The sequence below is a fragment of the Prunus dulcis genome, unplaced genomic scaffold (genome assembly GCF_902201215.1).
Source record: "Prunus dulcis unplaced genomic scaffold, ALMONDv2, whole genome shotgun sequence".
Taxonomy (NCBI): Eukaryota; Viridiplantae; Streptophyta; class Magnoliopsida; order Rosales; family Rosaceae; genus Prunus; species Prunus dulcis.
In genome coordinates this window covers 11,397-77,596 of record NW_023010039.1, presented here as the reverse complement: position 1 = coordinate 77,596, position 66,200 = coordinate 11,397, and the positions used below count along the sequence as shown (strand labels likewise).

Genomic DNA, 66,200 nt, shown 5'->3' with positions numbered 1-66,200 from the left:
AAAAAGACTTTGTGTGCATTGGGGCTGAGTTATGAGAAAATGCGCGCATGCCCCAATGATTGCATCTTGTATAGGAAGGAGTATGAGGATTCAACTAATTGTCCTACTTGTGGTATCTCAAGGTGGAAGGAAGGCAAAAATTCAATCTTGAAAGAGGGTGTGCCAGCGAAGGTGGTGTGGTATTTTCCTCCAATTCCAAGGTTTAAAAGGATGTTTCAATCACATGAGACAGCTAAGAGTTTGACTTGGCATGCTGCTAGAAAATCAATTGACGGTCAGATGTCTCATCCGGCGGATTCCCCGTCTTGAAACTTCTTGATGATAAATGGCCTGAGTTTGGTAATGAGCCGAGAAACTTGAGATTGGCTCTTTCATCTGATGGATTCAATCCCCACAGTTCTCTAAGTATCAGATATAGTTGTTGGCCGGTTATCTTAGTTACATATAATCTCCCTCCATGGCTGTGCATGAAACGAAAGTTCATGATGTTAACCTTATTGATTTCCGGTCCTAAACAACCCGGAAATGATATAGACGTCTACTTGGAGCCTTTGATTGATGATTTAAAATCTTTGTGGGTTGGGATTAGAGGAGTGTATGATGCACATAATGGAGAATACTTTACACTCAGAGCTGCATTAATGTGGACAATTAATGATTTCCCGCCTATGGAAACTTATCTGGTTGTGTTGTTAAAGGATATAAAGCTTGTCCAATATGCGGCGATGATACACCTAGTCACAGGTTGAAAAATGGCCACAAAATTTGTTACATTGGGCATAGAAAATGGTTACCAATCAATCATCCATATAGGAGGCAACGTGCAGCTTTTAATGGGAAACCTGAATATGGCATACCTCCCGAGCCATTAACCGGAGAAGAAGTGCTGCATATGGTTGAAAATGGTGACAGAGTTTGTTGGAAGAAGAAATCAATATTCTTTGATCTCGAGTATTGGAAATACCTTCCTGTGAGGCATGCCCTAGATGTTATGCACATTGAGAAGAATGTTTGCGATAGTATCATTGGTACATTGCTGGAGATCCCTGAAAAAAATAAAGATGGGATTGCTGCTCGATTAGATTTATTGAACATGGGGGTCAAAACTGATTTGCAACCCAAGTATGGAGAAAGACGTACTCGTTTGCCTCCTGGGCCTTGGAATTTGTCAAGAGCAGAGAAAAGAGAGGTTTGCAATTCTTTCTATGGTATGAAGGTCCCTGAAGGTTATTCTTCAAATATTAAAAATCTTGTATCTTTACAAGATTCAAGACTTCTTGGCCTTAAATCACATGATTGTCATACCTTAATGCAACAATTGCTCCCTGTGGCAATTCGTTCTGTTTTGGAGAAGCCTGCAAGGTATGCAATAACTCGTTTGTGCTTCTTCTTCAATGCTATATGTGCAAAGACTGTTGATGTTTCCAAGCTAGATAAGTTGGAAGAAGATGTAGTAGTTACTCTGTGTTTGCTTGAGAAGTACTTTCCCCCTTCATTCTTTGATATCATGGTTCATCTAGTAGTACATCTTCTCAGAGAAGTTCGTCTATGTGGGCCAGTATATTTTAGGTGGATGTATCCGTTTGAAAGATATATGAAAGTGCTGAAGGGGTATGTTCAGAATCGTACTCGTCCCGAAGGTTGCATTGCTGAGCGGTATATAGCTGAAGAAGCGGTAGAGTTTTGTACTCAGCATTTATCTGATGTTAGTACAGTTGGAGTGCCTTCAAGCCAAAAGATGGGAGTTTCAAAGCCATTATCAGGGTTGCACAGTGAGCGTAGTTGATCAGGACCTGTTGAATCAAGCACATCTATATGTCTTGGAGAATACGGAGGAAGTCCTACCTTATATCGAGTACGTATGAGTTTTATTCTTTAAGTTTCCATTTTAAATTATTTCTTATGTTTATCTTATATATTTGGGACCGTAATGCTTGAATTTTTCGTGTCATGTAGGCAACATATGATCCACATCAAGGCTGCTTATCCAAAATTTAGAAAGAGAACAAAGTGGCTGCAGGATAAGCACAATAGCACTTTCATTCAATGGCTACGCTTCAAGGTATATGTTGTTGAATAACATATTTCTCTTTTAATTTTCTTCTTATTTCTATGTTAGATTGAATTAAGATTTGATTAATTTGCAGGTTCAAAGTGAACTTGAGGAAGACAATCATGGCGTATCAGAAAATTTAAGGTGGCTAGCAGCTGGTCCAAACATGGCAGTGCCATTATATAGGAACTATCTTATTAAAGGTATTAAATTCAATATCAAGGCACAAGATGATGTGCGGACAACTCAAAATAGTGGAGTTTATTTACTTGCACATACCATGCAAGTTGCTAGTGCCAAGGATAAAAACCCAATTCTCTCAAATATGGGTTTCTATGGTGTCATTCAAGAAATTTGGGACCTTGACTACCAAAAGTTTACAATCCCAGTCTTTAGGTGTGATTGGATAGATAGTTCTGGTCTTGTAGTCGACGAACTTGGATTTACCCTTGTAGATTTGAGTAAAATTGGACATAGGAATGACCAATTTTTTTTGGCTTCTCAAGTCAAACAAATATTTTTTGTTGACGACCCGATGCATCGTGGTTGGTCGGTAGTGTTATCAATGCCTAATAGAGAATATAATGATGTTATTGGTGATGAAGTCTTAGGTGATGTGATAATTGAGTGTGAGCCATTTACTAGAGGGATGCCAAATGTTGACACATTTGATGAACTGGTGGGTGAGTTAGGTGGTCAAAATATTCGAGGTGGGTGTGAAGATATATGGATTGAATGATGCTTATGTAATTGGCAGTGTATGACATTAATTTTGTAATATATTGTAATGTGATTTCTTCACTTTCATTATACAGGTTTTGGCCACAAAACAATCAGTGCAAAAAATACTGGTTCAGATTACATCATTATATTCTGCATAAAAAACGACGTCTGTTCAAATAAAACACGACGTTATGGTGAACGTTATTCAGCATATTTACCGACGTCTTAAAGCAACGTAACAATGAAGAACCACGACGCTATTGTGAAGCAATTATTCAGGATATCACGTCGGGGAAGGATTAAGAACCGCCATGTAATTCTAAATAACACGACTCCAATCCCATAATACCGACGTCTAAAAAACGAGATAAATAATCTGAACGTTAAAAAATACGACGTCATCATACATTTTCCACGTCGCAAGTTCTTTTATAAACGAAGAGGAACGAAATGAATTCCGACGGTAATTCATTATAACCGCCGTCTAATATCAATTAAACGACGTTATTTGTAATACGGCTCTCATCATAATCAACGCCGTCTATATGTTCTGTAATACGGCTCTCATTTATTTGGAACCGACGTTGTTTAGAAGTTCAACGTCGTCTACATTAATAAGTGCGGCGTGAGTAATGAATACATATAAATACAACGTCGACTATATAAATGCCACCGACGTTGTTTCGCATTTCAACGTCAACTATCATACGTCGTAAATAATGACACTGTCAACTATTTCCACGTCATCTCGAAGTGGAAAATTTATTTCACGACGGTTGTTTGTAAATAAGAGACGTAGTAGATTTCAATAGACGTCATATTTTTTCTTGTCGTGAAAATTATATTTAACGGCGTAGTGTTTTAGTTGTCGTCGTTGTATGTCTATCTTGCGGCCTTGTTCTTTTAATATGTGTCATATTTTCCCCTTTTAACGACGGGTATTTGTTTGAGTTGGTCGTCTATTCTCATCCTCGACTATTTTTTAAAATTTTAGCAGACTAAACACGTCTGTTTTTATTTGTTTTCGACGTTGTTTTATTTAACAACGTCTAATATTTATCGTCGTTGTTTGTTTCTGAAAATAGGACGTATAAATTTTGTAATACGACTCTCATATATTTGTAACCGACGTTGTTTCGTTGTTCAACGTCTACTCTATAAATACATACGTCATAAATAATGACACTGACAACTATTTCCACGTCATCTTTTATAGAAAAATCGAAGTGGAAAATTTATTTTACGACGGCTGTTTTTATATAGGCGACGTAGTAGGAATAAATAACGTCGTCTTCTAATGTATTTAAAGACGTCATATTTTTTGTTGTCGTGAAAATGATATTTAACGGCGTCTTATTTTAATTTTCGTCGTTGTATGTCTATCTTGCGGCCTTGTTCTGTTAATATGTGTCATATTTTTCCTTTTTAACGACGGTTTTTTTAGAGAGTTGGTCGTCTATTCTCATCCTCGACTGCTTTTTTAGATCTTTTTGCAGTACAAAGACGTCGTTTTGTATTTGTTGATGACGTTGTATATTTTAACAACGACGGTGATTTAGCGTCGTGGTTTATGAGGGAAAAGATGACGGTGGATTCCACGACCATTGAAAAATCGAATACACGACGGTGATTTACCGTCATCTTTTTGCTTTTTTGTAGTAGTGTTGTGTAATCTCTTCAATGGAATGAACTTGTGCTATGGTTTTCTCTCCATACTCAAATTGGGACTCACTGTTCTGTCTATTTATCAATTTAAGATGTCTTCCTTAAATTGAATGTTTCATATATTTGCAATTGAAATTCATTCTTTTGATAATTGGATTGAGTGGAGTAGTCTCATCTCATTTCCAGACGCTCATCAACTATCACTTCTACGAAATTGGAAAAAGACGACAGTAAAACAATGACCGCAAAACTAAGTATCGTCGTTGTGTTTAGAAAGACGATGTGATATAAAACCGATGTGGATTAGTAATTTAAACACTTTTAAAATCAAGATCCACTAGGGTATTTTTAAAACACAACACCCACAACTTAATAAGCGTCGTCCTATGAAACATGCTAAATAAAAGTTGCCGATTATATAAACACTTGACCCCTAAACAACGACAGTGGGTATAAAGCAACCGACGTAGATACTAAAGACAACATTCCACCTACATCACCGACGTATTAACCACGACGGTAATTGTCCTCTAGACGATGTATGAAGTGCTATTGTACTACGACGATTATTATAAAATTAATGTATTGTCAGGTTATGGCTAACCACGACGCTTATAGCATAGAGAACAACGTCTAAATTTAAACTTACCTACGACGCTCTTTGCCCATTTCTCGTCGTATTAAGTTAATACACCATGACAGTAATCATAAATTAATGGTCGTTGTAAATGGTAGTTTACCATGTCCTCATGTAGAATATAACATCGGAGTTTTTTGTACCTAACCATGGCGGTTTCTTCATAATGAGTGTCATATAATACTATAAGAATCCACGTCGCTTCTTTCGTATTAAGTGTCGTATTAATTTAATATACCACGGCCACAAAATTTTCTATTTTCCCTTCTAACTTGAAAAAATATATCACTCTCCTCTCAGTTTTCCCTCCCAACGCGGTGTTAAATCTCCTCATCTTCCTCTCCTCCTCTCCTCCTCTCCTCCTCGTCTTCATCTCTGAATCTCCCAACGCGAAAAGCAAACTTTCATTGCCTGCCAAAGGTTACCATTTCTCACTTTCTTTTTTCCTTTTTTTTTTTTTGTTTTTTTTTGTTTTTGTTTTTATTTTTTTATTTTTGTTTGTGAAAATCACTTTCTAACTTTGAATAATATACAGACCAAGAATGACAGTGTCTGGAAACATGAAGAATTTGCAAAGGTCAATTTCACTCTAGATGAACTTCCAAAGGTCCATTTCACTCACTCTCTCTGCTTTTATCTAGGTTCTAAGACTATGCATGGTAGTGTTAATTATTTGTTTTCTTTATTTGTATTACGCTTAATAAGATGTTGGTTTTTTCATATTGACGTCATCTGAATTACCTCATACCACAATGACAATTCTTTTCTACCGACGTTAGAAATATAATACTACAATGGTGTTTTCAAAATACCCTCGTCTTTCATTCTTTTGAATAATATCAGTACTCTCTCTCTCTCTCTCTCTCTCTCTCTCTACATTTGCGTTTATCTGTGTAATCTTTGTTGTAGGAAGAATTTTTGTAGTCGTAAGGTTGTGTTATCTTTTTTTGTATTTTACTCTTAATAAGATTATGGTTTCTTCATATCTATGTTGTCTGAATTATCAAACCACGACGGTAGTTAACTACCGACGTGATAAAATTCTTAATATGGTGGTAGTTCTTATCTAGCGGCGTGTGAAATTTAATACTTATCGGTGTTTTCAAATAGTCGTCATTTTGGTTCTTTGAAAATCTAAAATATTTTGACTTGCAAATTTTATTCTTTTAGTTCTTTGTAATCATGGTTTCTAAAGGTCAACATAATGTGGGTAGTGGGAAAAAGGAGGCTAGTTTGAAAAAAAATAAAAGAAAAGAAAAACTCAAAGAAAGGACCTAGAAGTTTCAAAAGCTCAAATTAAGGAAGACAAATTAGTTGCAACCAAGTCCACTAAGAAGATGAGATTTGTTTCATTTGTTGCGAAAGAAACAAATAGCACAATTCCATTTGATGAGGAGGCAAAGTCAAATCGTGGTATAAACACAATGAGACGAGTTGTGAAGAGCAAAATCCAAAAACTAAAACCTGTTGTTGAGTACAATAAAAGAGGGAGACCACATGGTAAGGCAGCTGTTGAGATGCATCGTACATTGGGGTGTTACCACATGGTAAGGCAGCTGTTGAGATGCATCGTACATTAGGGTGTTAGCATGCACAAGAGTCCCTCTTGTCAATTTGAAATGGACCGAATTGCCCAATGATACAAAGGAGCAAATTTGGGAAGCTATTGAGGTATAGAAGCTTTCAATTGTCATTTTCAATTACTTTTTGTCCCATGTTTTTGATTTAATATATTTAGATCACTTTCTCTATATGTAGGTGGCATATTTTGTAAGGCAAGGGGGCAGGAAGATAGTGTTATCATCTATGGAAAATAAATGAAAAAAATTTCAAGTCTACATTAACCAAGCAGTATATTCTTCCATTTATAAGTGATAAGGAGGAGTTAAAAGAACCCCCTAAACTATATCCATTCATAGAGAAACCAGATTAGGTTGCCTTTGTAGCTTCAAGGTTATCTGAAGAATTTGAGGTAGTCTCTTCATTTCTATCTTATTAAAAATTCAAATGATATGCAATCCATCCATTTCACCACGACCCCAATGTAAGAATCGACATCTAAAGCACAAACATGATTGTCATTTAGTTACAAACAATGACGGTATCATACAACTTTTACTACTGTATATTCACAACGGAATTGTTCATAATAGTGACATTTCAATAATGACCTAATGACTTAAGACGTAAACATTTCCAATTATGAGATAGATTAAGATGTGAGCCGAAATTAGGTTAGCAGCATACTAACTTACTAACTATAGTTAGCGCTTGAGGGTTACTATTATATGCGAATCATTATTGTACTTAATTTACTTACTCGATGTGAATTGATTTAGGTGTGGTTAACCTACCTAAAATTAAACATTTAAAATAAAATAAAATAAAATTTTAAAATAAAATAAAAATATTGAACATTTAAAATTTAAACCCTAAAGCCTAAACCTCCCCCATCCTCCTTCCCCACCCCTCCCCTGATCCCCTTCCTTTTCTTCCCCTTCATCTCCCTCACCCTCCACCTCTGATCTCTCTATCCCCACCCTCAGCTATTCTCTCTCTCTCTCTCTCTCTCTCTTCTCCCACAACCCCCATCGACCATAGATCCCCAATTCCTCAACCCAACCCCACATACTTGCCATTATCCAATCCTCCCTTACCTTCCTTGCAAAACATAGTCATTTCCAATGTTCAACTCAAAATCACTTCATACCCACAAAAAATACAACAAATCCAAATGGCTTCTCTTGTTGAAACCACAATTTTGAGCACCTTTCAAAGCTTTAGACCACCAAAACACACTAGAATGGCAACTAGGTCTGTACCAAAATGTACAAACTTGCAGACCTTGATGCCTAAATATTCAAAAATAATTATCTTTATCGAGGATGGAGATAAACCGACAAGGAACAACACTATCCTTAGCTGGAATGGAGTTGTCCTAGTTTTCTTTAAACCCAAAGAGACAACATCAAACACAAAGAAGCTATACAAATTCTTCGAGATGAGCAAACAAAACCGATGTGATTCCCAAAACCAAAATGTTTGAAACAAAACACGAGTTACTGAATTGACTGAGTTAGTGGAATGAGTCTTCTTCTTCCCCAGCTGAGACAAAGCAATCTCTCTACTACGGTTTAAGAACCAAAGGAAAATTCATCATCTCACCGACCTCGATGGTTTCTATATCTAATCTCCGAGACATCTTCTATGGTCTAAGGCTATCTCCAATGGTTGGGGCTTTAAAAGAGGTTGATAGAGCCTCGTTTAGGGCTCTGATGGAATCTTTGAGGCTCTAAAGGAATCACTCTCACAACAGAAAGGCTCTATATCTGGAGCTCTATATTCGATATAATTCTATATACGTGTTATTTTTAAAATAAAAAAATTTATTTGCTTTAATGTTTATTATAGCATGTTAGTTTTTTGTGTGTGAACATTTCAAAAAAAAAAAAAATCAAAAAATCAAAATTTGGACAAGATGTGAAAATCTTTTCTATGAAAAAAACTTGATTGTTGCCTTGAAAAAAAAAAAAACAAAGCTTCATCCGTCAAAAAACACAAAAACAAACCCATCTAGCCCATCCCCTCTCATTGGTCACATTAAATAAAATATAAAACAAAGAGAAGCAATCATTGGTCAAGAAGATAGTATCATGAGCTGCAGTCACAAGGCAAGTCACCAACAACACATATGGGTTGGCAACTTTTTATTTATGTGGGCCCCATTCGGTTTTAGGGGCTTAAACCATGAACATAAATTTGGGTATAGCTCTGGTGGGGCTCAATCATTTAAGGCCCCAAAACTGAACCACTGGGGATGACTTTTTTGCTTCAATTGTTATATATTGCAGCCCAAGGGTGGTGCAGCCCACTTTAGAGCCCCCATTGGGGATGGCCTAATGGGTTGGGAGCAACATGGTTGATGCGTGTGGGGCTAAATTGGCGGTAGGTCCTCAATTGGTGATTTTTAAAAAGTTTGAGTCTTTAATTTACGACTTTTTATCACAAAACGTCCCTGAGGTTAACAAAACTATCAAATTGCATCATTCTTATTTTTTGGTGTCATTCGTGGTCCTCAACGTTAACATGGGTGCTCACAAATAGTCCTTGTAGTTAACTTTCATCCAAAAATGTGTTAAATTGCTGACATGGCATACATGTTGGACTCACATATCCAATGAAATAATGCCACATGGATTATTTTAAAAATATATATTTCAAAAATAATTTTAAATTTATAAACCATAGAAAACTAATAATAAAATAAACCAAAATTATTACAAACCAAAAAAAAAAAAAACCACTAGCTCCATCGCATGCCTCTCTCTCTCTGGCCTAACCCTAACCCCCAGTTTCCCTTCCTCACGATAATAATCAAGGACTATGGTTATGAATTGATGCTGATTTATTGATTCTTGATGATGAAGGAAAATATTATTTTTTTCCTTGAATTTGAATCATCAAATTGTCCAACCATAGTAGGCATAGGCATATTAGCGGTGGTGGTTGGGGTGGGCAGATTAGCTGAGTCGATGAGGTGGGGGAAAATCTATGATATCTGGGTACCGGAAGGGGGGCTGGGGTTAGGTCAGGGAGGGAAGAGAGAGGCTGAGAGAGGGGGCAAAGAGAGACCATATAGAGGAGGAAGAAGGGGGAAGTGGTGTAGCGGTGCTTGGGGTGAGGTGCAATGGAGCTAGTAGTTTTTTATTTTTTGGGGTTTGTAATAATTTTGATTTCTTTTATTATTAGTTTGGGTTTTATGGTTTACAAATTTAAAATTATTTTTGAAATATATATTTCTTGATATAATCCACGTGGCATCATTTCATTGGATATGTGAGTCTTATATATATGCCGCGTCAACAATTTAACAGATTTTGATGGAAGCTAACGGCAAGGACTATTTGTGAGCACCCATGTTAACCTTGAGGACCACAAATGACACAAAAAAACAAGAAGGACGCAATTTGATAGTTTCATTAACCTTAGGGATGTTTTGCCATAAAAAGCCTCAATTTACCCAAAAAATTGTTAAAGGGCTAAATGGACAATATGCAACTCGTGTTGTGATTTAAAGAAGTTCAATGTCAATTTCGACATTTTCGAAAAATTTGGTTTAATTTCCAACCAAAAACGAAAATTTTGGTTTAAACATCACACTCCTAGCGCCCTAACCCCACCTTTCTATCTCCCTCTCTCTGATTCTCTCCCAACGCCACAGTAGCCGTCAATTTCTCACTAGCGTTTCTCCCCCGTCTGGGCACAAATGGCCGCCGTTTTTGTCCCAAAATGTTCCCCTACTTTTCCTCTACCTATTCCATCAAAACTAAGCTTATCCTACTGCAGTGGAATATGGTGGCTCGTTCAAAAGAAATCCCATAAATAGCCCCGATTTCGAGCTATTTTCGGTGGCAGTTGCTGTCGCCACCTATTAGGTTTTTATCCCCGCCCTCGAAGGAAGCTAATCCAACAAAATACATCTTTTCGGCATCTGCAGGGCAATGTGATGCAGGGTGAAGATGAGAAGTTGGAATTTCCGCTGTGTCTTGGTCCAGTTTATGACAATTACAATGATGACAAGAAGGGTGATTACCATAGTGACGATCAGGATAATAGTGATGTAAAAGATGAATTGTATCTCCTTCCATCATAAGCTTTTCTTGGAGCATATATCACTAGAGACTAGATTGTTGTATACACTTTTGAGCTTAGTTATCTTCATTTAACGACTATTTTATATGATACATATGGTTAGTAAGATTAGAAGATTAGAAGATGTTCTTTTAAGTAAGATTAGAAGATGTCGAAAACCACGTGCATAAACGTACCCTTAGTTGTTCTTTTAAGTAGATTAGAAGATTTTGAATACCAAATTCATAAGCATACCCTTAATTAAAGGTCTCAATGCAAATGCATAATCATACCCTTAATTAAAGGTCTCGATGCAATTACGAGTGAATCATTCACTTTTAACTTGCTTATTGTGGTACTTGTAGCTTTTGAGGGCCCTGTGCGAAACTTAAATTGGGGCCTCACATAATATAATACGAAAATACTATAAAAATTTGCCATAACTTAATGTCATAAACAATTTTTTTAAAACTAAAAGTCACCATCAATAAATATGTAATGACAATAAGAAATCAAATTCATAAAAATTTAAATGTTTTCATTTGATAAAGTTAAATGTTTGGTACAAAAATAAACTCCTTGTGCCCTTATAAGAAGCAATTTTTTTTTTCCTAAGCCGTTTTGTAATTATGTAAAGTTTGAATGCAAAAGTACCTGAATTTGAATTGAGATTTGAATCTGACTATTTGATTTTGAGTAGTCTTTATGAATTTAGGAATTAGGGTTTTCTCTTTTGGTGTTAAAATTCCTAAAATTGAAAGAATAACAAAAATTGTCAAAGGATTGAAAAAAGAACCAAAGAGAGATTGATGAATAATGATGATTACTTACCAGAAAATAAGAGTTTAAGAGAAAGAAGGAGCCATGAAGTTTTTTTTGTTTTGTTTTGAATGAAGAAAGTACTTTTCTTGGAGGAGAAAATCTTTTCTATTTTATTTTTAAGAACGATACTTTGGGGGATATATATACTCCTCTGTGGTGTAGTTAAGCTTCGATGTTTCTTGTTTTTAAAAGGTTTTCTGTTTTTTTTTAATTTTATAATTATGTAAAGTTTGAATGCAAAAATAATATAAAAAAGGGCAATAGATCGACCTCATGGAGAATCGAAATCTGGCACTTTAGTTAAATAGATATGCACTCCAACCAACTACCCTAGACACGCTGTTGTACAAATATCCAGACGCTATACTATATATCCAATTCCTATAATATTAATATATATATATATATAATTATATAATATAAAGAAATTTTTTTTTTGGGGCCCTTAAGAATCGGGGGCCTTGTGCGGTGGCTCCACTTGCACCACCCCAGGGCTGCCTTTGCCCATACTTAGATCCATGGTTTGTATACAACCCCGACATGTACCTACTCCACTATACTATACTAATAATTTCTCCCTATAGATTGATTTGGCTCGTGACCCTTGCTTCATATTATAACCAAAGAATTTTATAGCTGCTCTGTCGTACATGAACTTTAATTTGTGCAAAATTCATTGATTCACTCTTTCATCGAGTATAAAATTTTAGAATGAGCCTCATAATTTTAATATAAGCAATATTAAAAAAGGAGGTATCTAAATTAGAAACTCAAATTCGGGGGTAAATACTCTCAAGGGCTTAGTAACATATCCCGTCTCTGTTTGGACCAAAACAAATATTAGTAAAAAAAAAAAAAAAAACTTTGTAATTTTCGAGCAGGAAAAAAAACTAAAAAAAAGTGCCGGGTGTCTGAAGACAACTTTGGGTGTTAATAGAACCCACCCTTCTTGCAACATTAGCCTGGCTTGTATTTTGATAGGTCCAACAAAGTACATGATTGGACATAAATGGGCTTGGGCTCTATCTTCGGCTTTTTAAGCCAGACCAATGTTTGATACTTGACGTGGCAGAAACTCATTGGTTCAGTTTTTGGTACAGCTTTTACTCGGTAATCCTGGCGGTACCTGATAACCACAAATCCAACTTATAATTAGCACACAGCAGCAGCCTCCTCCGCAAGTAAAGTACACCTCAGTTTTCAAATTTTTCTTTTTCCTCACGAAACACATCAATCTCTTCCGATCTTTCTTGTCTCTTCGCAATCTTCAACTATGGTGCTCGAGGTAAAAAAAAATCCAAAACCCTAATTGCACATAAACTTCCTCGCTTTCCTTACTGAAATTCCCCAAATTCTTCGTCCATCTCGCAAATTAGGGTTTTAATTTCCGTTAGCTTTTTTTCGTGCAATGGTTCATTTTTGTTTTTCTCCCCAGGCGACAATGATCTGCATTGATAATTCGCATGTCATATCTGGTTGAGCTTAGCGTAACTTTTGCATTATTTGATCATCCAATATATTTTACTCAATATTTCTTCATTGAAATCATATACTTTTGGAGATTTGATTTTCGTTTTGTGGTTTTGGATAATGTTTTAGATTGTTATTTGATTGTCTTGTGGGCGTGTAGAGGGGAGAAAGCAGTTGTTTGTGGTTGGGTTTCGGTTGTTGCTTCGGATATAAGATCATAATGTTGCTCATGGTTTGTAATTTAAAGTGAATTCATTTTTTTTTTCGGGTATGCAGTGTAATCCAGAGAATACAGTAGGAGTTCTCACCATGGCAGGGAAAGGTGTTCGCGTTTTGGTCACTCCTACTAGTGATCTTGGCAAGATTCTGGCATGCATGCATGGTCAGTTTATGTACTTGCTTTTTATATCCAACAAACAAGCAAATACATAAGTTGCAGTGTTATTGAAGTTTGTTATTTTTCAATTTGATGGAAGTATTCAACTCCTTGTAATGATTTTGTTGTCAATATTGGCACTTTCTCTAATACCAGAACTTTCTGAAGAAAAAAGAGGTTTTTCTGTTATGTGTGAACTAATTTAAGTAAGTTGTGGAACTAGGATTTATTGTTTACAGATGGAAATAGCTTTGGTTTTAGATGCATTGAATAATTCAATAAATTAAGGAAAGTATGGCTGGAAATAATTATATTCTGATATAGCTTGAAGTCTTTGTGGCTGAAGGAGGTCAGTAGAAGCACTGAGTGCAGTGCAGTCATATTTTTCTTATTGCTGCCTTTGTTCCAAGAATTTGGTGTTTCAGTATCTTTCTTGTTTCCAGAGGTTCTGGTACTTGGTATTCAGCTTGCCAATATGCCTAACTGTGATCTCTTCACATGAGCAAGATTTTAGCATGTTTTGAAGCACACAATGTTCAACCCAGTAACCTTCTATTAACAATGAAACACTACTTCTTGAGAATCAACTCGAAGGTTAATGGATTTATTAGTGTCTTTGTCAATTTATGTTTGACAGAACTTTGAAACAATGAAGTAACTAAGAAAATAGCAACTATATGCAAATCTCTTAACAAAAGTGATAAGAATATTGGTCTCAGGAAAGAAGTTGAAGTGTTTTATTGTTTGCACCTCTAGTTTCCAGCATTTCAGTTTTTATAGGAGAAGTGTGTTGAAACTTACAAGATAAAATAAACTAATGATCCTGAAAGTAGGACTAAACTATCTTTGTCTGTGTTCTCATTCCCCTTGTTACTAACTCCTGCTTGTTGTGTATAATAGATTTCATCATTGATATTTCTTCTCCTTTTGGAAATTTAGGTTTAGAAATAGGTGGTGAGATGAACCTGGCAGCTGGCATTCAGGTGGCTCAATTGGCCCTCAAACATCGCCAGAACAAGAAACAGCAACAAAGGATTATTGTGTTTGCTGGAAGGTTCATAATACCTCGTCACACTTGTCTTTTCGTTTTATTATTTGCTAGTTCTTACATGTTAATAACTTTGACTTATGTGTTGTCAGTACTGTCAAACATGACAAAAAGTTTTTGGAGATAATCGGAAGGAGATTAAAGAAGAACAGTGTAGCCCTCGATATCTTCAATTTTGGTGAAGAAGATGGGGAGAAGTCAGAGAGGATAGAAGCCCTGTTTAAGACATTGAACAATAATGACACCAGCCACATTGTTCATGTTCCACCTGGTCCAAGTGCTCTTTCTGATGTACTTATAAGGTCAGTGTTTGGTTTGATTCCTCAATTTAGTATTTGATGTTTTAATTACTAAAAATTGGGATAATACCCCTGAACTTTAACTTGCATTTCAAATTACCGACCTGAACTTTAAATCTTGCACCTTTTTTTATATGGAAAAAAAAAAGCTTTAAATGCGAAACTTAATCCCCTGAGTAAAAAGGTGTCTTTAGTTGGTTCAAATCTTTATTTTTGTGTATCTTTTTTAAACAGAAGTGTTCATGTGAGTGGCACATCACAATTCTTAGTTATAGGCCACATTGGTCAAAAGTTAGGATTCGAACCAACCAAAACACCATTGTCATTTAGGGGTTAAGCGCCAATTTTAAAGTTTAAAGACTAATATAGGATACAGAATACAATTGATGGAGCATTAATGAAATTTACCCATTTTAGATATTTTGTATAACACATATTTTGCCCTTCTCCTATGGCAGTACACCCATCTTTACCGGTGATGGGGAAGGTGGGAGTGGTTTTGCGGCGGCAGCAGCAGCAGCTGCCGCTGGTGGTGTCTCTGGTTTTGATTTTGGTGTAGATCCAAACCTGGATCCTGAGCTTGCCCTTGCTCTTAGAGTTTCAATGGAAGAAGAGAGGGCCAGACAAGAAGCAGCTGCTAAAAAGGCTGCTGAGGATGCTTCCAAACAGGAAAAAGGAGGGGAAGCACAATCCAGCTCACAAGATGCAACTATGCCGGAGCGTGCCAGTGCTGGAACTTCTGAAGCCGATAATAAGAGTAATGATTTCATGGTCAGTGTCGTTTCTTTCGTTCTTGAGTTTCTTTTTCTTCATTATTTTGTAAATAAGGAGTTGCGGGGTGTGTCTAGCACTACAAATAAAATATGTCCTCCGTGCAGTTCACTCTACCCATGAATTCTTGTATGTTTAAAATCCCTTTCATTCTTCCTTGTGCTTTATCTTCGGTTTTGTCCTTAGCTCGAAAGAAAACCAATGTGCGATGTAAACTGACCATATTTTTGACAACAGGATGATGAGAATGCTCTGCTACAACAGGCCCTTGCAATGTCAATGGATGAACCCGCTTCCAGCCATGAGATGTGAGACGCAGATATGTCTGAGGCACTTGGAGAGGATCCAGAGTTGGCTCTAGGTGAGTTCTTCTGGTCATTTGACCATACTCCATTCATCTATGGGTGGGTTGGTTGAATAACAACGTTAGTTGGTGGCAATTTTTCATTGGGAATAGGAAATAAATTTAAGGTGCTATTGCGAAAAATGCAAGCTTTGACCATTGTTAAGCGCGTGGTGCCTCAATTTGAGTCATTTCATTTCAGAAAATGTTATGTGAATTCACCTTGCTTATCATTTGGCTCTGACCATTTAATAATTGCCAGAAAGTCTGAAATTCTAAGCACATTATGGATAGAAGTTTTTTCTTGAATTCAATTTATATAGTACTCCTTGGTTATATATTCTAAAATTTTCCACTGACAATGTGACTGTTCTCTAAGTAGGTATTTGGCTTTAATTCCTAATATTTGGTGCTTGCGGCTCTTCAGTTGTCTGTGCAGGAGAGTGCAAAAGATTCTGGTAGCCAGAAAGACACGAGTAAACTATTAGCTGACCAATCTTTTGTGTCTTCCATCCTCGCCTCGGTATTCCTACAATCTCTCTCCCCCACCGCGGCCGCCCCCCCCCTTCCTCTTTTTTTTGTACCTCCCTTCTAAGCAGAAATGCAGCATAAAAGTATCTCCTTTAGTGAACTAATGACATGATGTTTAAATGCTTCTGCAGCTTCCAGGGGTTGACCCAAATGATCCTTCAGTTAAAGATTTGCTTGCTTCCCTAAACCCTGAAATAAAGCTCAAGATTTACCTTACCCACCTCATGGTTTCTGTTTATTTCTTTATGTTTCTTTTTTCTTGGTTAATGTTATGGACAAGAGTAATTTGTTTGTCATCCTTTGTGTTCCTGACTGCAACTTGTTTTTTATTCATAATGTTTCAGGAACAGAAGATAAGAGGTCTTTGTATGATGGGGCTGGAAGATGGGATATTCCATCTCTCATGGTTTATTGCATATGATTTGCAGGTTGGTTCTTTGTTCTTTTGTATTTTTGTTTACTTTATGAAGTCGTCTCAACAAGAATTCAATCAATTTAACGCCATTTTTTTAAATATTGTTTTCATATTATAAATTTATTATTTAAATAATTATTCCCACCATTGCATGCTCTTGTTTTTGTTGGAGGATTTTTGAAATATACTTCAAACTTTCAGTTTTTTGGCTTTGTAGGCTAGACTATTGTTGCATGGCTCTAGTATTTGCACTGTTGAACAATGATTGAGTCTCAGCATTGATCAACTTGCAAGAAAGGAAGTGTCTCCTCTGATTGATAAAGCAACGTAGTCTTAATGTACCGTAGGTATTGTGGGTTAGGTTAGATCATGAATATAATTAGGTACACTAGACAAGATGAGTGAGATGGTCTATTGATAGGTTATGTTGCGTTGGTGGTAATCTAGATCAAGTTCTATTTGAATAAGAGTAGAAAATATAACGTTGGACATTTCAGTGCTTGTCATCCCTAACAATTTTATGTAGGGGTTTTTTATTTTATGGTAGTTTGATTTCTTCTGCAGTTTGCAATTTCTTTTGCAATTATTACGGTTTGCACTATGGACAGCTGTGTTCATTCACTTCTTCTTTGGACTAAGTGCAATTATGCCGTCAGTTGCTTGTATAAATTAGAAACTGGAATAATGGGTATAGGAGCTGGAAACCTATATAGGCTCAGATCTCTATGGTACCTGTAATCAAATAATGTAAGTTGTACTTTTGTATCACAATATGTCTTTGAGGGAAATTTCCTTGAAATTAATTTCGATTATAATTGGTACTCAAATCTCTTAGTACACGGTTCTCCTTGAAATGAATTTCGATTATAATTGCCTTTAGATATTTTCGTGTACTTGTACTTAGTACACAGTTAGCTGACCGACAACGATTTCCAAAGCCACCTACTCGATTTGACAACACAGGTGTCCTCATTCCGAGTTGCCTTTAAATATTTTCGTTTACTTGTACTTAGAACACAGTTAGTTGTCGACAACTATTTCCAAAGCCACCTACCCGATTTGACAACACAAGTGGTTATCCAGTTTCCCCATTTCGAGTTGCCTTTAAATGTTTTCGTGCACATGTACTTAGTACATAGGTGTCCGACAATAATTTCCCCAGCCACCTGCCCGATTTGACTGCACAGGTGGTTGGCTAAGTTCTCCATTCCTAGTTGCTTTTAGATATTTGCGTGTACCTGTGCATAGAACACAGTTAGTTTGACCGTGATTTCCCCAGCAACCTGCCCGATTTGGCTGCACAGGTGGTTGGGTAGTTTCCCTGTTCCCAGTTGCCATTAGTTATTTGCGTGTACATGTATTTAGTACAAAGGTGTCCGACAATGATTTCCCCAGCCACCTGCCAGATTTGACTGCACAAGAGGTTGGCCAATTTCCCCGTTCCTAATTGCCTTTTGAAATGTGCGTGTACTTGTACTTAGTACACAGGTGTCCGACAAAGATTTTCCCAGCCACCTGCCTGATTTGACTGCACAGGTGGTTGGCCTGTTTCCCCATTCCCAGTTGCCTTCTGATATGTGCATCTATTTGTACTTAGTACAAAGGTGTCTGACAATGATTTCCCCAACCACTTGAACGATTTGGCTGCACAATTTGTTGGCCAGTTTCCTCTTTACCAGTTCCTTTTTGAAATGTGCGTTTTCTTGTACTTAGTACACAGGTGTCCAACAATAATTTCCCCAACCACATGCTCGATTTGGCTGCACAAGAGGTTGGCCAATTTCCCCATTTCTAGTTGCCTTTTGAAATGTGCGTTTTCTTGTACTTAGTACATAAGTGTACGACAATGATTTCCCCAACCACCTGCTTGATTTGGCTGCACAAGAGGTTGGCCAATTTCCTCGTTCCTAGTTGCCTTTAGATATTTGCGTGTACCTATGCTTAATATATAGTCGTCCGACAATGATTTCCTCAGCCACCAGCCCATGGTGATTGCACAGATGGTTTGCCAGTTTCGCCGCTCCTATTTGCCTTCTGAAATGTGCGTGTACTTGTACTTAGTATACAGGTGTTCGACAATGATTTCTCCAACCACCTACCCGATTTGACTGCACATGTAGTTGGCGAGTTTCCCCGCTCCTAGTTGCTTTAGATATTTGCGTGTACTTGTTCTTAGTACACAGGTGTATGACAATGATTTTCCTAGCCACCTACCCGATTTGACTGCATAGTTGGTTGGCCAGTTTCCCCATTCCCAGTTGACTTTTGAAATAAGCGTGTACTTGTACTTAGTGCATAGGTGTCCGACAATGATTTCCCCAGCCATCTGCTCAATTTGACTGTACAGGTGGTTGGCCAATTTCCCGCTTCCCAATTGCCTTTAGATATTTGCGTGTACAGGTGCTTAGTACACAGTTAGTTGTTCCACCGTGATTTCCCCAGTCACCTGTCCGATTTGACTACACAGGTGGTTGGCCAGTTTTCTTGTTTCCAATTGCTTTCTGAAATGTGCGTGTACTTGTACTTAGTACACAGGTGTTCGACAATGATTTCCCTAGCCACTTGCCCGTTTTGACTGCATTGGTGGTTGGCCAGTTTCCCCGTTCCAAGTTGCCTTTTGAAATTTGTGTACTTGTACTTAGTGCACAGGTGCGACAATGATTTTCACAGCCACCTGCCCGATTTGACTTCATAGGTGCTCGGCCAGTTTTCCCATTCCTAGATGCCTTTAAGTGTTTTGGTGTACCTGTGCACAGAAAACAGTTAGTTGTTTGACAGTGATTTCCCCAGCCAACTGCCCGATTTGACTGCATAGGTGGTTGGTCAGTTTCCCTGTTTCCAGTTCCTTTAGTTATTTGAGTGTACATGTACTTAGTACACAGGTGTTCGACAATGATTTCCCAAGCCACTTGCCTGATTTGACTGCACAGGGGTTGGCCAGTTTCCTCGTTCCCAGTTGCCTTTTGAAATTTGCGTGTACTTGTACTTAGTGCACAGGTGTCAGACAATGATTTCCCGAGCCACTTGCTTGATGTGACTGCACAGGTGGTTGGCCAAGTTCCCCGTTCCTGGTTGCCTTTAAATGTTTTGGTGTACCTGTGCATAGAAAACAATTAGTTATTCGACTGTGATTTCCCCTGCCACCTGCCCGATTTGACTACACAGGTGGTTGCCTAGATTCCCTGTTCCCAGTTGACTTTAGTTATTTGCGTGTACATGTACTTAGTACGCAGGTGTCTGACAATGATTTCCCCAGCCACATGCCCGATTTGACTGCACGTGTGGTTGGCCAGTTTCCTTGTTCCCGTTGCCTTTTGAAATGTTTGTGTACTTGTTTTTAGTGCATAGATGTCCGACAATGATTTCCCCAATCGCCTGCCCGATTTGACTGCATAGGTAGTTGGCCAGTTTCCCCTTTCCCAATTGCCTTTTGAAATTTGCATATACTTGTACTTAGTGCACAGGTGTCCGACAATGATTTCCCTAGCCATCTGCCTGATTTGACTGTATAGGTGGTTGGCTAGTGTCTCCGTTCGTAATTACCTTTAAATGTTTTGGTGTTCTTGTGCTTAGAAAACAGTTAGTTGTTCGATCGTGATTGCCCCAGCCACTTGTCGGATTTGAATGCACAGGTGTTTTGCCAGTTGCCTTTTGTTATTTGCGTGTACATGTACCTAGTACACAGGTGTCCGACAATGATTTCCCCAGCCCCTTGCCCGATTTGACTGTGCAGGTGGCTGGCCAGTTTTCCTGTTCCCAGTTGCCTTTTGAATTGTGTGTGTACTTCTACTCAGTACACAGGTGTCCGACAAAGATTTCCCCAGTCACTTGCCCGATTTGACTGCAAAGGTGATTAGCTAGTTTCCCCATTCCTAGTTGCCTTCTGAAATAAGTGTGTACTTATACTTAGTATACAGGTATCCAACAATGATTTCCCCAACCAACTGCTCGATTTGACTGAAAAGATGGTTTGCTAGTTTTCCCGTTCCTAGTTGCCATTTGAAATTTGCTTTTACTTGTACTTGGTGCACAGGTGTTCGACAATGATTTTCTCAGCCACCTGCTCGATTTGACTGCACAGATGGATGGCCAATTTCCCCGTTCCCCGTTGCCTTTAGATATTTGCGTGTACCTGTGCATAGAAAACAGTTGTTCAACCGTGATTTCCCCAGCCACCTGCCCCATTTGACTGCACAGGTGGTTGGCCAATTTCTCCGTTCCCAGTTGCCTTTAGATGTTTGCGTGTACCTGTGCTCAGTACACAGTTGTTCGATAATGATTTCCCCAGCCACCTGCCCGATTTAACTGAACAGGTGGTAGACCAGTTATTCCGTTCCTAGTCGCCTTAAAATGTTTTCGTGTACCTGTGCATAAAACACAATTAGTTGTTCAACCGTGATTTCCCCAGCCAACTGCCCGATTCGACTGCACGAGTGGTTGGCCAATTTCACCGTTCCCAGTTGCCTTTAGTTATTTGCGTGTACATGTAGTTAGTACACAGGTGTCTGACATTGATTTCCCCAGACACCTGCTCGATTTGACTGAACAGGTAGTTTGTCGGTTATTCCGTTCCCAGTTGCCTTTAAATGTTTTCGTGTACCTGTGCATAGAACACAATTAGTTGTTCGACCGTGATTTCCCCAGCCAACTGCCCGATTCGACTGCACGAGTGGTTGGCCAATTTCAACGTTCCCAGTTGCCTTTAGTTATTTGCGTGTACATGTACTTAGTACACAGGTGTCTGACATTGATTTCCCCAGACACCTGCCCGATTTGACTGAACAGGTGGTTTGTCGGTTATTCCGTTCCCAGTTGCCTTTAAATGTTTTCGTGTACCTGTGCATAAAACACAGTAAGTTGTTCGACCGTGATTTCCTCAGCTACCTGTCCGATTTGACTGCACGGGTGGTTGGCTAATTTCACCATTCCCAGTTGCCTTTAGTTATTTGTGTGTATATGTACTTAGTACACAGGTGCCTGACAATGATTTCCCTTGACACCTACCCGATTTGACTGCACCGGTGGTTGGCCAATTTTCCCATTCCCAGTTGCCATTAGATGTTTGCGTGTACCTATGCTCAATACACAGATGTCCGACAATGATTTCCCCAGCCACTTGCCCGATTTGACTACAAAGGTGGTTGGCCAGTTTCCCCGTTCCAAGTTGCCTTCTGAAATGTGCGTCTGTTTGTGCTTAGTATAAAGGTGTCAGACAATGATTTCCCCATCCACCTGCCAGATTTGACTGCACAGGTTGTTGGCTAGTTTCCCCGTTCCCTGTTTCCTTTTGAAATTTGCGTGTACTTGTACTTAGTGAATAGGTGTCTGACAATGATTTCCCCAGCCACATGCCCGATTTGACTGCATAGGTGGTTTGCCAGTTTCCCCATTTCCAGTTGCCTTTTGAAATTTGCGTGTACTTGTAATTAGTGCATAGGTGTCTGACAATGATTTCCCCAGCCACCTACCCGATTTGACTGCACAGGTGGTTGGCCAATTTCCCCGTTCCCAATTGCCTTATGAAATGTGCGTCTACTTATACATAGTACACAGTTGTCCAACAATGACTTCCCCAGCCACCTGCCTGATTTGACTGCGCAGGTGGTTGGCTAGTTTCCCCGTTTCCAGTTGCCTTTTGAAATTTGCGTGTATTTGTACTTAGTGCATCGGTGTATGGCAGTGATTTCCATAGCCGCCTATCCAATTTGACTGCACAGGTGGTCAGCCAGTTTTCCCATTCCTAGTTGCCATTAAATGTTTTGGTTTACCTATGCATAGAAAACAGTTAGTTGTTCGACCTTGATTTCCCCAGCCACCTGCCCGATTTCACTGAACAGGTGGTTGGCCGGGTTCCCCGTTCCCAGTTGCCTTTATTTATTTGCGTGTACATGTACATAGTACACAGGTGTTGGCAATGATTTCCCCATCCACTTGCCCGATTTGACTGCACAGGTGGTTGGCCAATTTCCCCGTTTCTAGTTGCCTTTAGATGTTTGTGTTTACCTGGGCTTATTACATAGTTGTCCGACAATGATTTCCCTAGCCACCTGCCCGATTTGACTGCACAGGTGGTTGGCTAGTTTCCCCGTTCCCTTTTGCCTTCTGAAATGTGGTGTACTCTCACTTAGTACACAGGTGTCCGATAATGATTTCCCCATACACATGCCTGATTTGACTGCAAAGGTAGTTGGCCAGTTTCCTCATTCCTAGTTGCCTTTGAAATTTGCGTGTATTTGTACTTAGTGCATAGGTGTCCAACAATGATTTCCCTAGCCACCTGCCCGATTTGACTGCACAGGTGGTTGGCCAATTTCCACGTTCCAGGTTGCCTTACAATATTTACGTGTACCAATGCTTAGTACATTGTTGTTTGACAATGATTTCCCCAGCCACCTGCTTGATTTGACTTCATAGGTGGTTGGCCACTTTCCCCGTTCCCAGCTGGCTTTAGATATTTGGGTGTACCTGTACTTAGTGTATAGGTGTCGGACAATGTTTTCCCCAAAGACTTGCCCCATTTGAGTACACAGGTGGATGTCTAGTTTCCCCTTTCCCAGTTGCCTTTAGAGATTTACGTGTATCTAAACTTAGTACACAGTTGTTCGACAATGATTTCCAAAGCCACCTGCTCGATTTCTCCGTTACCAGTTGTCTTAAAATATTTTCGTGTACCTGTGCTTACACCATAGTTAGTTGCCCGACCATGTGTTTCACTGCCACCTGCTCCACATGACTGCACAGGTGGTTTGACAATTTCCCCGTTCCCAGTTGCCTTTAGATATTTGCGTGTAACTGTGTTTAGTAAGCAGTTCGACAATAATTCCCCCAGCCACCTGCCCGATTTGACTGCACAGGTGGTTGGCTAGTTTTCCCTTCCCATTTGCCTTTTGAAATATGCGTGTACTTATACTTAGTACACGTGTTCGACAATAATTTCCCCAACCACCTGCCCGATTTGACTGCACATATGGTTGGCTAGTTTCCCCATTCCTAATTGCCTTTAGATATTTTCGTGTTCCTGTGCTTAGTACACAATTAGTTGTTCGACAATGATTTCCCAAGCCACCAACCCTATTTGACTGAACAGGTGGTTGGCTAGTTTCCCTGTTCCCAGTTGTCTTTTGAAATTTGCGTGTACTTGTACTTAGTACACAGGTGTGTGACAATGATTTTCTTAGTCACCTGTCCGATTCGACTGCACAGGTGGTTGGCCAGTTTTCCCGTTCCTAGTTGTCTTTTGAAATTTGCCTGTACTTGTACTTAGGTGTCCGACAAGGATTTCCCTAGCCACATGCCCGATTTGACTGCACAGGTGGTTGGACAGTTTCCCTGTTCCCGGTTGCCTTTAGTTATTTGTGTGTCCATATACTTAGTACACAGGTGTCCGACAATGTTTTCCCCAGCCACTTGCCCGATTTGATTGCACAGGTGGTTGGTCAGTTTCCCCTTCTCAGTTGCCTTTTGAAATATGTGTGTACTTGTACTTAGTACACATGTGTCCGACAATGATTTCCCCAACCAACTGCCCGATTTGACTGCATAGGTGGTTGGCTAGTTTCCCCGTTCCCAATTGCCTTTAGATATTTTCGTGTTCCTGTGCTTAGTACACAGTTAGTTGTCTGACAATGATTTCCCAAGCCACCAGCCCGATTCAAATGCACAGGTGGTTGGCCTGTTTCCCCGTTCCCAGTTGTCTTTTGAATTTTGCGTGTACTTGTACTTAGTATACAGGTATCCAACAATGATTTCCCTAGCCACTTGCCCGATTTGACTGCACAGGTGGTTGGCCAGTTTCCCCGTTCCCAGTTGTCTTTTGAAATTTGCCTGTACTTGTACTTAGTACACAGGTGTCTGACAAGGATTTTCCCAACCACATGCTCGATTTGACTGCACAGGTGGTTGGATAGTTTCCCTGTTCCCAGTTGCCTTTAGTTATTTGCGTGTACATGTACTTAGTACACCGATTTGCGACAATAATTTTCCCAGCCACTTGCCTGATTTGACTGCACTGGTGATTGGCCAGTTTCCCTTTCCCAGTTGCCTTTTGAAATATACGTGTACTTGTACTTTGTACACGTGTTCGATACTCATTTCCCCAATCACTTGCCCGATTCGACTGCATAGGTGGTCGGCTAGTTTTTCCATTCCCAATTGCCTTTAGATATTTTCATGTTCCTGTGCTTAGGACACAAATAGTTGTCCGACAATGATTTCCCAAGCCACCAACCCGATTTGACTGCACAAGTGGTTGGCCAGTTTCCCCGTTCCCAGTTGTCTTTTGAAATTTTCCTGTACTTGTACTTAGTACACAGGTGTCTGACAAGGATTTTCCCAACCACATGCCTGATTTGACTGCACAGGTGGTTCGATAGTTTTCCTGTTCCCAGTTGCCTTTAGTTATTTGCGTGTACATGTACTTAGTACACCGGTTTGCGACAATGATTTTCCCAGCCACTTGCCTGATTTGACTGCACAAGTGATTGGCCAGTTTCCCCTTCCCAGTTGCCTTTTGAAATATGCGTATACTTGTACTTTGTACACGTGTTCGATAATGATTTCCCCAATCACTTGCCTGATTTGACTGCACAGGTGGTTGGCTAGTTTCACCGTTCCCAATTGCCTTTAGATATTTTCATGTTCCTGTGCTTAGTATACAATTAGTTGTCCGACAGCGATTTCCAATGCCACCTACCCGATTTGACAACGCAGGTGGTTGGCCTGTTTCCCTATTCCAAGTTGCCTTTAAATATTTTTGTGTACCTGTGCTTAGAACACAGTTAGCTGTCGAATAACAATTTTTCAGCCACTTGCCCAATTTGACTGCACAAGTGGTTGCCCAATTTCCCCATTCCCAATTCCCTTTAGATATTTGCGTGTACTTGTGCTTAGTACATAGTTGTCCGACCATGATTTCCTATTCCCCCTTCCTGATTTGACTACACAAGTGGTTGACCAATTTTCCTGTTCCCAGTTGCTTTTAAATATTTTCGTGTGCACGTGGTTAGTACGTAGTTTGCTGTTTGACAATGATTTCCAAAGCCACCAGCCCAATTTGACTGCACAGGTGGTTGGCCAGTTTCCCTGTTCCCAGTTGCCTTTAGAGATTTACGAGTACCTGTACTTAGTACACAAGTGTCTGACAATGATTTCCTAAGCCACTTGCCCGATTCAAATGCACAGGTGGTTGGCCAGTTTTCCTATTCTCAGTTGTCTTTTGAAATTTGCGTGTACTTATACTTAGTACACAGGTGTCCGACAATGATTTACCCAGCTACCTGTCCGATTTGACTGCACAGGTGGTTCGCCAGCTTCTCTGTTCCTAGTTGTCGTCTGAAATTTGCTTGTACTTATAATTAATACACACGTGTCCGACAATGATTTCCCCAGCCACATGCCCAATTTGACTATTCAGGTGGTTGGACAGTTTCCCTGCTCCCAGTTGCCTTTAGTTATTTGCGTGTACATGTACTTAGTACACAGGTGTCCAACAATGATTTCCCCAACCACCTGCCCGATTTGACGGCACAGGTGGTTGCTCAGTTTCCCTGTTCCGAGTTGGCTTTAGATAATTATGTGTACTTGTACTTGGTGCACAGGTGTCCGACAATGATTTCTTCAGCCACTTGCCCAATTTGAATGCAGAGGGAGTTGGCTAGTTTCCTTGTTCCCAGTTGACTTTAGATATTTGCGTGTACTTGTACTTAGTACACAGTTGTCCGACGATGATTTCCCTTGCCACCTGCCCGATTAAACTGCACAAGTGGTTGGCCAGTTTCCACGTTCCTAGTTGCCTTTAAATATTTTCGAGCACCTTTGCTTAAAACAAAGTTAATTGTCCGACCGTGATTTCCCCAGCCACCTGCCAGATTTGACTGCAAAGGTGGTTGGGCAGTTTCCCCGTTTCCAGTTGGCTTTAGATATTTGCGTCTACCTGTACTTTGTGCACAGGTGTCCGACAATGATTTCCCAAGCCACCTGCCTGATTTGACTGTATAAGTGGATGACCAGTTTCCCCATTCCCAGTTGCGTTTAAAGATGTACGTGTACCTGTACTTAGTACACAGGTGTCCAATAATGATTTCCAAAGCCACCTGCCCGATTTGACTACAAAGGTGGTTGACCAATTTCTCCGTTCCCAGTTGCCTTTAAACATTTTCGTTTACCTGTGCTTAGAACATAGTTAGTTCCCGGCCATGATTTCCATAGCCACCTGCCCGACTTCACTGCGTAGGTGGTTGGCCAGTTTCCCCGTTCCTAGTTGCCTTCAAATGTTTTTGTGTACCTCTACAAAGAACATAGTTAGTTGTTCGACCGCGATTTCCCCATCCACCTACCTATTTGACTGCGTAGGTGGTCGGCTAGTTTCCCCTTTCCTACTTGCCTTTAGAGATTTACATGTGCCTGTACTTAGTACGCAGGTGTTCGATAATGATTTCCAAAGCGATCTCTGCCCGATTTGACTATACAAGTGGTTGGCCAGTTCCTACGTTCCTAGTTGCCTTTAAATATTTTCGTGTACCCGTGTTTAGAACAAAGTTAGTTGCCCGACAATGATTTCCCCAGCCACCTGCCTGATTTGACTACACGGTTGACCAGATTCCCCATTCCCAGTTGCCCATAAATATTTTCGTGTACTGTGCTTAGGACACAGTTAGCTGTTCGTTAACGATTTCCCCAGCCACCTACCTGATTTGACTGCCCAGGTGGTTTGCCGGTTTCCCTGTCCCCAGTTGCCTTTAGTTATTTGCGTGTACATGTACTTAGTACACAGGTGCCCAACAATGATTTCCCCAGCCACCTGCCCGATTTGACTGCATAGGTGGTTGGCCAATTTCCCTGTTCAGTTGCCTTTACATATTTGCGTGTACCTGTGCTTAGTACATAGTTCTCCGACAATGATTTCTCCAGCCACCTGCCCGATTTGACTGCATAGGTGGTTGGCCAATTTCCCTGTTCTCAGTTGCCTTTACATATTTGCGTGTACCTGTGCTTAGTACATAGTTCTCCGACAATGATTTCTCCAGCCACGTGCCCGATTTGACTGCACAGGTGGTTGGCCAATTTCCCCATTCCCAGTTGCCTTCTGAAATGTGCATGTACTTGTACCCAGTACACAGGTGTCCGACAATGTTTTCCCCAACCACCTGCCCGATTTGACTGCACAAGCAGTTGGCCAAATTCTCCGTTCCTAGTTGCCTTTAGATATTTGCGTGTACCTGTGCTTAGTACACAGTTGTCCGACAATGATTTCCCAAGCCACCTGTCCAATTTTACTGGGCAGGTGTTTGGCCAGTTTCCCTGTTCCCAGTTGCCTTTAGGTATTTGCGTGTACATGTACTTATTACACAAGTGTCCGACAATGATTTCCCCAGCAACCTACCCAATTTGACTGCACAGTTGGTTGGCCAATTTCCCATTCCCAGTTGTCTTTAGATATTTTCGTGTTCATGTACTTAGTACACAGTTGCCCGACAATGATTTTCCCAGCCACCTGCCCGATTTGACTGCATAGATGGTTGGCCAATTTCCCTGTTCTCAGTTGCCTTTACATATTTGCGTGTACCTGTGCTTAGTACATAGTTCTCCGACACTGATTTCTCACGCCACCTGCCCGATTTGACTGCACAGGTGGTTGGCCAATTTTCCCATTCTCAGTTGCCTTCACATATTTGTGTGTACCTGTGCTTAGTACTTAGTTTTCCGACAATGATTTCCCCAGCCACCTGCCTGATTTGACTGCACAGGTGATTGGCAAGTTTTTCCATTCGTAGTTGCGTTCTGAAATGTGCGTGTACTTGTACCCAGTACACAGGTGTCTGACAATGTTTTCCCCAACCACCTGCCCGATTTTACTGCATAGATGGTTGGCTAGTTTCCCTATTCCTAATTGCATTTAGATATTTTCATGTTCCTGTGCTTAGTACACAATTAATTGTTCGACAATGATTTCCCAAGCCACCAACCCTATTTGACTGAACAGGTGGTTGGCCAGTTTCCCTGTTCCCAGTTGTCTTTTGAAATTTGCGTGTACTTGTACTTAGTACACAGGTGTCCGACAATGATTTCCCTAGCCACCTGTCCGATTCGACTGCACAGGTGGTTGGCCAGTTTCCCCGTTCCTAGTTGTCTTTTGAAATTTGCATGTACTTGTACTTAGGTGTCCGACAAGGTTTTCCCCAGCCACATGCCTGATTTGACTGCACAGGTGGTTGGATGGTTTCCCCCATTTTCAGTTGCCTTCTGAAATGTGTGTGTGCTTGTACTTATTACACATGTGTCCAACAATGATTTCCCTAACCGCCTGCCTGATTTGACTGCACAGGTGGTTGGCCTGTTTCCTCGTTCCCAGTTGCCTTTTGAAATTTGCATGTACTTGTAATTAGTGCACATGTGTTCGACAATGATTTCCGTAGCCACCTGCCCGATTTGATTGCACAGGTGGTTGGCCAATTTCCCAGTTCCCAATTGCCTTTAGATATTTGCTTGTACCTGTGCTTAGTACACAGTTGTCCGACAATGATTTCCTTTGCCACCTGCCCCGATTTGACTGCACAGGTGGTTGGCCAGTTTTCCCATTCCCAGCTGCCTTTAAATGTTTTCGTGTACCTGTGCATAGAACACAGTTAGTTGTTCGACCGTGATTTCCCCAACCACCTGCCCGATTTGACTGCACAGGTGGATGGCCAATTTCCTCGTTTGCAGTTGCCTTTATTATTTGCGTGCACATGTACTTGGTGCACAGGTGTCTGACAATTATTTCCGAGCTACCTGTCCGATTTGACTGCACAAGTGGTTGGCCAAGTTCTCCGTTCCTTGTTGCTTTTATATATTTGCGTATACCTGTGCTTAGTACACAGTAGTCCAACAACGATTTCCCCAGCCACCTCCTAGATTTGACTGCACAGGGGGTTGGCCCGTTTCCCCGTTCCCAGTTGCCTTTAAATGTTTTTGTGTACTTGTGCATAGAACACAGTTAGTTGTTCAACCGTGATTTCCCAAGCCACTTGCCCGATTTGACTGCACAGGTTGTTGCCAGTTTCCCTGTTCCCAATTGCCTTTAGTTATTTGCGTGTACATGTACTTAGTACACTGGTGCCTCACAATGATTTCCCCAGCCACCTGCCCAATTTGACTGCACATGTAGTTGGCCAGTTTTTCCATTCCCAGTTGCCTTCTGAAATGTGGGTGTACTCTTACCCAGTACACAGGTGTCCGACAATGATTTCCCCAACCACCTGCCCGATTTGACAGCACAGGTGGTTGGCCAAGTTCTCTGTTCCTAGTTGCTTTTAGATATTTGCGTGTACCTGTGCTTAGTATACAGTTGTCCGACAATGATTTCCCCAACCACTGCCCGATTTGATTGCACAGGTGGTTGACCAGTTTTCCCGTTCCCTGTTGCCTTTTGATATGTGCGTGTACTTGTACTTATTACACAGGTGTCCAACAATGATTTCGCCAACCGCTTGCCCGATTTGACTGCACATGTGGTTGTCCAGTTTCCCCGTTCCCAGTTACCTTCGGATATTTGTGTGTACCTGTACCTAGTGCACAGTTTTCCAACAATGATTTCACCAGCCACCGGCCCAATTTGACTGCACATGTAGTTGGGCTGTTTCCCCATTCCCAGTTGGCTTTAGATATTTGCATGTATTTGTACTTAGTACAAAGGTGTCTGACAATGATTTTCCTCGCCACATGCCTGATTTGACTGCACAGGTGGTTGGCTAGTTTCCTCATTCCCAGTTGCCTTTAGTTATTTGCGTGTACATACACTTAGGACGCAGGTGTCCGACAATAATTTCACCAGACACCTGCTCGATTTGACTTCACAGGTGGTTGGCCAGTTTTCCCGTTCTTAGCTTGCTTTAGATATTTGCCTGTACCAGTACTTAGTGCACAGGTGTCGGACAATGATTACCCCAGCCATTTGCCCGATTTGACTGCATAGGTGGATGGCCAATTTCCCCTTTCCCAGTTGCCTTTAAAGATTTATGTGTACCTGTACGTAGAACATAGTTGGTTGCCCGACCGTGATTTTCCCAGCCACCTGTCCGATTTGACTGCACCGGTGGGTGGCTAGTTTCCTTGTTCCCAGTTGCCTTTAAATGTTTCCGTGTACCTTTGCTTAGAACACAGTTAGTTGTTCGACAATGATTCCCTTAGCCACTTGCCCGATTTGACTGCACATGTGGTTGGCCCGATTTGACTGCACATGTGGTTCGCCCGTTTCCCCTTCCCAGTTGCCTTTTGAAATAGGCATGTACTTGTACTTAGTACACAGGTAACCGACAACGATTTCCCCAACCACCTGCCTGATTTGACTGCGCAGGTGGTTGGCCAGTTTCCCCGTTCCCAGTTGCCTTTAGATATTTTTGTGTTCCTGTGCTTAGTACACAGCTAGTTGTCCGACAACGATTTCCAATGCCACCTACCCGATTTGACAACATAGGTGGTTGGCCTGTTTCCCCGTTCCTAGTTGCCTTTAAACATTTTTGTGCTCCTGTGCTTACAACACAGTTTGTTGTTCGACAACGATTTCTTCAGCCACCTGCCCGATTTGACTGCACAGGTGGTTGGCCAATTTCCCCGTTCCCCGGTTGCCTTTAGATATTTACGTGTACCTATACTTAGTACACAAGTGTCTAACAATGATTTCCTAGGCCACCTACTCGATTCGATAGCACAGGTGGTTGGCCAACTTCCCTGTTTCCATTTGCCTTTAGATATTTGCGTGTACCTGTGCTTAGTACATAGGTGTCCGACATTGATTTCCCAAGCCACCTGCCGGATTTGAATGCATAGGTGGTTGGCCTGTTTCCCCGTTCCCAGTTGCCCTCAGATATTTTCTTGTGCCTATGCTTAGTACACAATTGTCCAACAATGATTTCCCTAGCCACCTACCCGAGTTGACTGCACAGGTGGTTGGCAAGTTTCCTGGTTCGCAATTGCCTTTAGTTATTTTCGTGTACATGTACTTAGTACATAGGTGTTCGACAATGATTTCCCCAGCCACCTGCCCGATTTGACTGCACAGGTGGTTGGCTAGTTTCCCTATTCCCAGTTGGCTTTAGATATTTGCGTGTACTAGTACTTAGTACACAGGTGTCCGATAATGATTTCCCCAGCCACTTGCACGACTTGACTGCGCAGGTGGTTGGCTAGTTTCCCAGTTCCCATTTGGCTTTAGATATTTGCGTGTACCTGTACTTAGTGCGCAGGTGTACGACAATGATTTCCCCAGCCACTTGCCTGATTTGATTGCACAAGTGGTTAGTTAGTTTCCCCGTTCCCAGTTGGCTTTAGATATTTGCGTGTACCTGTACTTAGTGCCCAGGTGTACGGCAATGATTTCCCCCGCCACCTGCTCGATTTGACTACACAGGTAGTTGGCCAATTTCCTTGTTCTCAGTTGCCTTTAGAGATATTTCCGTGTACCTGTGCTTAGTACACAGTTGTCCGACAATGATTTCCCCAGCAACTTGCCCGATTTGACTACACAGGTGGTTGGCCAGTTTCCCCTTTTCCAGTTGCCTTTTGAAATTTGCATGTACTTGTACTTACTACAAGGGCGTCCAACAATGATTTCCCCAGCTACCTCCCCGACAATGGTGACATCCCAGTAGGAGTCTTATAAGTTTTCCTATATGCCCACAAAGCATCATTTAATTTTAAACTCCAATCCTTGCGTGTCGAGCCCACTGTTTTCTCCAAAATACACTTGATTTCTCTGTTTGAAACTTCAACTTGACCAGATGTCTATGGGTGGTAATGTATAGCCACGCGATGATTAATCCCATACTTAGCTAGTAGGTTAGCAAACGGTTTATTAATGAAATGCTTCCCCCCATCTCTAAGAATAACGAGCGAAATTCCAAAACGTGGAAATATAACCCCTTGGAGGAACTTTAGGACCACTGATCCTTGATTAGTTGGTGCTGCAATGGCCTCGACCCACTTTGAAACATATTCCACAGCCACTAAAATATATTGGTTCCCATTAGAAGATGGGAATGGTCCCATGAAATCAATACCCCAAACATCAAATAGTTCAACAATTAGGATACTTTTCTGGGGCATCTCATTCCTTCTGGATTGATTGCCGACTCTTTGACACCTATCACAAGCCGTGCACCAATTCTATGAATCTTTAACAAGTGTTGGCCAAAATAACCCACTCTGTAGGATTTTCTCTGCTGTCATTTTCTGCCCAAAATGTCCTCCACAGGCATAGTGATGAGCAAACTTTAAAACACTTTCCTGTTCAGCTTCTGGAATACATCTGTAAATAATCTGGTCTGGACATTACTTGTATAAGTAGGGTTCATCCCAAAAATGGTGCTTCACATCAGATAAAAACTTCTTTTTCTACTGGTAGGAAAAATCTGGATGCACCACACCCTTAGCCAAATAATTGACAATATTTGCAAACCAAGGTGTATCAATTTGGACAGCAAATAGCTGTTCATCTGGGAAACTTTCACTCAATGGTAGAGAATCTACCTCTGTAGCTGCTGGAATAATTAATCTAGATAAATGGTCAGCCACAACATTCTCACTGCCCTTCTTGTCTTTAATCTCTAGGTCAAATTCTTGAAGTAAAAGAACCCAACGAATCAACCTAGGCTTTGCATCATTCTTAGACAACAAGTATTTTAATGCAGCATGATCGGTATAAACAATCACTTTAGCCCCGACCAAATAAGACCGAAACTTCTCTAATGCGAAGACAATTACCAGTAATTCCTTCTCTGTAGTTGCATAGTTAAGTTGTGCATTGTAGGGGCTTTTTTCTTCCGGCAGCTGCGAATGGGTTGGGCTGCCGTAAGGAGCAAACTGAAGAAATTGTCCCCTGTGCCTGAGTTCAGAAATCAAGCCCTAAGAATGCTTAGAAAGGACAATAAGGCCTTAGGAAACACCTTGGTTACCTTCACCAACAAAAATAATGGCTGCGTACAGATAGATTCTTAGTGCTTACAGATGAATTCTTAGCTTAGCATGAGGAGCTTGTGGCATAGAAGCAAAATTGACATGAGTTTAGCACTGAAGAGAAAATTATGTGTTCTTAGGAGGGTGTCAAGGTAAGAAAGGAAAGGTTTGCAAGAAGATTTGGCTGAGAAAAGAGGGAGAGAAAGGAATGGGTGGCTTGAGTGTTTCTTCCGGCAGCTTGACAGAGATTCAGGCAAGTGTTAGAACAGTCTGCCAGAAGAGGGAAAATGGGGAAGAAGGGTGAATAGTGCACAAAATTGCTGGGTTTTGCAGGTAAGAGAGGAAGCTTGCTCTCTGGATGTGGTTTTTTGTTTTTTTTTGTTTTTTGTTTTTGTTTTTTTTTTTGGTAGAAGAGGCCCTATTTATAGCCGCTGGAAGCCATTCTTTTTTCAACAAATCCTAATGGCTTCTATCCCATTTTTCCAAGTCTTTCCCTTCCTTTCTCCCCTCATTCCTTCAATCATCCTATTTTGGTGAAATCTACTCTGCTCCTTTGCACAAAATCAGGGATTTTGGGAGCTCAAGGGCCTTTTCCCGCAGCTGCCCTAGTGAAGAATTCTTATTTTCAGTCATCCCCCTTCCTCTCTTTTCTCCCATCTTTCATGGTCAGATCTGATGAAGGAAAGAAATGGGTATACATGCTGGTTCAAAGGATGATTCCCACTTTGCTCGCCAACATCCCATGGTTCGCTGGGTGTTTCTTGCTTGAAACTTGTTCCTTCCCACGTGCTGGAGCCTCCCAGCAGCGCTGCACACATGGCTTTTCAATCTTCACCCGTGGCTTTGTTTTCTATCCAGCTGTTGAGGTTTTGCTACCTCTTTGTCCTAATTGTACTCCCTTATTTCTTTTTCAGACTTGATTGAGAGGTTCCAAAGCATGAGAAATTGTTTGGAGGGAACAAAAGGTTTTTGTGCATGCTGGAATGGTTTTGCATTATTCTGATTGTCACCTGATTTGAAATTAGGGTGATCCCTCCATCCTGGATTGTAATAAGTGGCATATGCATTATTCCTAGGCCTTTGATAGCTGTTCATCATATTAACATGTTGCTCAACAAGCTCTAGGTAGGATTTTTTATGCGGGCAGCCCATTATGTCGTGTGTAGCCATGCTGCAAATAGTGCAAACTGTTGATGTAGGTGGCTGTTGTTGTGTAGAACTTGCTATCTGTTGTAAAAGGATATCAAATTTTGCACCCATTTTCTTCTCCATTTTTTCCATTTGTGCAGACATGTTGGGAGAACCTACTTATAACTCAAAAATGCCCATTTTCTGCGAATGTTCTGCTGCCCATTGTTGAGATTTTGTAGCCATCATATTAAATAGTTCAAATGCTAATGCATTCACATGGCTTTTAGATGTAGGATTAAGCCCATCAAAGAAAATATTCATCTGTGCATCTGAATCAATATTAGCATGTGGAATTTAATGTACATCTCTGTATATCTTTCCCATGCTTCATGAAACTCTTCATTAGGCTTCTGTGTGAATATCAAAATCTCCCTCTTGTAATTCAATATCTTGGATGCTGGATAATATTTGTTCAGGAATTTTGTGTGTAACTGCTGCCAAGTAGTAATGCTATTAGCTGGTAGAGTGAATAACCAAGTTTCTGCCTTGTCCTTCAAAGTGAAAGGGAAAAGACGTAACTTAATAGCTTCAGCAGAAAAACCCTTAATCACGTTTCGGGCATCCAACATCGTTTACTAGATCAAAATCTAGTTCTCGCAGTTTTCGAAAACTCCGTTATTTTCCTGCTTCAACTCCCCTGTTAATCCAAGGCTTTCTAGGAATATTTGAGCAAACTTTACCCCGATTGTCACGCTGCGTCACGACGCCTAGTTAGTTGGAATCAAGCTCCACGGGGTGACGTAGGACAGATAGCGGAAGCAACTGAAGAGGAACTAGAGCGACGCGCGTGCAGCGAAAAATCGGGTAAACCGCAGATCTGGGCTCCGACCTCAGAATTGGACCCACGAACCCTCGATTGGAAGAGAACGGCGTTACGAGTAAAACTCATTGCGATGCCATGACCTGTGGGCTTTTTCGGGCATCCGACATCATTTACTAGCCCGAAATCCAGTTCTCGCAGTTTTCGGAAACTTTGCTATTTTCCGGCTTCAATTCCCTTGGGAATCGTAGGCTTTCTAGGGTATTTGAGCAAACTTTACCCCGATTGTCATGCTGCGTCACGGGGCCGTGAAAAAACAAAGAACAGCCACGACAGAAAGCAGATGCCCACGACAATCAAAACGTCAAAAAAGCAAAAGGAAGTGATGCAACACGAGGACTTCCTAGGAGGTCACCCATCCTAGTACTATTGTCGCCCAAACTCGCTTAACTTCGGACTTCTGATGGGATCCGGTGCATGTGAGTTGGTATGATCGCATCCGTTAGCTTATAACGCCAAAGTGTATAAGAGCCACGTTTGGGCCGTGCCATATGACCATGGGTTGGCTATCCAACGCCCCCCGCTTGAAATGGCATGCCGTCACATGGAATGGCATGGGCTGTCAGGCCTTGTCGTCCCCACCCATACCTTGTGCCACGGGCAGGCCTGTCGAGCCACCTGTTCTAATTGGTCGCGGGGTTTACCTAACGACAATTGAACCCAACAGTTTCGGCAGTGCGTCGGTCCTGCTGTTTTTTCATTTTCGTTCCTTTCCGTCGCCTAGTTAGTTAGAGGCGAGCTCCACGGGGTGACGTATGACAGATGGTGAAAGCAACTGAAGAGGAGCTGGAGCGACGCGCGTGCTGTGGCAAATCGAGTAAACCGCAGATTTGGGCTCCGACCTTAGAATTGGGCCCACGAACCCTCGACTGGAAGAGAACGGCGTCACGAGTAAAACTCATTGCGATGCCATGACCTGTGAGCTTTTTCGGGCGTTCGACATTGTTTATTGGCCTGAAATCCAATTCTGCATCCCCATACATCAAATTTTAGCCCAAGTGAATGACAAACCTTGGGTAAAAAGACCGCCACCCTTGAAAGGAGAATCGGACAAGAGGGATACCAGGAAATATTGTGCCTTCCATGGGACAGATGGGCACAATACTAATAACTGCTTTTCTTGGATAGCGCATCTCGAAGAACTCATGAGAGAAAGTCACTGCACGGAGTTCATCACGAAGCAGGCCATCCAGCAGATAGAAGACCGCGATACCGCCAAGGAGCCACCCCAGAAGGTCATAAGGATTAACACAATCCTAGCCAACTCGGAGGAGTCTGGACTGACCAACAAAGAAAACAAGACGAAGATCAAACAGGCTACTGTGATCTCCCAAGTCTCAACTAGCCTCTCACTGGCAGAAGACGATCCCGTGATCGGCTTCCAACAGAAAGACTTAATCGGCCTTGATCTACCGCACAAAGACGCCCTTGTCATCAGCATTCAAATCGCTCAGGCCATGGTCAACCGAATCCATGCAGATGAGGGCAGTGCAGCCAACATCCTACAGATGGGCTTAGAGACAAAGATCAATAAATCAGCCAAGTCGCTGACTAGCTTCAATGGCGCAACGACGGTTACCGTGGGCACGATTGATCTCGATGTCTACTCTTCACCTGTAATCAGCTCGCAAACATTCATGGTCATTGATGAAGTCTCACCCTACAATGGCATTCTAGGCAGACCATGGATCGGCCAGATCAACACCATCACCTCTGCCACACATTAGAAGATTCGCTACCCAATCCCTGGGGGCGGTATCGGCCAGATCAACAGCGATCAGGCAATGGCGAGGAAATGCTCAGCTTAAGGGCTGAAGAAAGGCAAGCAAACACAGTTCCTCCCTGTGAATCAGGCAGATCTAAAGGGAGTAGAACAAGCAGAGGAGAAAGCAGATCCCGTTCCTGACGGCCGAGCAGACTAGAAAGGAAAGGGAATAGCTACTCCCCAATAGCAATCAAAGAATCAGGACCAAGTCGAGGGAATCAGTCCGGAGTTTCTCCTAAAGAAGGATGGAAGCCCGAAGAGGACGTTGAGCTAGTACCCCTTGATCCTGACAAGCCAGAGAGAAAAGAGCGGATCGGCTCGTGCCTAAGCCATGAGGAAAAGATAGAGCTTGCAGCCTTCCTCCAGAACAAAAAAGATGTATTTGCATGGTCGCCATCCGACATGCCTGGCATCGATCCCCAGATCATCTGCCCTCACCTACACGTCAACCTAGCTATCAAACTTGTAGCGCAGAAGAGACGCAACTTCGCCTCCGAGTGGGTTGCCATCATTGAAGCTGAGATCGATAAGCTTCTAGCTGCTGGTTTCATTGAAGAAGTCTCCTATGCAGAATGGCTGGCAAACGTTGTTCTAGTGGCAAAGAAAGATAAAGGTTTGTGGAGAGTGTGCGTCGACTACACCAACCTCAACAAGGCATGCCTTAAAGACAACTTTCCACTGCCTAGAATTGATAAGGTTCCGGTAACCAACTGCTAAGGTTCATGGACGCCTACTCCGGCTACAACCAAATCATGATGCATGAAGATGACAAGGCTAAGACCTCTTTCATACATCGAAAGAGGTGCATACTGCTACAAAGTCATGCCCTTTGGGCTGAAGAACACCGGAGCAACCTACCAAAGGCTGGTGAACAAAATTTTCAAGGAGTAAATTGGCAAGACTATGGAGGTCTACGTAGACGACATGCTAGTCAAAGCTCCCGAGCGAGCAGACCGCATCAAGAACCTTGCCGAGGCATTCAGCCTACTCCGAAAATACAACATGAAGTTGATTCCTGGGATACTTAGTCACCCAAAGAGGAATTGAGGCACATCCAAATCAAATCAAGGCTATACTCAACATGAAGTCACCTGCCACAACAAAGGAGATACAAAGTCTAACGGGTAGGGCGGCAGCTCTCAACCGATTCCTCTCAAGATCTACCGACAAGTGCAGGCCATTTTTCAAAGCCTTGAAGAAGAGACATAGAGACAAGTGGGATGACGAGTGTGAAGTAGCTTTTCAAAACTTGAAAACCTACCTCACTTCACCTCTCTTACTCTCAAAACCGATACTAGGCGAAGACTTGTACATCTACCTGGTGGTGACCGACTCAGCTGTCAGCTCAGCTCTCATTCAAGAAAAGCTGGGGGCACAACATCCGGTATTATACACTTCAAAAGCTCTCCTCGATGCAGAGACTCGCTATCCGAAAATGGAGAAGCTCATTTTTTCGGTTGTAGTTTTCGTGAGAAAACTAAGGCCCTACTATCAAGCACACTGGATAATTGTCATGACAGAATTTCCTTTGAGATCGATCCTCCATAGCCCCGATGCTTCTCAGCGATTCATGAAATGGGCTATCGAACTCAGTCAATACGACCTCCTCTACATGTCGAAGACTGCTATAAAAGCCCAAGCTTTAACAGATTTTGTTGTAGAGTTTACTCCAACAGCCAAAGAAGAGAAGATAGTCACGAAAAGCAAAGAAAAAGCAGACGACACCTCCCCTACCGATTCGAACCTACCTAACGACATGTGGCAATTGCATGTAGACGGAGCATCAAATCATAAAGGAGCAGGGGCAGGCATCGTCATAATCACCCCAGACGGAACCTTGTTGGAACAAGCCATCACACTAGGCTTTTCTGCTTCAAACAACGAGGCAGAATATGAGGCATTGCTCGCAGGACAGCGCCTAGCAAAAGAACTGACGATCAAGAGATTGGACATCTACTCAGAATCCCAGCTGATCACGAATGAAGCCTCAGACGAGTACATGGCAAAGCATCCAAGAATGATCAGTACCTCAACAAAGTCCAAGGACTTTTGAAAGAATTTCCTACTTACACCATCCAACAAGTTCCACTTGCAGAGAACACTCATGCAGATGCATTGGCAAGCCTAGGATCAGCGCTGGACACCCAGTTCAGACACTCCATTCCAGTCGAACACCTTGATCGACCAAGCATCGAAGAAATAGAGCCAATCGACTCAATGCAGATCGATGAAGACCCCAGCTGACAAGACCCCATCATCGACTACTTAGTGAATAAAAATCTACCAACGGATAAGTCCGAAGCTAGGAAGGTCCAACAGAAAGCCGCGAGATATTACATGCAAGGCGACAAGCTTATTTGCAGATCATACTCTGGCCCTCATCTCACTTGCATAAAGCACCCTCAAACACTTGAGGTCCTCTGCAAAATTCATGACGGCGAGTGTGGCAACCACTCTGGGGGCAGGTCACTAGCCCAGAAGGCTCTAAACGTAGGCTATTTCTGGTCTACTATGCACCATGACTCTACTGAATATGTCAAAAGATGTGATCGCTGCCAACAGTACAAACCAGTTCCTAATCTTGCCGAAATCTACCATCCACAGAATAGTCCGTGGCATTTCATGCAATGGGCCATCGACTTAGTAGGTCCTATGCCAACGGCACCTGCCAAGAAAGAAATGATGATCGTCGCCATTGATTACTTTACTAAATGGATCGAGGCCGAAGCTCTATCATCTACTAAAGAAGCTGATATGGAACGATTTATCTGGAGAAACATTATATGCCGGTTTGGCTGCCCACAATCACTAGTTACCGACAATGGTTCACAATTCATCAGCAAGCAGATCACCACCTTCTTCAAAAAGTATGGCATCAAGCAGCATCTATCTACCCCGAGATATCCTCAAGGCAACGGCCAGGCCAAGGCATCTAATAGAATAATATTGGACTGTCTAAAGAAGAGATTAGAAGACGCCGAAGGAAAATAGGTAGATGAGCTCCCTGGCATACTATGGGCTTATCGCACCACCAAGCGAAGATCAACTAGCGAAACCCCATTTTCCATCACCTATGGAACTGAAGCGATCATTCCTCCTCACGTCATTGTCCCCTCTATAGGCATCGAAGTGGGCAGTATTGAGCAGAATTCCGAGCAGATGAGACTCTCAACCTTGACTTACTTGAAGGTGAGCGCGAGAAGGCCATTGTCCGAGTCGCCTCCTATCAACAGCGGTTGAAGTCTTACTACGACAAAAGAGCCAAGATCAGATAGTTTCAACCAGGCGACCTTGTGCTAAGAAAGGCCTTCATCACTGCACAAATACAAGGTCTAAAAAGATGAAACCCAATTGGGAAGGCCCTTACATAATTAGCCGGTCCGGGGGCAGAGGAAGCTATACGCTTGACACCATGGAAGGGAAGGAGATTCTGTGACAATGGAACGCCTACCACCTCCAAAGATACTATCCATGACGCTTCCTCCTACCTGCTCAGTCCCCACCAAATGATCGAGTACTGCACATTTATGAAGAAGAGAAGTAACTACTGCAAATTCCAGAATGTGCCATAAAGACAGTTGCCCATAAGCAGCATCCTTCGGGAGACGCAGGGCGACAACTAGAAGCGTCCTTCGGGAGACGCAGCCCGCAAAAAAGTGTCCTAAGGAAGACGCAGGGTGCGGCAGGAATTTCCTAAGGAGGTATCCAGGTTCCTGTCCGTTTCCTAAAGGGGGCAGGATAGTCAAACAAGTTGCCCATAAAAAGCGTCCTAAGGGAGACGCAGGGCGACGACCAGAAGCGTCCTTCGGGAGAAGTAGCCCGCAAAGCAGCGTCCTAAGGGAGACGCAGGGTGCGCCAGGAATTTCTTAAAAGGGGGTCACCATGCTTCCCGCGGGAAATATCCAGGTTCCTTTTCGTTTCCTAAGGGGGCAGGATAGTCAAGCAGTTCACAAGACAACATGCAAATTGACGTTGAAAAAATAACTGAAATTTCCATAATAAAGTTACCAACCGGCCAAGTTCAACAAAAATAAGATGGTTAAGCAAGAACAGTTATTCTAAATAAAGAGCAGACTACAAAAGCTGAAAAGAAATAAAGGAGTCTTCATCTACTCCGAGACGCCAGCAGGAGATCCCTGATCTACAAACTCTTCAGCATTGGCCTGATCAGCCACACTATCAGCAACTCCACCTGCCTGATTCGCCACGTCTGCTGCCACCTCCTTTTTGAAGGAGATGAAATATTGCTTCCCTTTGTTTTTCCAAGGAAAGACTTGAGAAAGTACCAAGATCACCAACCGACAGATTTGATCAACAGCTTAGCACAAGTGGATGGACTTGACAGGAAGTTCGTCTCTAGCATATCAGACACACCTGCATCCTCTGCAGGGCTGGACTTGTCCACCTTGGAATCAGCCGCTAATGTTACAGAAGAACCTTTCGCCCGGGCAGATGACTCTCTTGCTTTCTTGGCCGCCGTCATCCTCACCTCCAAAAGAGTCAATGACGACGAATCCACTCCACGCTTGACTGCTCCTGACTCAACAGCTGAAACATGACGGTTGGATGGATGAGCAGACAGCCCAGATCGACTTCCACTCTTCGACTGATATAGACGACCTGAACTTCGGAGATGAGCATCTGCACCTCTTTGCTTCTCAACTGGTGAGCTATATCGCACACGAACTATTTCGCGGAGTATATTATGATCTCCAAACTCGTCAGCAAGAGGCTTAAGGGGAACATGCCTAATGTTGCACATACCACTAATCTTCTTGCTATCTGCTCCAACAAGATGTTTGACCCTGGCAGATGACGCGGGAATAGCTCCTACTTGGGTCTTCTCAATAGAAGGGAGATTTGGTTTCTTACTCAATGGAGACACATTCCTCGCCCATGAAGAAGTAGTTTGAGTTCCCAAAGACTTGACAGTAGCCTTCCTCTTTGAGGGGGGTTCAGCAGAGCACTCCTCTTGTGCAGCAGGGAAATTATCAGGGTTCGAACCATCCTGCTTCTATCTCTCGACATTCTCAGCAGGAGGCAGTCCAAACTCGCTTAACTTCGGAGTTCTGATGCGATCCGGTGTATGTGAGTTGGTATGATCGCATCCGTTAGCTTATAACGCCAGTGTATAAGAGCCACGTTTGTGCCGTGCCATATGACCATGGGTTCGCTATCCAATGCCCCCCGCGTGAAATGACATGCGGTCGCATCGAATGGCATGGGCTGTCAGGCCTTATCGTCCCCACCCCTACCTTGGGCCACGGGCAGGCCTGTCGAGCCGCAGGTTCCAATCGGCTGCGGGACTTACCTAACGACAATTGAACCGAAAAGAAGTTGAGAACAACCCCAACAGTTTCGGCAGTGCATCGGTCCCGCTGTTTTTTCATTTTCGTTCCTTTGCGGTGCCTAGTTAGTTGGAGGCGAGCTCCACGGGGTAATGTAGGACAGATGACGGAAGCAACTGAAGAGGAGCTGGAGCAACGCGCGTGCAGAGGCAAATCGGGTAAACCGCAGATCTGGGCTCCGACCTCAGAATTGGGCCCACGAACCCTCGACTGGAAGAGAACGGCATCACGAGTAAAACTCATTGCGATGGCATGACCTGTGGGCTTTTTCAAGCATCTGACATCGTTTCCTAGCCCGAAATCCAGTTCTCGCAGTTTTTGAAAACTCTATTATTTTCCTGCTTCAATTCCCCTGTTAATCCTAGGCTTTCTAGGAGTATTTGAGCAAACTTTACCCCGAAATCCAGTGCTCGCAGATTTGACTGGGCAGGTGGTTGGATAGTTTCCCCGTTCCCAGTTGCCTTTAGTTATTTGCGTGTACATGTACTTAGTACACCGGTTTGAGGCAATAATTTTCCCAGCCACTTGCCTGATTTGACTGCACAGGTGATTGGCCAGTTTCCCCTTCCCAGTTGCCTTTTGAAATATGCGTGTACTTGTACTTTGTACACATGTGTTCGATACTCATTTCCCCAATCACTTGCCCGATTTGACTTCACAGGTGGTTGGCTAGTTTTCCCGTTCCCAATTGCCTTTAGATATTTTCATGTTCCTGTGCTTAGTACACAATTAGTTGTCCGACAATGATTTCCCAAGCCACCAACCCGATTTGACTGCACATGTGGTTGGCCAGTTTCCCCGTTCCCAGTTGTCTTTTGAAATTTGCCTGTACTTGTACTTGTACTTAGTACACAGGTGTCCGACAAGGATTTTCCCAACCACATGCCCGATTTGACTGCACAGGTGGTTCGATGGTTTCCCTGTTCCCAGTTGCCTTTAGTTATTTGCGTGTACATGTACTTAGTACACCGGTTTGCGACAATAATTTTCCCAGCCACTTGCCTGATTTGACTGCACAAGTGATTGGCCAGTTTCCCCTTCCCAGTTGCCTTTTGAAATATGCGTGTACTTGTACTTTGTACACATGTGTTCGATAATGATTTCCCCAATCACTTGCCTGATTTGACTGCACAGGTGGTTGGCTAGTTTCCCCGTTCCCAATTGCCTTTAGAGATTTACGAGTACCTGTACTTAGTACACAGGTGTTTGACAATGATTTCCTAAGCCACCTGCCCGATTCAAATGCACAGGTGGTTGGCCAGTTTCTCTATTCTCAGTTGTCTTTAAATATTTTCGTGTACCTGTGCTTAGAACACAGTTAGCTGTCGAACAACAATTTTTCAGCCACTTGCCCGATTTGACTGCACAGGTGGTTGCCCAATTTCCCCGTTCCCAGTTCCCTTTAGATATTTGCGTGTACCTGTGCTTAGTACACAGTTGTCCGACCATGATTTCCTATTCCCCCTTCCTGATTTGACTACACAAGTGGTTGACCAATTTCCCCATCCCCAGTTGCTTTTAAATATTTTCGTGTACCTGTGGTTAGTACATAGTTTGCTATTCAACAATGATTTCCAAAGCCACCAGCCAAATTTGACTGCACAGGTGGTTGGCCAGTTTCTCTGTTCCCAATTGCCTTTAGAGATTTACAAGTACCTGTACTTAGTACACAGGTGTCTGACAATGATTTCCTTAGCCACCCGCCCGATTCAAATGCACAGGTGGTTGGCCAGTTTCCCTATTCTCAGTTGTCTTTTGAAATTTGCGTGTACTTATACTTAATACACAGGTGTCCGACAATGATTTACCCAGCTACCTGCCCAATTTGACTGCACAGGTGGTTTGCCAGTTTCTCTGTTCCTAGTTGTCGTTTGAAATTTGCTTGTACTTATACTTAATACACAGGTGTCCGACAATGATTTCCCCAGCCACATGCCCAATTTGATGACACAGGTGGTTGGACAGTTTCCCTGTTCCCAGTTGCCTTTAGTTATTTGCGTGTACATGTACTTAGTACACAGGTGTCCAACAATGATTTTCCCAACCACCTGCCCGATTTGACTGCACAGGTGGTTGCTCAGTTTCCCTGTTCTGAGTTGGCTTTAGATAATTGTGTGTACTTGTACTTAGTGCATAGGTGTCCGACAATGATTTCTTCAGCCACTTGCCCAATTTGAATGCAGAGGGAGTTGGCTAGTTTCCTTGTTCCCAGTTGACTTTAGATATTTGCGTGTACTTGTACTTAGTACACAGTTGTCCGACAATGATTTCCTATTCCGCTTGACCGATTTGACTGAAGAAGTGGTTGGCCAGTTTTCCCGTTCCCAGTTACCTTTAAATATTTTCGTATACCTGTGCTTAGTACATAGTTCGTTGTCCAACAATGATTTCCAAACCCACTAGCCCATTTTGACTACACAGGTGGTTGGCCAGTTTCCCTGTTCCGACTTGCCTTTAGAGATTTACGTGTACCTATACTTAGTACATAGGTGCTTGAAAATGATTTCCTAAGTCACCTGCCCTATTCGACTGCACTGGTGGTTGGCCAACTTCCCTATTTCGATTTGCCTTTCGATATTTACGTGTACTGTACTTAGTACACAGTTGTCTGACGATGATTTCCCTTGCCACCTGCCCGATTAAACTGCACAAGTGGTTGGCCAGTTTCCACGTTCCTAGTTGCCTTTAAATATTTTCGAGCACCTTTGCTTAAAACAAAGTTAATTGTCCGACCGTGATTTCCCCAGCCACCTGCCCATTTGACTACATAGGTGGTTGGGCAGTTTCCCTGTTTCCAGTTGGCTTTAGATATTTGCGTCTACCTGTACCTTATGCACAGGTGTCCGACAATGATTTTCCAAGCCACCTGCCCGATTTGACAGCATAAGTGGATGGCCAGTTTCCCTATTCCCAGTTGCGTTTAAAGATGTATGTGTACCTGTACTTAGTACACAGGTGTCCAATAATGATTTCCAAGGCCACCTGCCCGATTTGACTACAAAAGTGGTTGACCAATTTCTCCGTTCCCAGTTGCCTTTAAACATTTTTGTTTACCTGTGCTTAGAACATAGTTAGTTCCCAGCCATGATTTCCACAGCCACCTGCCCGACTTCACTGCGTAGGTGGTTGGCCAGTTTCCCCGTTCCTAGTTGCCTTCAAATGTTTTTATGTACCTCTACATAGAACATAGTTAGTTGTTCGACCGCGATTTCCCCATCCACCTACCTATTTGACTGCGTAGGTGGTCGGCTAGTTTCCCTGTTCCTACTTGCCTTTAGAGATTTACATGTGCCTGTACTTAGTACACAGGTGTTCGATAATGATTTCCAAAGCCATCTCTTGATTTGACTACACAGGTGGTTGGCCAGTTCCTACGTTCCTAGTTGCCTTTAAATATTTTCGTGTACCTGTGCTTAGAACAAAGTTAGTTGTCCGACAATGATTTCCCCAGCCACCTGCCTGATTTGACTACACAGTTGGTTGACCAGATTCCCATTTCCAGTTGCCCATAAATATTTTTGTGTACTGTGCTTAGGACACAGTTAGCTGTTCGTTAACGATTTCCCCAGCCACCTACCAGATTTGACTGCCCAGGTGGTTGGCCGGTTTCCCTGTTCCCAGTTGCCTTTAGTTATTTGCGTGTACATGTACTTAGTACACAGGTGCCCGACAATGATTTCCCCAGCCACCTGCCCGATTTGACTGCATAGGTGGTTGCCCAATTTCCCTATTCTCAGTTGCCTTTACATATTTGTGTGTACCTGTGCTTAGTACATAGTTCTCCGACAATGATTTCTCCAGCCACCTGCCCAATTTGACTGCACAGGTGGTTGGCCAATTTCCCCGTTCTCAGTTGCTTCACATATTTGCGTGTACCTGTGCTTAGTACGTAGTTTTCGGACAATGATTTCCCCAGCCACCTGCCCGATTTGACTGCACAGGTGATTGGCCAGTTTTCCCATTCCCAGTTGCCTTCTGAAATGTGCGTGTACTTGTACCCAGTACACAGGTGTCCGACAATGTTTTCCCTAACCACCTGCCCGATTTGACTGCACAAGTGGTTGGCCAAATTCTCCGTTCCTAGTTGCTTTTAGATATTTGCGTGTACCTGTGCTTAGTACACAGTTGTCCGACATTGATTTCCCAAGCCACCTGTCCGATTTGACTGCGCAGGTGGTTGACCAGTTTCCCTGTTCCAAGTTGCCTTTAGGTATTTGCGTGTACATGTACTTATTACACAAGTGTCCGACAATGATTTCCCCAGCCACCTACCCAATTTGACTGCACAGTTGGTTGGCCAATTTCCCATTCCCAGTTGCCTTTAGATATTTGCGTGTTCTTGCGCATAGTACACAGTTGTCTGACAATGATTTCCACCGCCACCTGCCCGATTTAACTGCACAAGCGATTGGCCAGTTTCCACGTTCCTAGTTGCCTTGAAATATTTTTGTGCACTTGTGCTTAAAATAAAGTTAATTGTCCGACGATGATTTACCCAGCACCTGCCCGATTTGACTGCAATAGTGGTTGGCCAATTTCTTAGTTCCCAGTTGCCTACAGATATATGAGTGTACCTGTGCTTAGTACACAGTTGTCCGACAATGATTTCCCCTGCCACCTGCCCCACTTGACTACACAGGTGGTTGGCCAGTCTCCCCGTTCCCAATTGCCTTCTGAAATGTGCATGTACTTATACTTGTTACACAAGTGTCCAACAATGATTTCCCCAACCGCCTGCCTGATTTGATTGCATAGGTGATTGGCCAGTTTCCCCGTTCCCAGTTGCCTTTTGACATTTGCGTGTACTTGTACTTAGTGCACAGAAGTCCGACAATGAGTTCCCTAGCCACCTGCCCGTTTTGACTGCACAGGTGGTTGGCCAATTTCCCCGTTCCCAGTTGCCTTTAGATATTGGCGTGTACCTGTGCTTAGTACACAGTTCTCCGACAATGATTTCCCTAACCACCGACCCGATTTGACTGCATAGGTGGTTTGACGGTTTTCCCATTCCCAGTTGCGTTCGGAAATGTGTGTGTACTTGTACCCAGTACACAGGTGTCCAACAATGATTTCCCCAACCACCTGCCCGATTTGACTGTGTAGGTGGTTGGCCAATTTCTCCGTTCCTAGTTGCTTTTAGATATTGGCATGTACCTGTGCTTAGGACACAGTTGTCCGACAATGATTTCCCCAGCCACCTTTCCGATTTGACTGCACAGGTAGTTGGCCAGTTTCCCCGTTCTCATTTGCCTTTAAATGTTTTGGTGTACCTGTGCATAGAACACAGTTAGTTGTTCGACCGTGATTTCCCCAACCTCCTGGCCGATTTGACTGAACAGGTGGTTGGGCAGTTTCCTTGTTCCCAGTTTTCTTTAGTTATTTTCGTGTACATGTACTTAGTACACAAGTGTCCGACAATGATTTCCCCAGCCACCTGCCCAATTTGACTGCACAGTTGGTTGGCCAATTTCCCCATTCCCAGTTGCCTTTAGATATTTGTTTGTACCTGTGCTTAGTACACAGTTGTCCGACAATGATTTCCTTAGCCACCTGCCCCGATTTGACGGCACAAGTGGTTGGCCAGTTTTCCCATTCCCAGTTACCTTTAAATGTTTTCGTGTACTTGTGCATAGAACACAGTTAGTTGTTCGACCGTGATTTCCCCAACCACCTGCCCGATTTGACTGCACAGGTGGATGGCCAATTTCCTCGTTTCCAGTTGCCTTTATTATTTGCGTGCACATGTACTTGGTGCACAGGTGTCCGACAATTATTTTCGAGCCACCTATCCGATTTAACTGCACAAGTGGTTGGCCAAGTTCTCCGTTCCTTATTGCTTTTATATATTTGCGTATACCTGTGCTTAGTACACAGTAGTCCAACAACGATTTCCCCAGCCATCTCCTAGATTTGACTGCACAGGGGGTTAGCCCGTTTCCCCGTTCCCAGTTGCCTTTAAATGTTTTTGTGTACTTGTGCATAGAACACAGTTAGTTGTTCAACCGTGATTTCCCCAGCAACTTGCCCGATTTGACTACACAGGTGGTTGGCCAGTTTCCCCTTTCCCAGTTGCCTTTTGAAATTTGCATGTCCTTGTACTTACTACAAGGGCGTCCAACAATGATTTCCCCAGCTACCTCCCCGACAATGGTGACATCCCAGTAGGAGTCTTATAAGTTTTCCTGTATGCCCACAAAGCATCATTTAATTTTAAACTCCAATCCTTGCGTGTCGAGCCCACTGTTTTCTCCAAAATACACTTGATTTCTCTGTTTGAAACTTCAACTTGACCAGATGTCTATGGGTGGTAATGTATAGCCACGCGATGATTAATCCCATACTTAGCTAGTAGGTTAGCAAACGGTTTATTAATGAAATGCTTCCCCCCATCTCTAAGAATAACGAGCGAAATTCCAAAACGTGGAAATATAACCCCTTGGAGGAACTTTAGGACCACTGATCCTTGATTAGTTGGTGCTGCAATGGCCTCGACCCACTTTGAAACATATTCCACAGCCACTAAAATATATTGGTTCCCATTAGAAGATGGGAATGGTCCCATGAAATCAATACCCCAAACATCAAATAGTTCAACAATTAGGATACTTTTCTGGGGCATCTCATTCCTTCTGGATTGATTGCCGACTCTTTGACACCTATCACAAGCCGTGCACCAATTCTATGAATCTTTAACAAGTGTTGGCCAAAATAACCCACTCTGTAGGATTTTCTCTGCTGTCATTTTCTGCCCAAAATGTCCTCCACAGGCATAGTGATGAGCAAACTTTAAAACACTTTCCTGTTCAGCTTCTGGAATACATCTGTAAATAATCTGGTCTGGACATTACTTGTATAAGTAGGGTTCATCCCAAAAATGGTGCTTCACATCAGATAAAAACTTCTTTTTCTACTGGTAGGAAAAATCTGGATGCACCACACCCTTAGCCAAATAATTGACAATATTTGCAAACCAAGGTGTATCAATTTGGACAGCAAATAGCTGTTCATCTGGGAAACTTTCACTCAATGGTAGAGAATCTACCTCTGTAGCTGCTGGAATAATTAATCTAGATAAATGGTCAGCCACAACATTCTCACTGCCCTTCTTGTCTTTAATCTCTAGGTCAAATTCTTGAAGTAAAAGAACCCAACGAATCAACCTAGGCTTTGCATCATTCTTAGACAACAAGTATTTTAATGCAGCATGATCGGTATAAACAATCACTTTAGCCCCGACCAAATAAGACCGAAACTTCTCTAATGCGAAGACAATTACCAGTAATTCCTTCTCTGTAGTTGCATAGTTAAGTTGTGCATTGTAGGGGCTTTTTTCTTCCGGCAGCTGCGAATGGGTTGGGCTGCCGTAAGGAGCAAACTGAAGAAATTGTCCCCTGTGCCTGAGTTCAGAAATCAAGCCCTAAGAATGCTTAGAAAGGACAATAAGGCCTTAGGAAACACCTTGGTTACCTTCACCAACAAAAATAATGGCTGCGTACAGATAGATTCTTAGTGCTTACAGATGAATTCTTAGCTTAGCATGAGGAGCTTGTGGCATAGAAGCAAAATTGACATGAGTTTAGCACTGAAGAGAAAATTATGTGTTCTTAGGAGGGTGTCAAGGTAAGAAAGGAAAGGTTTGCAAGAAGATTTGGCTGAGAAAAGAGGGAGAGAAAGGAATGGGTGGCTTGAGTGTTTCTTCCGGCAGCTTGACAGAGATTCAGGCAAGTGTTAGAACAGTCTGCCAGAAGAGGGAAAATGGGGAAGAAGGGTGAATAGTGCACAAAATTGCTGGGTTTTGCAGGTAAGAGAGGAAGCTTGCTCTCTGGATGTGGTTTTTTGTTTTTTTTTGTTTTTTGTTTTTGTTTTTTTTTTTGGTAGAAGAGGCCCTATTTATAGCCGCTGGAAGCCATTCTTTTTTCAACAAATCCTAATGGCTTCTATCCCATTTTTCCAAGTCTTTCCCTTCCTTTCTCCCCTCATTCCTTCAATCATCCTATTTTGGTGAAATCTACTCTGCTCCTTTGCACAAAATCAGGGATTTTGGGAGCTCAAGGGCCTTTTCCCGCAGCTGCCCTAGTGAAGAATTCTTATTTTCAGTCATCCCCCTTCCTCTCTTTTCTCCCATCTTTCATGGTCAGATCTGATGAAGGAAAGAAATGGGTATACATGCTGGTTCAAAGGATGATTCCCACTTTGCTCGCCAACATCCCATGGTTCGCTGGGTGTTTCTTGCTTGAAACTTGTTCCTTCCCACGTGCTGGAGCCTCCCAGCAGCTCTGCACACATGGCTTTTCAATCTTCACCCGTGGCTTTGTTTTCTATCCAGCTGTTGAGGTTTTGCTACCTCTTTGTCCTAATTGTACTCCCTTATTTCTTTTTCAGACTTGATTGAGAGGTTCCAAAGCATGAGAAATTGTTTGGAGGGAACAAAAGGTTTTTGTGCATGCTGGAATGGTTTTGCATTATTCTGATTGTCACCTGATTTGAAATTAGGGTGATCCCTCCATCCTGGATTGTAATAAGTGGCATATGCATTATTCCTAGGCCTTTGATAGCTGTTCATCATATTAACATGTTGCTCAACAAGCTCTGGGTAGGATTCTTTATGCGGGCAGCCCATTATGTCGTGTGTAGCCATGCTGCAAATAGTGCAAACTGTTGATGTAGGTGGCTGTTGTTGTGTAGAACTTGCTATCTGTTGTAAAAGGATATCAAATTTTGCACCCATTTTCTTCTCCATTTTTTCCATTTGTGCAGACATGTTGGGAGAACCTACTTATAACTCAAAAATGCCCATTTTCTGCGAATGTTCTGCTGCCCATTGTTGAGATTTTGTAGCCATCATATTAAATAGTTCAAATGCTAATGCATTCACATGGCTTTTAGATGTAGGATTAAGCCCATCAAAGAAAATATTCGTCTGTGCATCTGAATCAATATTAGCATGTGGACACTTAATGTACATCTCTGTATATCTTTCCCATGCTTCATGAAACTCTTCATTAGGCTTTCGTGTGAATATCAAAATCTCCCTCTTGTAATTCAATATCTTGGATGCTGGATAATATTTGTTCTGGAATTTTGTGTGTAACTGCTGCCAAGTAGTAATGCTATTAGCTGGTAGAGTGAATAACCAAGTTTCTGCCTTGTCCTTCAAAGTGAAAGGGAAAAGACGTAACTTAATAGCTTCAGCAGAAAAACCCTTAATCAAAATATTTTTGTAGCCCACAATAAATTTTGCAATATGTACGTTTGCGTCCTCGTTTGGCAGCCCTTGAAAGGTGGGTAGAATTTCAAGCATATGGTGCTTGATCTCGAACGAATCATCGTCTTCTTGGTCAAGGTACATAATGCAATTAGGGACATCATTGGCACGGGCAGCCAACGACTCTTTGAGTGGTCTGCCTGCTGCAGGTAATGCTAACGACATATTACCCTCGTCCACAAAATCTGCAAACAAATTCTGCAGAAAAATGCCCTACAGTGAACAGTCTAAGGCCCAGTTAACTTCTCACCGCTGTCTGTGCAGTCCCTGATCTAGTTTGGACCATGTGGTTTGCAGAATCTAAAACAGAAACGAAACTGTTCATATTATTTTTTGAAAAATAAAAATATATAAACAAAAGTTCAAACAAAAAATTATCTAAAATAGTCCCTAGCAACCCGCCAAATTCTTGATAGTTTTTTTAGTACCCGTGCAAATAGGGTTAAAATCAAATAAAATACTTGCAAGAATACAAGGCTATTGCAAGGTCGTTCTCCTCAAGGACTATTTAGCAATTTATGTAAAAACAATTTCCAATTAACTACCTAAAATTTAAAGTTGAGAAAGATGAATATGAACTTGTTTGATACTAAAAACAAATTTTAAACAAAAGCAATTACGATTGAAGGAAAGAGTTTTAAATACCAATTTATAAAAGCACTAGGGTTTCACTATCACCTAGCAATCCTATGAATTTTTACCAATTACTTATGATTTGCACATGCCACTTTGAAGGTTAGGTTTTCCTAATTTATATTATACTTGGAACCTCCAACATAGAATGTATATCCAACATGCAATCCGTCCGGACGTTCGGATCAAATATGAATATGAAAGACTCATTACGTTTTGTGAAAACCCTTTGAAAAACCATGCAACCCTTAAGACGTGGTGTTCATCTTAAGTGCAATTACAACTATTAATCACAAGAAGCTAGCGTCAATTTCAGGGAACCTTCCGACCAAAATTACATCCAATTACTTTTCTAAAGATCCCAATGGTGACCAGGCATTAAGACAATTAGATAGTTTAAAACAGTGATTAACAATTCAAAGTATGCATGCAATCAATCATAAGCAATTAAATAAAAATTACATATTCATGCTAAGGTTGAGGCTTCACCCTAGCAAAAGAGAATTAGTTACGCATATTCATAATTGAAATCCAAGAAAATATCATTCGAATGAATAAGAATGAAAACACCTTAAAGTCACAATAACTCCAAAACCCTAGCAATTGCTCTCCTCAATGTCACGTTCAAAAGCCAAAAATAAGTCCTAAAATTGTTGTGAGAAGGAGCTTAAATACCTCATAAAACCTAGCTGCCCAATCCCCACAAGGAAACTAAGTTAAAATAAAATAATACTAAGAGATAAAGTCCAAATTGGATTAGGAGAATCTGCCCACAATATGCCCAACCATGTTTTGACCTCAAATCTCCTCCAAATCCGGCCCAAGATAGCTTGTTTTAAAGATTAAAACATTCTGAACACTTCTCCAGGAGGCCATGAACCCATCCGTGGTCATCTTGGGAACCAAAACGCAATAAAAGCCCAAAATCCACTATTCTAGCACCGCGCACTACTTCTTTATTTTCTTGCCAGAAGCTAAGTGGCTCACGTACGTCCTCCAACTAGAATTACTCCAAAATTCATCCATTTGATTATGTTTTGCTCCAGAGGAAGTCGAAAGTCCTATATTGGAAATATAATTCAAAGTATCAAAATTCTTCCAAAATATTAACCAAAATATACTAAGAATGGGGTTAAATATATAGTCTAAAATATACCCATCAAGAGGTTCTCCAAAAAGTCACCAGAGTAGGTAACCTTTGAGATATGAATGGAGGTAGCTGAAATTCAAGATCTGAGGAAGGGTAGGTAAAAACTGGAATTTGGGAAGGAAGTCAAAGCTTGAGTGCTGGTGTCTACTTTTAGGAACCTGCTGCTGCCATCAAACTCCGCCTCATGCCTTTCGTCTTCTGGCTTCCACCCATTTATTTTATATTTGTATTGTTTTTTGTTGGATTGAAAATCGATTTTGTTGTAAATAATTTGGAAATGAGAATATAAAAATAAAATAAAAAATAAAAAAAATGGCATACTAATCTCAATTTTGGTGTTGTATTGCACTAAACAACTTCTTAAAATCGAGTCATATCCCAACCAGTCCAGTGTAATGTAGAAAGATTAATCAAATCCAGTCCAGTCTAGCTTAAAAAACAAGGCCTAAGTCTCTTCACCAACTGGAGCTTGAGAAGAAGATGGTCTTTTACTTGAGTTAACAAGTTGACTCTAGCAACCAAAAAGCCATATGAATGCCCATCCCATGAAATTGGGCCTCTTGGGCTCAATTTCATTTAAGTTGTCATACAACTCAATCTCCATGTCCAATAGGATAAAGCCCAATGAGCCTAGGATTAAAAATTCTCGTTTAAAGCCTATTCTGACATCATGTGTTGTTTAAATTAATTCCATAATTAATTTTGCCTTAACCAATTAACTAAGCTTAATTTATCTCTTCAATTCATCATCTCTATAACGGTTTCTCAAATAACTCAAGGTTAACGGTGTGTGATCCATTAGGTTCTAATTAGCAAGGTCGTGGGCAATTTGAACTCTTCGTAATTGATTGTGAACTAAAACACCCTTTTAATTCTCCCTATTAGTTAGAATGATTAGTCCTTAGGGCTTTCACCATCCATGAGTGACACATAGCAGTATGTCAGGATATCCAAGCTAAGTAGAATAAGCAGAGAACCTATTTAGTTGGAATTACAATGCAAAACGGTCCTTCCTTATTACAATACTCTTAATCTCATTACTAGGGCTTGGTGCATGTCAAGCCCCTAATGAGATTGTCACGTCTTATATGATTTGTATTAGTATGATTAGAACATCTTTCTAGGTCATACCAAATACTCTGATTAGAGATTTGCTTAATCATATCTTTCGAGCATTCTCCTTCTTTTACTGAAGGATAGAGATTCTATGTTGTACACTCACATGTCTTCATGAGTTAATCCAGAACCCCAACAATGCTTGTACCACGTTCGTGATTAGGATATGTCTTTATAGCATCATCAAAGATCCACAACCTTCCCATAAGACAACCATGGTGCCTCAGGTCTAAGGACTAATTTGCATTATTGCCACTTGGAGTTTCTTGTTTGACATTTAAGTAAAATTTTCATACAAGAAAGTCTCCTTTGATTGCGTTTAGTGTACTTATTCTCTATTGAGCACCTACATACTTGTCTTAGTGTCGCCACACGAATGACTTGAGACCAGTCATCCTCCCAATTGAGAAAACATAGCATATACCGGTCTTTCCGGATTGTCAGTGCCCATTTGACAATCCTATGACTATGAACATTTAGGATATGAGGATAATAGAGGAAAGGTCTCCTAAATCTAACTTCCTTAGATTACTTTCTCTCTATCTCACATCCTTTGGACTTATTGTTTAACCATGTGTAACTATTAATGAGACATTTACTAATAAACAATAAATTTGCCCTTTAAGAGAATTTAACATAAGTCTAATACATGAAATACCCTTAAAAGATTACATCATATGATTGGCTTTTAGGGCATATTTCCAACAATCTCACACATGCACTCTAAAGCCAATTTGCCATGTATCTAATACCCATCTTTTGGAGATGCCGATCCAATTGTAGCTGAGTCGTTGGATCTGCTATGTTATCTGTCAAAACTACCTTGAGGATGTTGACTTCTCCGAGAGATATATATTCTCGAAATTTATGGAAGCGTCTTTCAATGTGTTTGGAATTCTGATGAGACCTTGGTTCCTTAGCTTGAGTTATTGCCCTATTGTTGTCGCAGTACAAGGCTACTGGCAACGCTATGGTTGGAAACACTCTGAGATCGGAGATGAACTTTATCATCCAAATAGCTTCTTTGGCGGCTTCAGCCGCTGCTATATATTCTGCTTTAGTAATGGAATCGGCTGTAGTACTTTGCTTGCAGCTCCAACTAACCCCTCCTTCATTCAGAGTGAAGACATATCCAGAGGTGGATTTTCTATCATCAACATTAGACTGGAAATCTGAATCGGTGTAGGCTTCCATTTGCAGCTTTGATGTTCCTTCATAAACTAGGAACATGTCCCTCATTCTTTTTAAGTATTTTTTGATGCACTTGACATCTGCCCAGTGTTCTAGACCTGGGTTAGGTTAATAACGAATCACTAGGTTAGATTCATATCGACTCGTTATGCTTACTGCATAACTAATATCAGGCCTTGAGCACAACATAGCATACATGAAACTCCCAATTACTGATGCATAAGGGATTCTACTAATGCGTTGTATTTCTTCAAGAGTTTTAGGGCACATGTCCTTAGAAAGATGAATTCCATGTCTTAAAAGAAGAAAACCTTTCTTGGAATCTTCCATATTGAATCTTCCTAGCACCTTATCTATATATACAAGGATTAGGACAATCCAATCAGTTTTCTAAATCTATCACGGCAAATCTTGATCCCAAGTATATAGGATGCTTCTCCCAAATCTTTTATAAAGAAGGTTTTAGACAACCACATTTTCACAGAGGAGAGAATTCCAATGTCATTTCCAAATTCATCACCATTATGTGAGAAATCAAACGATTTGATTGCTTCTTCAAAACAAAGGTTCCAGCTCCTAGAAGCTTGCTTTAGTCCATAAATGTACTTTTCCAGCTTGCATCCTTTATGAGACTTAGTTTTAGACACAAACCCTTCAAGTTGATCCATATATAGTTCTTCCGGAAGGTAACCATTCAGAAAAGCCTTTTCGATGTCCATTTGCCAAATCTCATAGTCGTAATGTGCTGTTATTGCAAGAAAAATCGGAATCGAATTTATCATGGCCACAAGTGAGAAGGTTTCTTCACAGTCTATCCCTTCTCTCTGCTTGTAGCCCTTAGCTACTAATACAGCTTTATAGGTTTCCACGTTTGAGCCGTGCCATATGACCATGGGTTGACCATCCAACACCCCCCGCATGAAATGGCATGCCGTCGCATGGAATGGCATGGGCTACCATGCCTTGTCCTCGCCACCCCTACCTTGTGCCATAGGCAGGCCTGTCGAGCCGCAGGTTCCAATCGCCGTGGGGCCTACCTAACGACAAATGAACCGAAAAGAAGTTGAGAACAACCCCAACAGTTTCTGCAGTGCGTCGGTCCTGCAGTCTTTTCGTTTTCGTTCCTTTTCGGTGCCTAGTTAGTTGGACGCGAGCTCCACGGGGTGATGTAGGACAGATGGCGGAAGCAACTGAAGAGGAGCTGGAGCGACACGCGTGCAGCGGCAAATCGGCTAAACCGTAGATCTGGGCTCCGACCTCAGAATTGGGCCCACGAACCCTCGACTGGAAGAGAACGGCGGCACGAGTAAAACTCATTGCGATGCCATGACCTTTAGGCTTTTTCGAGCATCCGACACCGTTTACTAGCTCAAAATCTAGTTCTCGCAGTTTTCGAAAACTCCGTTATTTTCCTGCTTCAATTCCCCTGTTAATCCAAGGCTTCCTAGGAGTATTTGAGCAAACTTTACCCCGATTGTCACGCTGCGTCACGGGGCCATAGAAAAACAAAGACAGCCACGACGGAAAGTCGACGCCCAAGACAATCGAAATGTCAAAAAAGCAAAAGGAGGGCATGCAACACAAGGACTTAACAGGAGGTCACCCATCCTAGTACTACTGTCGCCCAAACTCGCTTGACTTCGGAGTTCTGATGGGATCCGGTGCATGTGAGTTGGTATGATCGCATCCGTTAGCTTATAACGCCAAAGTGTATAAGAGCCACGTTTGAGCCGTGCTGTATGACCATGGGTTGGCAATCCAACCCCCCCGGCCCCCCTCGACGCGTGAAAAGGCATGTCGTCGCATGGAATCGCATGGGCTGTCAGGCCTTGTCGTCCCCACCCCTACCTTGTGCGGCGGGCAGGCCTGTCGAGTCGCCGATTCGAATCGGCCGTAGGGCCTACCTAACGACAATTGAATCGAAAAGAAGTTGAGAACAACCCCAACAGTTTCGGCAGTGCGTCGGCCTCGCGAATCCTCGACTGGAAGAGAACGGCGGCACGAGTAAAACTCATTGCGATGCCATGACCTTTAGGTTTTTTCGAGCATCCGACACCATTTACTAGCTCGAAATCTAGTTCTCGCAGTTTTCGAAAACTCCGTTATTTTCCTGCTTCAATTCCCCTGTTAATCCAAGGCTTCCTAGGAGTATTTGAGCAAACTTTACCCCGATTGTCACGCTGCGTCACGGGGCCATGGAAAAACAAAGACAGCCACGACGGAAAGCAGACGCCCAAGACAATCGAAATGTCAAAAAAGCAAAAGGAGGGCATGCAACACAAGGACTTAACAGGAGGTCACCCATCCTAGTACTACTGTCGCCCAAACTCGCTTAACTTCGGAGTTCTGATGGGATCCGGTGCATGTGAGTTGGTATGATCGCATCCGTTAGCTTATAACGCCAAAGTGTATAAGAGCCACGTCTGAGCCGTGCTGTATGACCATGGGTTGGCAATCCAACCCCCCCGCCCCCCCTCGGCGCGTAAAAAGGCATGTCGTCGCATGGAATCGCATGGGCTGTCAGGCCTTGTCGTCCCCACCCCTACCTTGTGCGGCGGGCAGGCCTGTCGAGTCGCCTATTCCAATCGGCCGCAAGGCCTACCTAACGACAATTGAACGGAAAAGAAGTTGAGAACAACCCCAACAGTTTCGGCAGTGCGTCGGTCCCGCTGTTTTTTCATTTTCGTTCCTTTCCAGCGCCTAGTTAGTTGGAATCAAGCTCCACGGGGTGACGTAGGACAGATGGTGGAAGCAACTGAAGAGGAGCTAGAGCGACGCGAGTGCAGCGACAAATCGGGTAAACCGCAGATCTGGGCTCCGACCTCAGAATTAGGCCCACGAACCCTCGACTGGAAGAGAACGGCGTGACGAGTAAACAGGCTAGGAGCCACCCCAGAATTGGGCCCACGATACTGCCAAGGAGCCACCCTAGAAGGTCATAAGGATTAACACAATCCTAGCTGACTCGGAGGAGTCCGGACTGACCAACAAAGAAAAGAAGACGAAGATCAAACAGGCTACTATGATCTCCCAAGTCTCAACTAGCCTCTCACTGGCAGAAGACGATCCCATGATCGGCTTCCAAACGAAAGACATAATCAGCCTTGATCTACAGCACAACGACGCCCTTGTCATCAGCATTCAAATCGCTCAGGCCATGGTCGACCGAATCCATGCAGATGAAGGCAGTGCAGCCAACATCCTACAGATGGGCTTAGAGACAAAGATCAATAAATCAGCCAAGTCGCTGACTAGCTTCAATGGCGCAACGACGGTTACCGTGGGCACGATAGGTCTCGACGTCTACTCTTCACCTGTAATCAGCTCGCAAACGTTCATGGTTATTGTTGAAGTCTCACCCTACAATGGCATTCTAGGCAGACGATGAATCGGCCAGATCAACACCATCACCTCTGCCACACATTAGAAGATTCACTACCCAATCCCTGGGGGAGGTATCGGCCAGATCAACAGCCATCAGGCAATGGCGAGGAAATGCTCAGCTCAAGGGCTGAAGAAAGGCAAGCAAACACAGTTCCTCCCTGTGAATCAGGCAGATCTAAAGGGAGTAGAACAAGCAGAGGAGAAAGCAAATCCCGTTCCTGATGGCCGAGCAGACCAGAAAGGAAAGAGAATAGCTACTCCCCAATAACAATCAAAGAATCGGGACCAAGTCGAGGGAATCCGTCCGGAGGTCTCTCCTGAAGAAGGATGGAAGCCCGAAGAGGACGTTGAGCTAGTACCCCTTGATCCTGACAAGCCAGAGAGAAAAGAGCGGATTGGCTCGTGCCTAAGCCATGAGGAAAAGATAGAGCTTGCAGCCTTCCTCCAGAACAACAAAGATGTATTTGCATGGTCGCCATCCGACATGCCTGGCATCGATCCCCAGATCATCTGCCATCACCTACACGTCAACGCAGCTATCAAACCTGTAGCACAGAAGAGACGTAACTTCACCTCTGAGCGGGTTGCCATCATTGAAGCCGAGATCGATAAGCTTCTAGCTGCTGGTTTCATTGAAGAAGTCTCCTATGCAGAATGGCTAGCGAACGTTGTTCTAGTTGCAAAGAAAGATAAAGGTCTGTGGAGAGTGTGTGTCAACTACACCGACCTCAACACGGGATGTCCTAAAGACAACTTTTCACTGCCTAGAATTGATCAGCTCGTCGATTCAACTTCCGGCAACCAACTGCTAAGCTTCATAGACGCCTACTCCGGCTACAACCAAATCATGATGCATGAAGATGACATGGCTAAGGTAGACTTGAAATCCTTCCATTTTTTTGCGGCAGATGATAATATACTCAACAACAAGTTTAATTTTTTGGATTTTTCTCTTCACAACACGGCTCATTGTGTTGATACCACGACTTGACTTTGGCTCCTCATCAAATATCATTGAGCTATTTGGTTCTTTTTTAGTAGATGAAGCAAATCTCATCTTCTTTGAGGACTTGGTTTGAGCTGCTTTGTCTTCATTAATTTGATCCTTTGAAATTGGAAGCTCCTTACTTTGAGCTTTTGAAACTTGAAGCTCCTTAGTTTAATTTTTATTCAAACTAGTCTCCTTACTTTGAGCATTAAAAACCATGGTTATAGAGAAATATAACTTGCAAGTGAATATATTTTATATTTCAAAGAATAAAAATGACGATTATTTGAAAACAACGACATAATATTACATTTTTCACGTCACTAGATAAGAACTACCGTCGTGCTATTTGCTTTAGCACGGCGGTAGTTAATTACAATCATGGTGTGATAATTAAAACAACGTAAACAAGAAAAAACCGTTGTCTTATTAAGAGTAAATACAGAAAAGAAAAAAAAAAACCTTCTCTCACTCTCACAACGGTTTTTTCTATATTTTACTCTTAATAAGATGACTGTTTTTCTTGTTTACGTTGTTTTAATTATCACACCACCACGGTAATTAACTACCGTGGTGCTATTCCCTTTAACATAAAGTTAATTACCGTGGTGGTGTGATAATTAAAACAACGTAAACAAGAAAAAAACCGTCGTCTTAATCGTGAGAGTGAGAGACACTGTCGTACTACTATTATTCAAAACAATGAAGGACGATGGTATTTTGAAAATGGAGTCTTGTTTCCGGACACTTTATTTCATGGTATCAAACTTAGAAATATGTAAAATGATTTTCACACAAAAAAGGGGTAAAAAGAGAGTGAAAAAAACGTAACCTTTGGCGTGCAATGAAAATTTGCTTGAGACGTTGGGAGAATTAGAGATGAAGATGAGGAGGAGAGGAAGATGAAGAGATTCAGACACGTCGCTTTGGGAAGGAAAACTGAGAGGAGAGTGAAATATTTTATCGGGTTGAGAAAACATGAAATTTTAGGCCATGTGAGGCAAAAGTTAATATAGAAACGCAAAGTTTCATAACATGAAGCTTTTTATAAAAATGAGCCTAGTATGGAAGTTAATACGATGCGATACATGTAGAAATCGACGTGGTTGATAATAATGTCAAACGACATTTAGTATTCCGAAACCCCCGTGGTTAATTACAATTTTATAAGGCAAAAGTGTATTTTTGCGGACATGGTATATTAAGTTAATACAGCGCTCACTATGAATAAATTGCCGTGGTTAGTTGGAACAACCCCGATGCTATATTCTACAATAACGACGTTTATGCATACAAACCAAGTGGTGTACTTACTTAATAAGTCGTGTAGTAGTAAAATTTCTACGTGGTATATCACTTAGACGACGGTAGTTATATTCCTAGCAACATTGTAACGCTTTATTACGACATAAGCAAAAAGCCACCAACTCTTACAAAATAAAATGATTAGGTGGGACCCATCTAGATGTAAAGATAAATTGGGGTTGTTCAAGAGTTCTTCACTTTTACTTTTCTCTTAGGGTTCCAACTCTAACTCAAGTCGCATACGCCCTTGGCTCTCTCTACCTTTCTGAAGGTGAGGATTTGGGTGGGAGGCAATAATTTGGATGTTGGTATGTGTGTCTCTCTCGCCTCTCTGAAGGTCCAAAATATTGATGACACACACATCACTAACTTACAAAATATTGTCTTTCTCAAATTGGTGGTTCGATTGTGATGAGGAACATAGCTCACATTGGTAAGATTTCATATTTTTTGGGATCTCATTTGCATTTCTCTGACGATTTCATTCAGTAAATAAGCCTAAAAATTATAGCGCATACAATAGTTTTGTATATAAACTGTCGTGTTTTTACTCCATACTTGTCATTTTGTTGATCTATCGTCGTAGGCTACCAAAACCCAGAAAATAAATCTTAAAAAGCAATACAAATTTCATAAAACGACAGTTGTATAAAGGAAATAGAGACGACAATATTTAGAAATTAACGACGTAGATTCCTATAACGCTCTTTCTGAAGAAACCGACGTGGTAAGATACAAACAACTCGACGCTATATTTTACAATAAAAAAAGTGGTAAATTACATTTACCACGACTATTTTTTTATACAGACCGTCGTGGTGTACTAACTTAATACGTCTTGAAATAGTAAAATAGCGACGTGGATATTTTTACACCGTGCAAAGCTTACATAATTATAGATATGCAACTGCAACAATTGTAAACTACAAAGAACAATACGGAAAGGAAATAAATTAAACGTTACAAAGGCTTTAGATTGTTGTCAAAATTATAGTTTTCCTTTTCAGTAAATCCAAATACAAAAGCCTTCATATTATAAATAACATATAAACAAATTGGAAAGCTTTTATGGTACAATGAAACTAAAGAAAAACAAATTGATAGGTACGTAAACGCAAAAAAAATTATAAGTAAAAAGATGAGCTTGGTACGGTAAAGCATATTAAAGACATTGTCTTAAAGTCTTTGTAGCCTCCCTACATGCAGGACGATCTACAAGACTCCAAGATATGACCCCTAATACACAAGCTCAAGATCCGCTATGAGCACGTTCACAAACGGATATGTCTCCAAGTCACATAACCATTGCCCAAAAATACTAATAGAAAGTAGAGAATATATATAAAGGTAGGAGAAGAGATAATTAGATTTTGTTGTCTTATCTTGTCTATCAAATGTGAAGGAGGAGTGGCCTTTATAAGCATCCAAAATCATGTAACATACCCTACATTAAACCAACAAATTGAGTCATTTAATATAGAAATAAAACCTGAAAATAAATATTTATAACCCCCACAATTTCCCATGCATCAGAAGCAACCACTGTTTCAGGTGTATCACCAAGTGCAAGAGGATCTGTTTTTAGGATATGAGCCAAATTCAATGCGGTGATGTAGAACAACATTTTTTGTTGCCATCTTTTAAAATCCATCCCATTAAATTTAGCAAGCTTCTCTGCATGATTATGAGATGAAGGCAACACAACAGCAGGTGCACTTGTCTTCATAGAAGGTTCCACTCTCTGTATCTTATTCGACATTTTCCTTAATTGAGAGAACAATCTCAATATCAATAAACAAATATTGGACAGTCTTACAAGATAAATAAAACTTAATAACTCGCAACAATGAGTTACAATAAACCACAAACTGAAACTAATAATATAAATAACATAATGAAAGTACAACAAACATAATATCACAATTATGCAAAATAACAGTTATGCAGAATGTTATAATTCAAAAATACAGTAAAATATATGCATAATATTGTAACTATTCTTAGCAGAAAATAAAAAGTACGATGCCAACTTAGTAGGAATAATTTTCTAATGTATGTATCCTTGTCTAACAAAAGAAACAAAAGAATAACAAACTAACAAAACAATCAACCTTGTAATTTTCTAATGTATGTATCCTTTTCTAATTTTCTAATGTATGTATCCTTGTGGGTCTCGATTAAAATTAACAAAATAGTGAACCTAATTGTATTAGATGTCTGCAACTTCAAAGTGTAGATAAGACTAAAAGAATTTAATATGATAACCAACAAAAACTAATTCGTCTGCAACTTCAAATTGTAGATAAAACTGTAAACCTAATTGTATTAGATGTCTGCAACTTAGAGATGTTCTCGCAATTTTCAATTTTACCAGTAGTGCAGTATGTTTGCAAAATTAACGTATATAGCAATTAACACGACTATATGAAGAGTGCAGTATAGATGATGAAATACCCTTCCCAAAAAGGTATCCCAATTTGAAATCAATGCATCCCTAGGTCTCTAATAGGGTTCCAGACATATATGAAGAGTTGCCATTCCCCATTTAAGAACATTGTTGCTCTACTTGGGCTTCCACGCAAACTTCTAAACAGTTGGGCCATTATAATCACCCAATGGACTTTATTAATTTCCATTCAAATTGAAAATTAATATTAAATTTCTTACAGAAGTTACAACCAAAAATATGATACTTTGTTGTAAGAAAATACTTATAGCATTTGGATGGAATGTATAGCATTTAACACATCTTGAGAATTTGATCTTGCATTTATCAATTTTTTTATGACAAAAAAAAAAAAAGAATTGTATTTGTGTAATCTCTTCAATGGAATGAACTTGTGCTATGGTTTTCTCTCCATACTCAAATTGGGACTCACTGTTCTGTCTATTTATCAATTTAAGATGTCTTTCCTCAAATTGAATGTTTCATATTTGCAATTGAAATTCATTCTTTTGATAATTGGATTGAGTGGAGTAGTCTCATCTCATTTCCAGACGTCATCAACTATCACTTCTACAAAATTGGAAAACGACGACAGTAAAACAATGACAGCAAAACTAAGTATCGTCGTTGTGTTTAGAAAGACGATGTGATATAAAACCGATGTGGATTAGTAATTTAAACACTTTTAAAATCAAGATCCACTAGGGTATTTTTAAAACACAACACCCACAACTTAATAAGCGTCGTCCTATGAAACATGCTAAATAAAAGTTGCCGATTATATAAACACTTGACCCCTAAACAACGACAGTGGGTATAAAGCAACCGACGTAGATACTAAAGACAACATTCCACCTACATCACCGACGTATTAACCACGACGGTAATTGTCGTCTAGACGATGTATGAAGTGCTCTTGTACTACGACGATTATTATAAAATTAATGTATTGTCAGGTTATGGCTAACCACGACCTTATAGCATAGAGAACGACGTCTAAATTTAAACTTACCTACGACGCTCTTTGCCCATTTCTCGTCGTATTAAGTTAATACACCATGACAGTAATCATAAATTAATGGTCGTTGTAAATGGTAGTTTACCATGTCCTCATGTAGAATATAACATCGGAGTTTTTTGTACCTAACCATGGCGGTTTCTTCATAATGAGTGTCATATAATACTATAAGAATCCACGTCGCTTCTTTCGTATTAAGTGTCGTATTAATTTAATATACCACGGCCACAAAATTTTCTATTTTCCCTTCTAACTTGAAAAAATATATCACTCTTCTCTCAGTTTTCCCTCCCAACGCGGTGTTAAATCTCCTCATCTTCCTCTCCTCCTCTCCTCCTCTCCTCCTCGTCTTCATCTCTGAATCTCCCAACGCGAAAAGCAAACTTTCATTGCCTGCCAAAGGTTACCATTTCTCACTTTCTTTTTTCCTTTTTTTTTTTTTGTTTTTTTTTGTTTTTGTTTTTATTTTTTTATTTTTGTTTGTGAAAATCACTTTCTAACTTTGAATAATATACAGACCAAGAATGACAGTGTCTGGAAACATGAAGAATTTGCAAAGGTCAATTTCACTCTAGATGAACTTCCAAAGGTCCATTTCACTCACTCTCTCTGCTTTTATCTAGGTTCTAAGACTATGCATGGTAGTGTTAATTATTTGTTTTCTTTATTTGTATTACGCTTAATAAGATGTTGGTTTTTTCATATTGACGTCATCTGAATTACCTCATACCACAATGACAATTCTTTTCTACCGACGTTAGAAATATAATACTACAATGGTGTTTTCAAAATACCCTCGTCTTTCATTCTTTTGAATAATATCAGTACTCTCTCTCTCTCTCTCTCTCTCTCTCTCTCTCTCTCTCT

General features: G+C 41.5%; 2 protein-coding genes and 4 non-coding genes across 7 annotated transcripts; 3 read left to right on the top strand and 3 right to left on the bottom strand.

Annotated features, from left to right (window-relative positions):
* The first annotated feature begins 13,278 nt into the window (after window positions 1-13,278).
* LOC117612647 (26S proteasome non-ATPase regulatory subunit 4 homolog) lies at window positions 13,279-16,286 on the top strand. 2 transcript variants are annotated; one of them, XM_034341326.1, is made up of 6 exons: window positions 13,279-13,383; window positions 14,317-14,431; window positions 14,518-14,727; window positions 15,183-15,495; window positions 15,733-15,856; window positions 16,258-16,286. In XM_034341326.1, exons 1-5 carry the CDS (start codon window positions 13,311-13,313, stop codon window positions 15,805-15,807), a joined length of 786 nt encoding a protein of 261 aa, XP_034197217.1. In that variant the 5' UTR covers window positions 13,279-13,310; the 3' UTR covers window positions 15,808-15,856; window positions 16,258-16,286. The 2 variants fall into 2 exon arrangements, with proteins under 2 accessions (XP_034197217.1, XP_034197216.1); XM_034341325.1 differs by lacking the exon at window positions 16,258-16,286 and having other exon boundaries at window positions 15,733-15,974.
* Window positions 16,287-36,046: 19,760 nt separating this feature from the next.
* On the bottom strand, window positions 36,047-36,165 carry LOC117612651. The gene has a single exon (XR_004583494.1). It is a non-coding gene; the product is annotated as a 5S ribosomal RNA (ribosomal RNA).
* Window positions 36,166-36,635: 470 nt separating this feature from the next.
* LOC117612649 lies at window positions 36,636-37,451 on the top strand. Its single transcript, XM_034341328.1, has one exon. It carries the CDS (start codon window positions 36,636-36,638, stop codon window positions 37,449-37,451), a length of 816 nt encoding a protein of 271 aa, XP_034197219.1.
* A 14,322-nt stretch (window positions 37,452-51,773) lies between these two features.
* LOC117612653 lies at window positions 51,774-51,880 on the top strand. The gene has a single exon (XR_004583496.1). It is a non-coding gene; the product is annotated as a small nucleolar RNA R71 (small nucleolar RNA).
* Window positions 51,881-57,762: 5,882 nt separating this feature from the next.
* LOC117612652 lies at window positions 57,763-57,881 on the bottom strand. The gene has a single exon (XR_004583495.1). It is a non-coding gene; the product is annotated as a 5S ribosomal RNA (ribosomal RNA).
* Window positions 57,882-58,460: 579 nt separating this feature from the next.
* On the bottom strand, window positions 58,461-58,579 carry LOC117612650. The gene has a single exon (XR_004583493.1). It is a non-coding gene; the product is annotated as a 5S ribosomal RNA (ribosomal RNA).
* Window positions 58,580-66,200: the final 7,621 nt, after the last annotated feature.

What these genes read in the sequence shown, in the direction of transcription:
- LOC117612647 (XM_034341326.1), top strand. Translation starts at nt 13,311, where the DNA reads ATGGCAGGGAAAGGTGTTCGCGTTTTGGTCACTCCTACTAGTGATCTT. An exon ending in GATTCTGGCATGCATGCATG is followed by an intron (nt 13,384 to 14,316) that starts GTCAGTTTATGT and finishes TTGGAAATTTAG; the next exon opens with GTTTAGAAATAGGTGGTGAG. An exon ending in ATTATTGTGTTTGCTGGAAG is followed by an intron (nt 14,432 to 14,517) that starts GTTCATAATACC and finishes ATGTGTTGTCAG; the next exon opens with TACTGTCAAACATGACAAAA.
- LOC117612649 (XM_034341328.1), top strand. Translation starts at nt 36,636, where the DNA reads ATGACCTGTGAGCTTTTTCGGGCGTTCGACATTGTTTATTGGCCTGAA.